The 60948-nt window shown below is 33.5% G+C and overlaps 5 protein-coding genes and 1 pseudogene across 15 annotated transcripts; 4 read left to right on the forward strand and 2 right to left on the reverse strand.

Annotated features, from left to right (window-relative positions):
- The first annotated feature begins 15600 nt into the window (after nt 1-15600).
- Nucleotides 15601-20591, forward strand: LOC107943299 (rac-like GTP-binding protein RAC9). Its single transcript, XM_016877048.2, has 7 exons — nt 15601-15997; nt 16097-16184; nt 16675-16784; nt 17630-17693; nt 18117-18181; nt 18339-18404; nt 20273-20591. Exons 1-7 carry the CDS (start codon nt 15896-15898, stop codon nt 20369-20371), a joined length of 594 nt encoding a protein of 197 aa, XP_016732537.1. The 5' UTR covers nt 15601-15895; the 3' UTR covers nt 20372-20591.
- A 2115-nt stretch (nt 20592-22706) lies between these two features.
- On the forward strand, nt 22707-24957 carry LOC107943298 (ras-related protein RABA1f). Its single transcript, XM_016877047.2, has 2 exons — nt 22707-23171; nt 24309-24957. The coding sequence occupies exons 1-2, from the start codon at nt 22951-22953 to the stop codon at nt 24739-24741; spliced, it is 654 nt and encodes a 217-aa protein (XP_016732536.1). The 5' UTR covers nt 22707-22950; the 3' UTR covers nt 24742-24957.
- A 4311-nt stretch (nt 24958-29268) lies between these two features.
- Nucleotides 29269-36627, reverse strand: LOC107943302 (cyanidin 3-O-galactoside 2''-O-xylosyltransferase FGGT1-like; annotated as a pseudogene).
- A 3528-nt stretch (nt 36628-40155) lies between these two features.
- LOC107943300 (transcription elongation factor 1 homolog) lies at nt 40156-43253 on the forward strand. Of its 8 annotated transcripts, none has more exons than XM_041116410.1 (7): nt 40156-40284; nt 40665-40787; nt 40886-40987; nt 41749-41819; nt 41921-41942; nt 42027-42157; nt 43235-43253. In XM_041116410.1, the coding sequence occupies exons 2-6, from the start codon at nt 40675-40677 to the stop codon at nt 42139-42141; spliced, it is 423 nt and encodes a 140-aa protein (XP_040972344.1). In that variant the 5' UTR covers nt 40156-40284; nt 40665-40674; the 3' UTR covers nt 42142-42157; nt 43235-43253. The 8 variants fall into 8 exon arrangements, with proteins under 8 accessions (XP_040972344.1, XP_040972343.1, XP_040972345.1 ...); XM_041116409.1 differs by lacking the exon at nt 43235-43253 and adding an exon at nt 42243-42398 and having other exon boundaries at nt 40157-40284; XM_041116413.1 differs by lacking the exon at nt 43235-43253 and having other exon boundaries at nt 40260-40284; nt 40944-40987; nt 42027-42398.
- Nucleotides 43254-46443: 3190 nt separating this feature from the next.
- On the forward strand, nt 46444-48316 carry LOC107943297 (uncharacterized). The gene is made up of 2 exons (XM_016877046.2): nt 46444-46676; nt 47255-48316. The coding sequence occupies exons 1-2, from the start codon at nt 46509-46511 to the stop codon at nt 47798-47800; spliced, it is 714 nt and encodes a 237-aa protein (XP_016732535.1). The 5' UTR covers nt 46444-46508; the 3' UTR covers nt 47801-48316.
- Nucleotides 48317-50822: 2506 nt separating this feature from the next.
- Nucleotides 50823-60305, reverse strand: LOC121230889 (homeobox-DDT domain protein RLT1). 4 transcript variants are annotated; one of them, XM_041116417.1, is made up of 19 exons: nt 59764-60196; nt 59241-59678; nt 58923-59002; nt 58300-58480; nt 58082-58218; nt 57891-57980; nt 57634-57798; nt 57278-57500; nt 55910-56010; nt 55664-55750; nt 55424-55576; nt 55193-55348; nt 54856-55065; nt 54067-54771; nt 53419-53979; nt 52648-53280; nt 52454-52558; nt 51887-52135; nt 50823-51772 (listed from the first exon to the last, which is right to left on the reverse strand). In XM_041116417.1, the coding sequence occupies exons 1-19, from the start codon at nt 59903-59905 to the stop codon at nt 51029-51031; spliced, it is 5160 nt and encodes a 1719-aa protein (XP_040972351.1). In that variant the 5' UTR covers nt 59906-60196; the 3' UTR covers nt 50823-51028. The 4 variants fall into 4 exon arrangements, with proteins under 4 accessions (XP_040972351.1, XP_040972350.1, XP_040972349.1 ...); XM_041116416.1 differs by having other exon boundaries at nt 58070-58218; XM_041116415.1 differs by having other exon boundaries at nt 58082-58480; nt 59764-60305.
- Between the last annotated feature and the right edge of the window lie 643 nt (nt 60306-60948).

Raw genomic sequence — 60948 nt, forward strand, 5'->3', positions numbered from 1 at the left:
CTTCTACCATATAGGAAGATAGGATCTGATATCTTCGATCTACTTCACGCCATACATGAAGACAGATCTGCTTCTTCGATCTACTTCGCCACCAATATGGGAAGACAAGATCTGCATCTTCGATCCACTTCCTACATATAGGAAGATGATCTGATATCTTCGATCTACTTCGCCACCAATATGGAAGATCTGCATTTCATCCTCCTACCATTAGGTGATCTATCTTCATTTTCCAATACATGAAAAATCTACTTTTGCTTCATCTATCCCTGTAACTTCAGGGTATAGGATTTGTTTTTGATCTGTTCTTGGGAACTGACCTGCAAATCCATTTCATGGACCTATTTATGCCTAGTGTTTAGGATGACATGATCAGAATGAATCAATGCTCCTACTAGATGTGTATGTATTATATTTGTAGATGTCATGAGAATGATCCATTTTTAATGCTTAGGTTGTCATTCCTCATTGTTCATCAAGGTTCTATCACTGATGTCTTCTTGTTCAGCCAGTACCTTTGACAAAAACCTAAAGAAATAGATGCATTTGACTATTCTTCTCCAATGCTTCTAACCCTTAAGTTTGGTCAGCTCTAAACAACAGTCCTGTTTCAGGTCCTCGTGTTATTTAGAAACTTTCAGAGTAATATGCAGAACTCCTTCTGCATGTGTATTGTCAATCCATTAATCGTTATTTCAAGGAAAAATGCTTGAAAGATTATCAAAATGGACAAAATAAAATTTTGCTGAGAGCAAAGCTCGAAATGAATAAATCAATCAAGATAGCAAACTTTGCTGAGATGTGATGAAAAAGATTATCACAATGAATAAGATGGAATTTTATTGAGAGCAGAGCTCTAAATGAACAAATAGCAAATTTTGCTAAGATAAGATAAAAAAAAAGGTGCTCCAGATATCGCAGCATGAGCTCCTCTGCACAAACTCTGTGTTTAGAAATCCTAAAAGACTTTGTTGATGCCCCAAGATGTAGCATCTCTCCTTCTTGTTAATTCGGAGAAGACAAAACTACTCTATGCCTCAACTTTGATCGAAAATTCGAATTGCCCATTCCTGGGTTTTCAATTCAAAGCCCCTTTGGTCTCAAGGTGCCCTTTGCGGGTTTTCGCCTTGGCCTCTCCCCTTTTTTTTTTTTTTTTTTAGGCAAAGTACCTCTTCACTGAATCCGAATTCACAGGATTGGGCAAGCTTTTGCCATCCATCCCAGTTAAAATTAATGCCCCTCCTGAAAAGGCCTTTTTTACTACATAAGGTCCCTCCCAGTTTGGCATCCACTTTCCTCTGAAGTCTTTTGTATGGGAAGGATCTTCTTCAGTACCAAGTCCCCTTCATGGAAGTTTCTAGGACGAACTTTCTTATTGTAAGCTCGCATCATTCGTTTCTGGTACATTTGACCATGACGGATAGCTCTTAACCTCCTTTCTTCAATCAAGTTCAGCTGATCATATCGGGCTTGGACCCATTCTGCTTCGTCTAACTTAGTTCTGAAAAAACTCGGAGAGAGGGAATTTCAACCTCAATTGGTAGCACTGCCTCCATTCCATAAACCAAAGAGAATGGTGTTGCCCCGGTAGAAGTCCTGACGGACGTTCGATAAGCATAGAGGGCGAATGGCAACTTCTCTGCCAATCTCTATAGGTCTCAGTCATTTTCCCCACAATCTTTTTGATATTTTTATTGGCTGCCTCCACCGCACCATTCATCTTCGGACGATATGGCGATGAGTTGTGGTGCTTGATCTTGAATTGATTACAAACCTCTGCTATCGTGCTATTATTCAAATTTAATGCGTTGTCTGATATGATCCTTTCAGGCATTCCATACCGACATATGATTTCCTTCTTTAAAAACTTGCTGACAGCTGTCTTTGTGACGTTGGCGTAAGAAGTAGCCTCTACCCACTTAGTAAAGTAGTCAATCACTACAAAAATGAAACGATGTCCGTTTGAAGCCTTTGGCGATATCGGCCCAATGACGTCCATGCCCCACATGGAGAAAGGCCATGGGGAAGTCATGACGTGAAGAGGTGATGGAGGCACATGAATTTTGTCTCCGTAAATCTGGCATTTATGGCACTTCTTAGCATACTTGATGCAGTCTCCTTCCATGGTAGACCAATAATATCCAAATCTCATGATCTGTCTGGCCATTGTGAAACCGTTAGCGTGTGTTCCACAAATACCATCATGGACTTCTTCCAAGATCTGCTTGGCCTCCACAGCGTCTACACATCTTAACAGCACCTGATCTTTTCCTCTTTTGTACAGGATTTCCCATCTAAGACGTAACCACTGGCCAGCCTCCTCAACATTCTCTTGTCATTCTCAGTTGCTTGGTTCGGGTATTCACAATTTTTCACGTATCGCAATATGTCCTGATACCAAGGGTTGTCGTCCTTTTCTTCTTCCTCGTCAATATTACAACATGGGCTGGAGCATCATAAATGCTCATTTGGATAGGCTTCACATCCTCTGGTCTATTTACTTTGATCATGGAAGCCAATGTAGCTAAAGCGTCGGCCATCTGATTCTCGTCTCGTGGGAGATAACAAAAAGTGATGTCGTCAAACTCCTCAATCAGCTCTAGGACTATCCTTCGGTAACTAATCAACTTAGGGTCTCTTGTTTCCCATTCGCCTTTGAGCTGATAAATTACCAATGCCGAATCCCCATATACCTCAAGTACCTTGATTTTGCGTTCCATAGCCGCGCGGATTCCCATGATACATGCTTCATATTCCGCCATGTTATTTGTGCAATCAAAATCTAGTTTACAGGTGAAAGGATAATGATCACCGTTTGGAGATACCAAGACTGCCCCAATCCCGTTGCCCATGGCATTTGAGGCTCCGTCAAAATTTAATTTCCAAGTATTGCCTTCTTGTGTGCTCGCTTCAGTAGTTGCCACATACATCAGATCCTCATTTGGGAAGTCAAAGTTCAAAGGCTCATAATCGTCCAGGGCTCTACTTGCTAGAAAATCTGCTATCGCGCTCCCTTTTACAGCCTTTTGATTCACATAGGTTATGTCAAATTCAGATAGTAGAATTTGCCATCGGGCCATCCTTCCGTTTAGAGCAGTTGACTCCATCATGTATTTCAGAGGGTCTAACTTTGAGATTAACCAAGTCGTATGGTACAACATGTATTGTCTCAATCTCCGAGTAGTCCAAACCAATGCGCAACATAATTTTTCAATTGGCGAATATCTCGTTTCGCATTCAGTGAACTTCTTACTGAGATAATAGATCGCTCTTTCTTTTCGTCCTGACTCATCATGTTGGCCGAGCACGCACCCCATGGAATTCTCAAATACTGCCAAGTATAGTATCAGTGGTTTGTCGGGCAAGGTGGCACCAGTACTGGGGCGTTGGACAAGTAATGTTTAACTCTTTCGAAAGTTTCCTGGCACTCCTCATCCCATACACCTGGATTGTGTTTCCTAAGAAGGCGGAATATGGGGTCACATTTCTCAGTTAATTGTGAAATGAATCGAGCGATGTAATTCAGTCTTCCTAGGAAACCCCGAACTTCTTTTTGAGTACTTGGCGGAGGTAATTCTTGTATGGCTTAACTTTGTCTGGGTCAATTTCAATTCCCTTTTCGCTGACTAAGAATCCTAGCAGTTTTCCTGATCTAGCCCCGAAAGTACACTTGGCTGGGTTAAGTTTTAGCTGGAACTTCCTTAACCTCAGAAACAGTTTTCTCAGAACTTGCACGTGTTCCTTTTCTGTTCTGGATTTTGCGATCATGTCATCAACATAAACTTCTATCTCTTTATGCATCATATCATGGAATAATGCTACCATGGCTCTCTGATATGTTGCTCCCGCATTTTTCAATCCAAAAGGCATCACTTTATAACAAAACGTCCCCCACATCGTTATGAATGTGGTCTTTTCCTTGTCTTCAGAAAGCATCTTAATTTGGTTGTACCCGGAGAAACCATCCATGAAAGAGAACAGTGAGTATCCGGCCGTGTTGTCTACCAAGGTATCGATATGAGGCAGTGGGAAATTATCTTTTGGGCTGGCTTTGTTCAAGTCTCTGTAGTCCACACACATTCACACCTTCCCATCTTTCTTAGGAACAGGGACTATATTGGCTACCCATTCTGAGTACTTGACCACCTGTAAGAAACCAGCATCGAATTGCTTCTTGACTTCTTCCTTTATTTTTAGCAAGACATCAGGCCTCATCCTTCGAAGCTTTTGTTGGACTGGTTTGCATTCTTCCTTTATAGGCAATCGGTGCACCACGATATCAGTACTTAAACCTGGCATATCTTGGTAGGACCATGCGAAGACATCTTTAAACTCTTGAAGCAACTCAACAAGGTCTCGCCTTGTTTCCTTGGCAATGCAAGCGCCAACTTTTACCTCTCTGCCCTCTCTAAGATCAAGACTTCTACTGATTCCTTATAGGGTAGAATTTGTTTTTCTTCTTCTTCCATCATTCTTAACAAATCCGGAGATAAAACGCTGTCTTGGTCACCTTCAAAATCTTGAGGATTATCTATACTCATGTCTTGCTCAAATAGAGACTCTGAATTAGTAACAGAGTCGCTCATCTCGTTGATATCTGAAGACCTGTTATTGGAACAAATGGAGGCCCAAATAAAAGAATCTAAGAATACTTGTATGCATACTATGATTATAAAGGGAATGAAAAGAATGAAAGAATATTTGCTCAAGATGAAACTGAATGATAAGTTTTCACTGAAATTAGATTTTGGACATGTGCCTTTTACAAAAGATTCTTATCACCCCCAGGCTTAGGGCAACAAGTGTTCTGAATATTACTCTGAATTAGTTCTAAATGTTACAGGGATCTCTTCTGCAGTCCAGTTATTCAAAACACTTCCAGGTTCGTAAGGACGAATGCCCGATAAATTCCTTTCCACCCTTTCTTCCGCGGATATGGCATTGATGTCCAACCTCTCAATTCTTCCTTCTGTAACCTCCTCCTTCTCTTCAGGGCGGACAATTCCCCTTGAAACAAAAGTCTTAGATATATGGGGAAAGGTTATCGGTCCCCACTTGACTTCTATCCCGCCCAAATGTGCTCTTCTCTTTTCTTGCTTTTTCTCCATCTCTTTCCTCCTTTCCCTCGCATTAGGCTTATATCCCAAACCATAACGGTCCTGTTTGTTAACTAGGATCGGTACTCCAACCCTTCCCTGGAGGTATTTTCCCAATCCTCTTCCAGGCAATGCTCCCTTTCCCATCGTTAGCTGTAAGCTCATTGACGTAGCTTTGGATATCTTAGGCTCTGGGATTTTGCTCATCTCGATGACAAATGTGGCATTTACGAATTCCAATGATCGGAATGAACATTCTATCGCTTCACTATCAGCCTCTATGTATGGCATATCATCGGTGACTGATGCAATGATGTCTTCTTCTGCACCTATAGTCACCAATCTACCCTCTATCACCAACTTTAACTTTTGGTGAAGTGACGATGGTACAGCTCCTGCAGAATGGATCCAAGGCCTCCCCAATAGGCAATTGTAAGATGGTTTAATATCCATTACCAAAAAGTCCACCTCGTATGTATTTGGACCAATCAATAGAGGTATCTCGATTCTCCCCATCACTTTTCTCTCAGTGCCATCAAATGCTCTCACTATATTTTGACATGATTTCATGTGAGAACTATCCACAGGTAACCTGTTTAATGTGGACAGGGGTAAAACATTCAGGGCCGATCCATTGTCCACGAGTACCGCCGGTAGTATACACCCCTTGCAACGGGCAGTGATGTGCAAGGCCTTGGTAGATCCCATACCACCTGGCGGGATCTCATCATCGTTGAAGAAGATGAATTATCGGCATTTATATTGTTAACCAGGCGATCCAATTTGTTCACTGAGATATCTTTAGCGACATAGGTCTCATTTAGCACTTTTACCAACGCATTACGATGTATCTCTGAACTTAGAAGTAACTCGAGCACTGAGATGCGAGCGGGTTGCTTATGCAATTGTTCCACCACGCTATACTCGCTATGCTTCAAGAATTTTAGGAATTTCTAGCCTCATTTTCAGTCACCGGTGTGTTAATTTGCGGTTCAATTCCGGTCGTCTTCGTTTTATTTTGTTCAACCGCCAAGGCTTTTCTTTTATAGTTCCCTTTTTGTATTTCCCAGGTCGTAACGTTTTCCACTACGCGTATAGAAACCTGCGTCATTAGCCTCTTCTGAAGCATTTATCGGGTTCTCCTCTCCCGTGATCATCACATTGCAGTCGTAATTCCAAGGAACCTTTTTGCTATCCTTGTAAGGAAAGGCTACAGGTTTTTGGATTATGACCCTTGGCGCCAGTTGTATTCCAGATCCTGTACTCGTTGGCCTTGAAATAATCACCACTGGGTGATTTGGGGCCTTTCCCGTAGGCCCCTCCTCCGAGGCATAAACTTCCCCATTTTCAAGTCCTTTGATCTCTTCATAAAATTCTAGCTCTTTGTTGTTCATCAGATTTTGCACCATGGCCTTGAATTCAGTACAGTTTTGAATGTCATGGTCTTCTTCAGCATGAAACTCGCAGTACGTCTTCGTTCCTTCGGGCCTTTCTTTTGAATCTTGTTTGATGAGACCTCCTTCTATCATTTGTCTCCAGACCCAACTCAATGGGGTTTTTATCTCTGCAATGTCGGTTTTGATTCTCTTTTTCTCACCTTCGATTATTGCGTTTACCCCTTTATCAGCATGGTTGGGTAACGGATTCGCTGCTACGTTGGGTCCTAATGGGTCGTCAAACTTCACAATCCCCATCTTAATGAACCTTTCCACCGCCTTTTTAAACCCAGTACAGTTCTCAATTGAGTGTCCTGGTATCCCTGCATGGTATTCACATTGGGCATTCGTGTCATACCATTTGGGATATGGAGGTTGCATGGGCTCGAGATAAAATGGAGATACTATGTGTGCATCAAATAACTTCTGATACAGTTCCCCGTATGTTATTGGAATGGGCGTGAATTGAAGTCTCTCTGTGTTAGTCCTTGTGTTGGGCCTTGTGTTGGGTTCCTGCCTCGAGGGGGCTTGGTGACTAGTGGTTATCATTTTTAGAGGGCCAACAGTAATCGGTTTTGAATAGCTCTTGCTATATGTGCTTACGTTGTTTACTTCGCCCTCTTTTTTCCTTGTGGCTGGTCTTTTGAAGTTTTCCCCCGTGTCAATTTTACCGCTCCTTACCGCGTTCTCAATCATTTCACCGGACATTACCATATCCGAGAAGCTCTTGGTAGCACTCCCCAACATGTGGTTGATGAACGGGGCTTTCAAAGTGTTGATAAACAACATGGTGACCTCTTTTTCCAAAAGGGGTGGCTGGACTTGTGTTGCCACTTCTCTCCATCGTTGGGCGTACTGCCTGAAATTCTCACTAGGCTTTTTCTCCATGTTTTGTAACGTAATTCGATCGGGTGTTATATCCGTTACATGACTGTATTGCTTCATAAAAGCTTGCGCCAAGTCTCTCCATGAACTAACTTTAGCACGACTCAGTTGGTTGTACCATTTGGCTGCAGATCCGATCAAACTGTCCTGGAAGCAGTGGATTAACAGCTGATCATTGTTGACGTATCCTGTCATTCTTCGACAGAACATAGTTATATGAGCTTCAGGACAACTAGTCCCATTATATTTTTCGAATTCCGGCATTTTGAACTTAGGTGGGAGTACTAAATCAGGGACCAAACTCAGATCCTTGGCGTCAACCCCGCGATGATAGTCGATGTTCTCCATGACTCTAAATTTTTCCTCTAACCATCTACATCGGTCCTCCAGCTGTTTTGGCAGGTTCATTCTTGTTTTTTCTGTTTCTTCCACGTCATCGAGGTCCGGGACCACAGGATTAGTGGGATTATCCCCGGGATTAGAACCCGAGCCCATTTGAAAATGCACTGGTACCGAGGCACTAGCCAGATATTGAGGTCTAATGGTAACCGGTACCCTCTGTGGGTACACCTCTGGTTGTGCTTGGATGTTAGTTGGGGTGAAACCTGGAGGATAAACAGGGTCATCGTGATCCTCCCCAGCATCAACTACGGGGTCTTTTCCTTTGTTATTCCCTCCAGCCAATAACTGCTTTAATTGGTTCATCACAGTGTTCTGGGATTCTAACATGTCCTGCTGGATTTTTTCCAGTCGTTCATGCATCTGATCTTGCATCTCTCGTTGCAACTGTTCCAATCTTTCCAACCTTTGATCCATTACTTTTGTTTGGCGACGAGTACCGTAGTGATATTTGATTAGATTTTTGTTGGTTTCCAGGGTAACTGTCATAATTTAATTTTATTAGGGTCATTTTATGAAACTTACTGCATATGATGTAATGCAAATGTATGAGATGAATGCAAAAAGAGGCATTGATTCGAATTCAATTTCATTAGAAAACTCAACTAGAAAGCAAATTTCTTTACATAAAATAAATTACATATACGGCTTCGCCTTTATACCCAAGGCCTTAACCTTCCTAAGAAGCCAAGCTAAATCTCGACCTCGGCTTGATTCTGACTCATATTTTAAGCTCAATACATCGGCCTGAACTGCTAATGTTTGCAGATGATCAGCCACTTCCCGCACTTGAGTCACAGCTTCGCCCATAACGTAATCTCTATCTCTAATCTGCCTTTGAGAATGATGGAATTGCTCTTGCCATTGATCATTACTCCTCTCAAGAAGCTCCATTCGTAGCTCAGAATTGTGTAATGCGTCCTCAAGCTCCTCTACCCTTTCCTTCAGTTCTTCGATCTTATTTAAGCTTGCTCTTAATTCGATCATGGAGTTGCGACTACGGTACGAGTGAAGTGACTTTTCTAGCTCTGCCACCTTGGCCTTTAATCCTGCCTTCTCATTTCGGCACTCTAACAGACTCCTTTCCAAAGCGTTTTCTCGAGCTCGAGCATCTTGAAATTTCTTTTCCCACTGATCGGCCCTATTCTTTTCCTCATTGATCTCTTGTCGCCACTGCTCTGACGTTTTGCCCAGACCGACAGTTCTCATCGACAATCGCAGCTTCTTGTAATTTGTTTTTAGACTATCCAAATCCTCTTCAGCTTTGTTCTTTCCCTTCCTTAATTTCTCGGCTTCTAGCTTGTGGATATCGATGTCTAATCCCAAATGCACTCTTTCTTCTTCTAACTGTTCTATCCTCTTTCCCAACTCAGAATTTCTTTTCTCAAAGTCTCGTTTGATGATCTCTAATTCTGACGGAACTACTTGTAGATGATCTTCTATAGACTGAACGCAATCTTCCCTCGGCTTAGGGATGTTGTCATTGACTCTTTTACTCCACCACCCATAATATTCTGAAGTTGCCATCGCTCCTATGGTAAATCTTTTCATTCGGTGAACCTGTTTCCAAGCATTAGATATTTCTCGAGTTTTTCTCTTCTAGTTTTCATCCTTATAAGAAAACTCACATTGAGCCAACCCTTGTGTTGCTGGTATGAACTGTCTCGATCTATATTGTCTTAATACGAGTAAAGGGGCATAACCGATAGCTCCCCAAATTCGAGTAAAGGGACCCAGTCGAAATCACCACATCGATACAGGATCTCGTCGGGTACCATCCAAGGAGCTTTCCATTCAACGTCATCCTCCTGAAGATTTTGGAGAATCGCCATCCACTTCTCTTCCGTGATGTCGTCTCGTCTTGGTGTAGCAACTTGTTCCTTCAACGGGGAATAACCTTCTGAGAAGACTCGATAAGAGACATTTTCCACCTTCCAAAAGTGACTATGGAACCACACCAATAGTAGCTGTGCGCATCCGATGAACCTTCCCTCCCCTGCTCTTCGACATGCGCTTAGAGATCTGAAGGTTTCTGCTAAGATTGCCGGGATGGGCGTGACTCCCTTACTAAGCCGATCGAACAAATCAGAGACGGCCTCATCTACGTGCCCTAAAGCTCTAGGGAAAATTACCAAACCATAGATACCTAGAGCGAAGACATCCACTCTTTTCTTCACATCAGGGTGTGCTAATACTAAATCTCGCAAGCTTTTCAAGGAACGCATTTACTGTCTCCTTTCTGTTGATCCGGCAGCGACCCACTGTTCGCTCATCCCTGTAATGCTCATCAATTTTTTTAATAATGTCGGGACACTAGCAGCTCTAGAATAGGCTTTGTCAATTTGAATCTTTGGACACCGAAGGAAGGTCGTATATTCTTCCACGGTGGGCACCAAGTCCACTTTTCCAAAAGTGAAACAACTGTAAGCAGGATTCCAAAACTGGGCTAGGGCTCGGAATAAATGCTTGTCCACTTTGACACCAAGTAGGTGAGGTAAGTCCCCGTAATCACAGTAAAACATCTGCTTGGTCCCGTCGTCCCATTGATCCCATATTTCCTTCATTTCTTGCAGATCATTTTGGACTACGCTGATACGGGTGAAGTCCCATAATCTGATACGTACCCTTCTGCAAGACTATCGCCTTTCTCTCTCCACATCGTCTCAGCCCATAATCGTACAGCTGCATTGTCTTCTACTTTATCAAGAAACCTCTTTTCCATGATAAGCTTTCTATCTATACTGAACGTGAATCGACACCTCTTTTGAAATGAAAATGCCATGCAATCACAAACAAAGCAAATTAGATCTAGGATTTAAAGTAAACAATAATAAATAAAGCATCTATTCGGTAAGCACTAGGGTCTGGAATAGCTCTATCTCGGTGGGTTCTTATGGCTCGCTATGTGTGGTTTGGTTCTAAAGTAAGGGTACCTGAACCAGCAGATTCCTCGATCCTCACCCATTATAGGCTCATATGGACCGAGTTCAGTTCAGGGGAATACATTTCCCTATGGCCATGCGGAGATGAAATCTCACGAAGACATAGGTACGGATGTATCCCGGAAGCAATTCACTATCCCATGCGGAGGTGAAAACCTCACGAAGGCGTAGTTTCTCACTCCCACTTAAAAGGTGTGACCAAGGTCATGCAATGGAATGTGCAGAAATATACATCTAAATTCTAAACAAAGCAGTAATTATAAACAAATAATAAAAGCCAAAATAAAGGCAAAAAGCAAGTTTTCAATTTTGAACAAAGACAAAAAGCAATCAACTCGTGGCTTGACTCTCTTATTTAATATTCCCCAGTGGAGTCGCCAAGCTGTTGACACCATTTTTGGATGAAAACGGGGTCGACTTGGATTTTAAAAAATGAAAACGGGATCGCCACCAATCCTTTTTTGACGAGGTGTGATCGGGTCACCTCAAAAAGTGATTGTTTTTAATAAATGATTTAATTTTATTAAAACAACAATTTTGGACTACGAAATTCAGAAAAATGAGTTCGGGAGCCGGTTACGCACGAGGAAGGATTAGCACCCTCGATACGCCCAAAATTGGTACCTAGTTGATTAATTAGTGTCTTAGTGTCGAAAATTGAAAATTTGAAGAGTTTTAAAAAATACGATCCTTAAAAGAAAATCTGATATCATGAATTGAAACATAAGATTCTCTTGTTCCGAAGGAATATCACATCCAGCACGTTAGGACACGATACTCTAAACCATCGAAACCAAGATCACCTTATAGTTTAATGAAACCATACTTTGAAGCTTTAAGAGGATATTTGGCTATTTAGTCAAACGAGAAATCGAAACCCAGCACGTTAGGGCACGTTTTCTCGAGTTTCCAAACGCGAAATATTGCCTTATTTAGAAAAATTTTCCTTTTGGTGTTTAGTGTCAATGCTTGACAAAACAATAATGAATACGACAAGGTGAGCAAAGTAAAGTGAGTAACAACAATACAATGGGCAAAGTGAAATGACGAGACGATTACATAAACAAAGCATACAAATAAATAAATAGAACTAACATTTTAGAAAAAACACAAGTGTACGTGAATAAATAAACAAACACCAAATAACAATATAATAAATGAAATAAATACAATTATGTAAAAAATATGTATGCATGTATAATTTTAAGTTATGAAAATAAGAAATGCATATAAATTATAGAGTATAAAAACATAGGTAAATATATACATAAGATGGTATAAAAATATGTACATGGAAATGTATAAGAACTATATATAAATACTATATGTAAAATATATTAAAATAGAGACATAATATACGTAGATAAATATATATAAAACAAATATGTGTAATATAATTTTAGGATATATGCGTAAATGTATATATTTAAAGAATGATAGGTGATATACAAATATACTAACAAAATAATGATATTAAACCCTTAATAATACTACATAACATATACAGGTTAGTATTAAGTAGAATAACAACAATAAAATACTAAAAATATAATAATAGTAACGTTAATAGAATATATTAGTATAAATAATATTGAAATTAAAATAAAATAATGATGAGAAGTAAAAAAGGGATGAAAATCGAAATAAAAAAGGTTAGGGGCAATTTTAAAAAGAAATATATAAAAGAGAAGGACCAATTGGAACACGCTAAAACACGGGAAGGATTAAAAGTGAAAATATCCTGGGCCCATAATACTAAACTGGATCGTGGATCAAAGTGAAGCAATGCATGAATTAGCGAGCTAAATTTTAAAACATAAGGGAGGGAAATTGGGGCGCAAATTGAAGGCTGTGCGCAAGGGGAAGGATTTGTTGCGAAAATTCCCCATTTTTGAGTGGTAATGCGCAGATTAGGCCTGTCAAATGAGTCACCTCGTGGACCTTACTCCATAAAACTGTGCCATTTTATTAAATAGTCATTTAAGACCCCTTTTCTTCTATTTCTTTTCCCCAAACGCAGCCCCCATTTTAGATCAAAAGAAATTCCAGCCTTTAAAATCAAATTTTTTAGGGTTTCCTCCACTTGACTGCCAAACCACCATGATTTTAGGTGATTACCAGTAAGCGAGACGTGCCCAATCTTGCCGTTAAAGGAACTCGACCAGATCTAAAAGGATTCGGTAAGTATTTTCCCTTCTTTCTTCTTTATTTGAATGAAGCTTCAAATTTCATGTTATTTTTTAAAGAAAAAATAAAAATAAAAATAAAAATAGATTTGTAAAATGAATAGATTTCCACTATTATGTGATCTCTCGCCCTTATACTCGCATGACAGATTTAGGGCTTTCATCGGCCTTTAGTTGCATAAAAAGGAACAAACAAATAAGAAAATAAAGAGAAAAAAAAACGGGAAAAAAAATCAGAAGAGAAAAAAAAAATAAATTACCCCTATTGATCTAAATGCACATTTCTCTCTTTTCTGTACGTGTGTACAGATATTGTATGCGTAGAGTATATTCTGTGTGCGTAGTGTGTGTAATCTCCTTTTCTTTTATTTACTCTCGAAATAAAAAAAGCAAGAAAATAATCACAAAGAGAAAGCCCAGGAGATTTAGATCGGATAAATCACCTTCCAATATTGCTTTTTTTGTATTGCCTATTGTGTATTCGTTCGTAAAAAAAATCTGTCCCCTCTACATTCGGATCTGGCCTTTATAGCCGTTTCTATACAACAATTTTTTAAAATTCTGGCCATTGCTCCTTGTCGTCTACTCTGTTTTGGTGTTTGTTTCATTTTGCAGGGTATGGAGGGCCAGACGCGTGCGTGGAGAGTGGTGGTGGTAGTGCACAAGGTGGCCAATGGTTGGCCGTTGGTGGGAAGCGGCGGCTGACAAGATGGGAGCTAGGTTGCTGCTGAAATCTTTTAAGCAAATGGGCTATTAGGGTTTTAAAATTTGGGCTCAGGTAGTTTTAGGATTGGGCTAGGTTGGTTTAGGCTTGGTTTAGGATGAGATGGGTATGGGGTTTAAGTAGCTTTGGTTATTGGGTTTTTGGGGGTGGCCCAAAATTGGTCTGTACAATATATATTTTTAACTAATAAAAAATGAACATTAGCAATGTGTTTTTTTATATGTTTTATACTTATTTAAACAAAAAAAATTGGTTAATCGACCAAATTAACCAAAATATTTCAATTCAGGTAACGGTTAAAATTTTTTACATTTCGAGCAATTCGATTCAGTTAATAACCGACCCAACTATTTGAACTCCTCTACAAACAAACATAACTCATTTTCTAATTTTATAATATGTTAGCTTTCTTTTATGTTTTTTGTTTTAATAAAAAAAATATAAATTTCGGTTCGACTCGGTTAACGAATTAATTCGATTAATATTAATTCGATTCAGTTAATTGTTTAAACACCTTTAAACGTAATAATATCAACCAAATTAAAATTCAATCGAGGACTAAATAATAAAATAATTAGAAAGGTAATGTTAACGTAAAGATGAGTATATATCATCACTAATTCCATTTTTTTTGACTCTCACTTCTTTGTTTTGAAGATTCAAAATATTAGTGGGGGCAAAGGGCAAGCAAAGCTAATATGAGGTCAGCCATTTTGTAAAGCACAAAGCACCGAAATTGTTAATCATTGTGTTTCTCACTCAAAACTACACTAATTTGTGAAGGAAAAAGTTGGGTTTTTTTGGGTTAATGTAAATTTTTACCCTTGATCTTGGTAATTATGTTTGTTTTGGTCCTTGAAAAATAAAATTATATAATTTTAGGGTGTTACGTTATTAAATTTTGATGAAATTCAAGTTTAAGGATTAAAATGAATTTAATTGTCAAATTCAAGTACCAAAATAGATTAAAAATTTTCTAAGCACTGAAATGAACGTAATTATCTCGTTTAGGGGCCAAAAAATATATTAACATTATTTTATATGAGAAGAGCAATGTATTTTCCGGATTCAAACCCTAAATTTAATATAAACTAAAACTTCAATTCAACAAATAACTACGAAAAAGTTGATATTTTTTTTATCCTTTATATATGTTTTATGTAGGGCGAATTAGGGGTGTTTAAACTTCAGTTAAAACTGAATTAATTAGCCGAATTAATCTAATTTGATTAATTGGTCGGTGATCGAATTTAGTTCGGTCAGAGGTCAGTTAATGGTTTTTTGGAATTTCAGTTATCGGTTAATTCGATTTGAAATTGAGTAATTAACTGAATTAACTAAACTTAATAATTAATGTGTTAATTTCAAGACTTATATAGTGTTTCAAAACATAAAATTTTGGTTAATTCGGTTAACTTTCAAGACAAAAACATATATTCCGGTTAATTTCAAAGTATTTTTTTATATGTTTTATACTTGTTTTAATCAAAAGATAAAAACATATAAATTTCGATTAATTTAGTTAACCAACCGAATTAACTGAAATATTTTAATTCGGTTAATTTTTTTTTGAAAAAATTCCGGTTCTGTTAACGATTAAAAAATTATACAATTTGGTTATTTCGGTTAATGCTAGTTCGGTTCGGTTAATAACCGAACTGACCTTTTAAACACCCCTAACGCAAACTTAAAGAGGCAAGCAATAAATTAAAATATGGCAAATTTGCCCTTTGGTCACCAAAAAATGGAAACAATCATTTTAGTCCTTTCAAAAATAATTAAATTATATTTTGAAATCTTAAAAAATTATAATTAAATTCTCACCCCTAAAATATTTCTGGATTTACCTATTGTTTTACAATTCATGTTCGAGGTTCATAATTATTACTATCAAATCGTATATAAAAAAGTTAGATATTTTAGAACACTATTTAAGCAAACTCCTTTTTTAATTTTCTTCGCCATCCCTTCCACAACACTTAATCCACCAACTAACACCCCCAACACCAAACCCACTTTAATCACCATTTTTTTTTTCTAATAATGTTCTTCCACTTGAAGAAATCAAAAGCCATTCCTTTTTGAATCATTTCTAAAGTTTGGAGCCAACCCCTCAATTCATATAAACCTCACAATTCCCCCCCCCCAACACCATCTTCTTCATCGATCATATCTAACCGAGTTCAAAGTCATCAAAAAAGTTGTCACCGTTGTCATTGTACCAAAGATGATGAATACGTCGAGGTTTATCAAGTGTGTCACAGTTGGTGACGGAGCGGTGGGGAAGACTTGCATGCTTATTTCGTATACTAGCAATACGTTCCCAACGGTAACGATGGGGTCGTTTTGAATGTTATTTTGTGGTGTATTCAAGTCGAACCGAGCTATAAAAATAAATGGGTTTTTGTTTTTCTTTCTTGGTGTATAGGATTATGTTCCCACAGTGTTTGACAACTTTAGTGCTAATGTGGTGGTGGATGGCAGCACAGTGAACCTTGGCTTATGGGATACTGCCGGTAAGTTCATTGACTCTATGGTTCGAGGAAAATATCGGTTCAAATCGGGCGTGTTTAACTTGATTTTGGTTCGGTATAGAGATGTTTATGGATTGATAGTTCTGTTCGGTTTGGTTTGTTTTGAGTTGAGCTTACACGTATTTTTTTTATCGGGTCGGACTAACACATCCATAAAAAATAATTTTATATTAATATTTATATATATTTAAAAAATTTTAGATTGGGTTTTAAAGTTTGATGAATTTTGAGTTCGGTTCTTTTGTTTAAGCTTGGATTTCTCTGGGTCAAATCGTTATAAGTTTGGATTTTTTCAAATTTTAATTATTTCAGGTTCAAGTTATTTCGAATTACTCGTTCGTGTTATTTTAGGTTATAATTATTTCAAGTTTGAATTATTTTGATTTCAGATAATTTTAGGGTCGGGTTTGAATTAATTTAGGATTGAGTTGAAATTTACATATACGTATCTCATTCAATTTGTGAATTTCAGGCCAAGAAGATTACAATAGGTTAAGACCTTTGAGTTATAGGGGAGCTGATGTGTTTTTGTTGGCCTTTTCTCTTATTAGCAAGGCCAGTTATGAAAATGTTCACAAAAAGGTAATTTCATTTCATTTTATTTTTAAGATATAATGTTAAATTTAGTCCTTAATATTTATATCTTTTGTCAATTTGGTCATTAGTCTATTTTTGAACTAATTTTAACCTCAGTTTTTTAAAAAGAGTTAAATTTATTTTTTTTAACAAAAATATTGACTAAAATGCTAAATTTTTAAATATGGTAGCCAACATAGCAATCCACGTACATTTCATTCTTTTTCTTTTTTTAATTTTTTAAAACTTTTTTTTATTCTTTGAATATTTTATAAATTTTAAATTATTTGTTAACATGACATATATGACAAATAGTGTCATATCGACATGAAGTGCGCGTGGACTATTATGTGGGTTTCCACACGCAGTGGCGGAGCCAGAAATTCTTTTTGCAGAGGCCGAAATTAAATTGTATATTTTTACAATAGTAAAAATACAATTTCATCATTTTAATGCTTTATATTTTTGTCATTTTAAAAAGATTAAATCAAATTTTTATCATTTTGGGGGGAACTGCAATTTTACTATTACTAATTTAAAATTTTATAAATTATAAAGGGCCTAAATAGAAAATTTTCTATTTTAAGAAGGCCGAGGCCCTACGAGCCCCCTGACTCCCCACTGTCCACACCAGCATTGTTAAAAAACTAATGTTTTAATCAACAATTACATTAAAGAAAATCAATTTGACTTTTTTTGGAAGGTTAAGAGCCAAATTTCTAATAAAAAAAACAAGGGTCAAATTGGCAAAAAAAATAAATGTTGAAGGCTAATTTTACCATTATACCTTTTTAATTTATCTTCAAATTACTCAATTTTATGACATAAATATTGAATTTCATGGCTAACAGTGGATCCCCGAGCTTAGACATTATGCTCCGAATGTGCCAATTGTGCTTGTTGGAACCAAACTAGGTAAGCTGAATCTCTTGCCTTTAAAAATTTAAATAACTACACACATGATTTGAGATTGAGACTCGACGGTCCAAGGGTTGGGTTATTTGCTTAGTTTCGTAAACTCGATTGGGTCTTAAACAAAGTTTTTGTAATTCGACTTAACTCGAAACTATCCCTAAGTTTAGAAAGAAAGAGAGAACATACTACAATAACTGGACAAGAGGTGTTTATAAATAGGGTAATCTATATCTGATTCAAAGGAGCTTTGATTTATACTTTTCAACTCTGGGTCGGTTCAATCTGACTCATTTTTAGAATATTTTTAAATGGTAAAACATGCTATTTTTTAGACCTAGACCTAAACAGATTTAATTTGATAATAAAAATAAACTCACAACTGAGTAAAGTAATCTGATTAAGACCTTACATTTTGAAATGCAGATTTAAGAGATGACAAGCAGTTCTTGAGTGATAACCCAGGAGCAATATCAATAACAACATCTCAGGCAAGTTAAATTAAAAATCTAAGCTTAAATAATTATTCTTTTCGGTAATTAAAAAAAAAGCACTAAACGAATATATCAATCGATTGAAATTAACTCGACATCGACACATTACGATGAGCTAACAATTATGTTATTATTTATACATAATGGTGAATAGGGTGAGGAGTTGAAGAAGATGGTAGGTGCAGTTACTTACATTGAGTGCAGCTCCAAAACCCAACAGGTACCATTTATCTTACAATTTATCGAGTTTTTGTTAATAGTTTGCAATGTTAGTAATTCCGCATTGGTAATAAATATATAGTATAAAGAAGGTAAATAATCAATTCTTTATAATTTGGGTAATCGAGATAGGTAGTTAGCTGAGTAAAATCATATGGGCAAACTACATTAGTAGTCATTCAACTATTCAATTTTGCCTTATTTGATCATCAGTTAGCTAACTATGGTAGCTTTTAAAATTGACATAATAACAACTTTAACCCTCAACATTTATATCTTGTGTCAATTTAGTCTTGATTCTAAAAAATTCAACACTTGACATTTACACATTGAGTAATTTGGTCTTCTTCTTTTTTAGTTTTGCTTTTCTTTGTGACCCTTTTACCTATATAACTAAAAAAATAAATTTATCAACTAAATTTGATTGAAAAGATAAAAAAATAAAACCCAAAACGCCAAAAAATTCAAGATAATAATTTTCATCTTTTCTCATTCTTTTAAAATTAACCCTCAATGTCACAAAAAAAAAGTAAAATTGTAACAAAATAAAAACCAAATTATACAATGCGTAAATAGGGTTAATTTTTTTTAGAATCAAGACTAAATTGACTTAATTTATAAATGTTGAGGGTTAAGGTTGCTATTATGCCAACTTCAAAAGTGGTCACCGTTAGCTATCTGGAGACCAGAACAGACAAAATTAAATAGTTAGATAACCATTTTTATAACTCTTTATAATTGAGTGATCAAAAACGAAATTAACTAATAATTGGGTGACTACTATAGAGTCAAAGGATGATTACTTGATCACCAAGACTTGAGTTTGGTGATGCAATAATTTTTTTATATTTTAAAATAATTATAATAAATATTTTTATTATGTCTGAATTGATTTGTTAAAATAACGTAACTTTTCTAAAAAAGTTTCGAAACGAAGAAAAATAGTTTATGTAAAGTTATATTATGAAAAAACATTTCTTGTAACGCAAGATATGTATTATGAAACACATACTTTGATGAACAGATGCAATACCTATATTAAACTTGATAATGTAATTTTCTCTATTCATATTTTTTTGTTGTTTATAATTGATTGTATTTTAAAGGAAAATTTAAAAATAAAAAAATAAAAAGGTTTTAGGTATATAGTAAGATTGTAAATTAAGGGTGTCTTTGAATGGACGATGCGTTTATCTCCGATAAGGTTAAAAACAGCGATAGGGGCAAGATTAGTTACTATAACTATGAAGTAAAAGATTCTACCACGCTACAATCACCGCCCATTTAAAGGTGCCCTAAGAGTTTTAGGCTCAACTTACGCTTTCTATACAACATCATGGGGTCTTGGGTTCGTCGTCTAATCGATCTTCTAACCAATTGAGATTAGGGGCGACGCTAGGGGAAGTAGAAGCTTTAGCTCCTTGGATGATGAATTCTAATATTAGTCCCTTTAATAATAAAAATTACATTTTACTTCAAATTTATAATTTTATTCTCATCTTCTAATCTACATGACTAATCTCATGTTAAGGTCATATGGGCTTATCTTAACATTGGGCTTTTGCCTTATATGACATGTAAGGGTGAGCAAACGGTTAACTTATCATCGATCAATTTAGTTAATTAAGTTTATCAGTTTAGTTATGAGTTTTAACAACAAACCGACAAAAACAAAATAAACGAGACTTTAATCGATTTAACCGAAATAACTGAGCTAACCAAATTCGATTTAACCGAATGAGTCGATTAAATCGATTTTAACCGATTTATGCTCTACATGAACTTTCTTAAATATATACTTATTTGTTTTTGAACATCAAATTATGTTTAAAAGGCTAATAAACTTTGCTTTGTTGGGTTTTGGTTCAGAATGTGAAGGTTGTTTTTGATGTTGCAATAAAGATAGCATTGAGGCCACCAAAACCAAAGAGAAAACCTATAAAAAGAAGATCATGTGCTTTCCTTTGAACCTCAATTCTACATTACAATCAAATTATTATTTGCTATATATTTTTTGTTTTTTATTTTTTATTTTTTTACATAAAATTTCATATGTAACCATGAAGGATTTCTAAAAGGGGATTAGATTGAAATTGCAATAGTATTTGTAATGTATAAAAAGAAAAAAAAAAGATTTTTGTAGTAGTTTAGACTCATTCATTGTTATTAGCCTATTTCTTTCCATTTATTTTTTTGTTCACAATAAAATTTAAATTCATTGTTATGTTTGTTGATACCAAGTAAAGACCGTGGTCGTCTGATGGTTCTTCCGGTGGGCAAAAAGTTGTAGAAAGTGTTATGAGTGTTCAGGAGGAAGAAAGGTGACTAGAAAGGAGAGAGAGGTAGAGAAAGAGAAATCCTTGTTTTTGGGCCTTGAGGTATCTTATATAGGACATCGTCAGTCTTTCTCAATGTGCTACATGTCACCACCTTATTAGTTTCGTATTCCTTGGAGCTTAGTCGATTTACTGACGTCCATTCCTCTTAGACATGGGTTGTCATATTAAAGTAATGGGTAAATACAATGTACAAATGATAGATCCTCTACGCCTATTAGAGGGGTAATCCCTATAGTGCGTGTTCGCTTGATTGTTGGGTTTGTGAGGTAAGGAGCTTCTTAGGGTGCCCACAGGAGCCGTGAAGTAAGCTTGCGAGGTGGTTCACCAAGTCACGAAGTAAACCTGCGAGATGCAAGTATAACAATATTAATAATATTATTACAAGTATAATAATTTTAATAAATATTTTATTAAAATTTATTCTATACCCAAGAATGTAGGGACTAATTCTAGAACTAAAATCATTATTTGATAATACAAACTAAAAAGTTAAAAAATGAAACATTAATGATTTGGAATTTAACCCAAAAACATAATGGAAAACCCAAATTCTTTTTGGTACAAATAATTTTTAAAAACAAAAAATCCAATTTTTTTTTGTTCTTAATTGATTTTTCAATTATCGGTTTTTCCTCTTTTTTTTATTCGAAATTGTTTTGACTATTTCTTATTATATGTCAGGATTGGACATCTGGTTCTCAATTTAATCAAATTGTACAATCAAATTCTGACAACTTGGATTCACAATAATCAAAATAATGTATGTTATTGTTGTACATGGTAACCTTCGCCATTAGAATAACTTTCTTAAAGCAGAACACCACTGGTTCAGCCAGATTACCTCTTCTATGAACACTATTTTGTCAGAGCTTAGGGAATATACAAGCTGCCACCTCTGGCAAGCAAGTTATTTTAATGGAACAATCGTCACTTGTCATCTGCATACCCTATAACTTGAATCATATCACATCATCCACCTAGCTAAGACCCTTGAAAGGACTAGTTAACCAACCAGGAGTTGCCATGTTCCCCATGATATCAATCCATATACAAACCCCCTCATATTTGAGGAACAGACAATGCACCTTCTTTAGCTCTCTCCCCTTTCTCTCTTTAGATCTCTTTTCTGTGTGCCCACCTAACATATTACCTTACTATCAACATTATACGACTCTATGCTCCTAAGGGTGAATCAACCTCTAATCTTCACCACGACCTCCTCCACGCCTATTCTTTGTATCAAAAGCTATATATGTACCAATAATAATAAAGTTGATAAACAAAATCAACAAGGAGAAGTAGATGGCTGCGATGGTGGCAGTTCACCCTAGAATGGGGTGGAAAACGCTATTCTTAGTGGGTTTTGAGGGAATTAGGAGGATACCCAAGGTTGGTTGGAGAAAAGGGTTGAAAGTGTTCTACTATGGGTCTCTCATCCTTTCAAGTGTTATGATTGGGCTTATATATGGGAGACAAGGGAGTCCATACATCTTGGGTTGGTTGACAGTAGAGTTATACATTTTCTCCTTGCAGTGACAATGATGTGACAATTTAAGACAGTCAAGTAATCAATGGGCCTAAAGTTCCATGTGAACTTGGCAGAGATGGCTTAGCAAAGGTATGCCATGGCATTACTTGATGCTCAAGGCTCATTTCACATGAGATTTGCATGCTAATAACACATGTAAGGGGTTCGTTGAGGTGGTATAACAAATAATAATTATAATAATACGTGCTATATACTATTCTTGTCCAATAAAATCGAAATGTGGGAAAAAATAGCAATTATTAATTATAGAGGTATTCATTTATGTTACGAAGATAAAAAATTTTAATTTATTAATTAAAAATACACAATTAAAGACCAAAAAAATTGAATTTATTTTATAAATTTATTATCTCAATACACAAAAACCATTCAATAAATCATAGATGGTTAAATCAAAACAATTTTTGCCCACACAAAAAAATTATTTTCCAAAAAATCTCGTGAAAAGAGGTTAGTTTTTTGTTTTAATCATAGCCATTTTTGCCTTACCCTATTTCTATTTTTTTCTTCTTTTTTTCACACCAAACAATCCCAAACCCAGAACCAACAAATTTAAAACTAAATGTTAACCATAACAATTAAGATACCCAATTAATATTGGGTTTTTCTTCGTTTTTTTTCTGAGTGTTTTTTTTTTTTTGGATCCAATCAGAGAGGAAATGGGAGCTTATAGAGCTGATGATGATTATGATTATTTGTTTAAGGTTGTGTTGATCGGTGATTCTGGTGTTGGAAAATCCAACCTATTGTCTAGATTTACGAAGAACGAGTTTAGCGCTGAGTCTAAATCCACCATTGGTGTTGAGTTTGCAACTCGTAGCATTCATGTTGATGATAAGGTTGTTAAAGCTCAAATTTGGGACACTGCTGGACAGGAAAGGTAATCTTATTTTTATTTGTGAATTTTTTATCTGGGTTTTGGGATCTTTGCTTTTTTTTTCTTCAAATTTATTTGAATTTGCAATTCGATTCAAATCTGTTTATAATCGGGACGTTCTTTTGATCTATTATCGCTCTTTTGTTATGTGATAGGCACTTTGAATGCATGTTAAATGGTGATATAGGGATCGGAATTTAATTATAAATTTTTGAAAGGTTCAAAACATAATTTTATTATTTATTAATTTATGATTTCATATTTTCGAAAGATTATTTTTTCTAGGGATTGAAGTATAATTTTATTACTTCAGAGAGAATTTTTATTTTAGGAGCCAAGGTTCCTGCTTGCCACTTAAATTCGCTCTTGATCTCATGTTGATTAAATGAAATTTTTTCATTTCTTGCTACTAATAAATTTTAAATTAGATGCTTAATATATAATGTCTTATAATTTGATAAATTAGCATTTAAATTTTGAATTATTCTGCAAATCAATAGTGAAATAAAAAAATCTACAAAATAATATTATAATATCATTATAGGCTCTGATTATTTTTTTAACACAATGCTTAGAACTATTCATAGTACCTTTCCAACCCATAAATAGGAGGATAATGCACTTTAACGCACTCGAATTCACGACCTCCTGCATTGACAACAATGCCTATATTAATCGAGCTAAAACTCAATCGACAATAATAATAATCACATTGTTCTTTCCCCTTTATTTTATTGAGATTGATGTTTATGCAATTTTGAAAGCATGATGTCTATAAATGATTCTCACATTAATTTGGTATCACTATGGACTAAGGAGGATGAAAGGATATTATTTAATTCCTAAGTTATTTCTTCCCCTAAATTAGGGTTTAATCATTGTTTTGGTTGCTTTATTGTGCTAAATTTTGAGATTTAATTCATTTAATTTAATTTGGTATAATTTTTCTTCTTCTTTTTTATTATATAATATTATTAGTAGGTTCAAATTGATAGCTTTGTTAGTCGTTGCTATTAAAATGAATCATCCTTTTACGATAGCCTTAGAAGTATCCTTTTTCTTATTAAATTTATTGCAAAACATGAAGTTTTCAAAATGTTTGATCTAATATATCTTTGTGTTTATGCTATTTTGCCAAAGGTACCGTGCAATTACCAGTGCGTATTATCGAGGTGCCGTCGGTGCTTTACTAGTCTACGATGTCACTCGTCGTGTTACGTTCGAGAATGTACAAAGGTGGCTTAAGGAACTCCGAGACCACACCGATCCAAACATTGTGATTATGCTAGTCGGGAACAAGGCCGACCTGCGTCACTTGCGAGCTGTTGCAGCCGAAGATGCTAAAGCTTTTGCCGAACGAGAGAACACTTTTTTCATGGAAACATCTGCACTTGAGTCTTTAAATGTTGAGAATGCCTTCACCGAAGTGTTGGCCCAGATCTATCGTGTCGTAAGCAGGAAAGCTCTTGACATCGGAGATGATCCGGCAGCTTTACCTAAAGGTCGGACGATCAATGTTGGATCTAAAGACGATGTATCGGCTGTGAAAGGAGCTGGATGTTGCTCGACTTAATTATGGAGATGGATTCTCATCTTTGACAAATTTTCTTATCCCTTTGAAAGCACAAACAAGTGAACATCAACAATGTATTTAAATTGAAATTATTCTTTGGATTATGCTTAAACACAAATTCTATATGCTTTTTAGTTTGCAAAGCTAGTTCTTATTCAAAAATTGAAATAAGAAGGAAATTTCTTCCAATTGTTAATGAAAGATAAGATTCTTACGCATCTCTTCTAAGTGAAGAAGTGGCATTGATTAGAGGAGAGAAATCGATCAGTTCGGTCGATTCAATTAAAAAAATTAAAAATTTGACCTAACTTTCTAGTCTTATACTTTAATGACTAATCATTATCGACCGACTTAATTTATTTTACCCCTAAAAAATCAAATTATTCATCATAATCCTCTTGTTTGATGACAATCAGATCAATCATTTAAGTCGATTATAACCAACTTTTGCTCACTCCTAATATTGACATGTTGTTTCAATAGCTTTCAATTTTTATCTATGCAATTGATTGTTAGATGTGTAATTCTAGGGCATACATTCAGTAGATAGAATAATTAAATGGTCTAGCTAACAAAATTCTAATACTAAAATACTTTACTAATTCAATGAAAAAATATTAATCATTTTATAAATATAATTTTAATAATGTTAACAAACGTGGATTAATAATTTTGATAATATCGTATATTTTATCGAATAGAAAGTAACAACTACAAGTTAAGAATAATAAAGAAGGAACTCTTAGTAGGGAAGAGTGGTCTAGTTAAGAATAATAAAGAAGAACTCTTTGTAAAAAAAATGTTCACTTTGTAGAAATTCTTAGTGGGGGAGAGTGATTTAGTTAATGTGTATGAGTGAGATTGCAACTTGGTGAATGAGTTGAAATTAAATCACAACTTGTAATACATATTGATAATGGGTTACTTTTTGTAACATCTCATACCCAACCTGTAACCTCCCTAAGCTGGCCTAAATGTTACAGCTGAATTCTGAAGGCTACATTAGCCACTGAAATGGCTTAGAAAAACTATCAGAGTTTCTAAAATAGTCTTTCAAAAACATTTATTTACCTTTGAAGAAAATCTTAGCTTCATATCTCTTTTTCACTAAAACTTACGAGTTTCGAAAATTGACCGGTTTTAACATTTACTTTGTAATGTTGACTAATTTTTGAAAACTTAGTTGATTTCAATTGATTTATCATTCAATAACTAAATTACAATTATAACAATGGAAAAGTGATAATCGATTAGGTTTTTTATTTTAAAACCAAATTTTATGCATCTTTAATTACTTTTCCAAATTTCAATAGCCTAATCAACTTTAAATGTCATGCATGCCAAAATAATCCCAAATTTTAAGTCTCATGTCACAGTTTAAATAAAATAATACAGTTCTCAAATAACAAAAATTATAAATAATATGTCTAAAATCCTTTTATTGAAAAAAAACTACCAAAGAAAAGCCTCCGAATGTTGAGTCCGACCTAACCTTATAGGTTATCTGTAAAGAAAGGACTTAAGAGGGGGGTGAGCTTAAGAAGCTCAATGTGATTTTAAACACAAGAAAATCAATGCAAAACAATAGACAAAATATACATAATAACAGTTATCAGAACATTCACCATCGATATAGCAATACAGAGAACATGACATGCATAATATCAATTTTTCAGTTCAACACATTAGTATAACATTTCAGAATTTTCAGTTTTGTTGTACATGCTTATGAATGGCAATGCAATTTCAGTTTATTAGAAAAGATCCTACTAAACTCCGCTACACACTATAGTAAGAGTTTCTTAAAACTCATCCATCCCTACACACCACGTTGTGTATGAACCACCAGTAATTTACAGATAAACTGTCAGTAAAAATTATGGGTAAACCACAATTATTTTCATATAAAAAGTTTGCAGATAAACTGCTAGTAAGTTTTGGATAAACCACCAGTGTTTTGCAGATTATTAAACTATCAGTACTTCCTTCGTATATATCGTCCCACCCCATACTATTCAATATGACATGCTTGTAACAGAACAGTGCAGAAACAATAAACGTGGTTAAACATGTATTCGGTTCAACAGTGGTAGTAGGCACGCCTAACATGCAATCAGTAAGATAAAAGCGATAATAATATTAACAGTTTATCAGAAATACAGTGACGGAAGGCATGAATCTTTCACAAATCATGCATATAACAATAACAATTCAGTCAATCAGTTCACAGATTTTAAAATATTTACATTATCAGGGACTCAATTAAATGAATAAAACCTAAAAACAATTCGGGGACTATTCAAGGACTAAATTGAACATATCACAAATTTCTAGGTAAAATTGTAAATTAGGGGTCACACAGTCGTGTAGTCAAGCTATGTAAAAGGGTTGAGACCGTATGGAAGGGATACACATAATTCATTTCAATGGCATACCAAATTGGTTTATCAATTCCATTTCATCACATTTCCAAGATTCCAAATTCAATTATAATATTTCACCCGATAGAACCCTAGTAAAACGGACTTGGATACAAAAATGAACCAAGTTGCTCGTTCGAACTAAATTTTTATCAAGTTACCCATCCGGGCTAAACCTATATCATATATTACTCGAGGATCAGCGTTGGATCTCGTTATATTATCCTAGGATTTACAATAAATGCTAGATCTCGTTATAATATATAATAATCTATGTACAAGCACACATATGACCCTCTTGGCATGACAATTGTATCCTAACATTTTACTAAGTTCACATGGGCATCAATCACAAATATTTCATTTTCATCCTTGTAATCAGTCATTTTTACATGATTATACCATGTAATTATCCATATTCACATTTTCATTCCCTATAAACTTTCACATTTACCTGTCATACCCTATATTCAGTTACATTTTTATTTTTGAACCCTGTACATTGTATTTATCACACAATAATCATATTTTTTTTCATTTTATTTCAATTCAATCCAATTCATATATATAATTTCACATTCAATATCACAATTTCATTCCAATTCATCATCAACACACAATTAACTCATACCATATAACATATTCAATCCATTCTCATATTACATATCATGTACCTAATAAATCATAATACTTTCCATTTTATTTAATTCAGTCTACTATCTTGGCAATTAAAATCAATCAACGAAAACCAATGCATATGGTCATTATTAATTCACCTCAATATTCAATCATGTGGTATGACATGAATATGGAGAGAATAAATTAATCTCAAATCATAAAAGCACAAACTGATATCTCGCCTCACTTGTCGATAGCTCTCGCTTTTCCTTTCCCTCTTGACGACCTGGAGTCGTCATTCGCTACAATCGATAATTCAATAAATAAGACAATACCATACTTCATTCAATCCACATCTAAGTGCAAAGCCACACATATTTTTTATTCTATTCAATTTAGTCATTAAACTCAACAATCATATCTCTCAATTCCTATCATAGGATTAAAATTCGATTTCATATTTTTTCATTAGGGATCTTATATTTTATATTTCTATCATAATTTCATGATATATTTTACATTTATTCAATTTGGTCCCTAATGTAACAAATTTAACAAAAAGTTCAATTAACTTTACAATCTAATCCTTTTCATAATCTAAGCTCAAAATATATCAATTTCAAGCCTAATTCATCAATAAATCAATAATGGCAACTTTCTAAAAAGTTGACAGTTTATCAAATTGGTACATCGGCTAGCTAAATCAAGCTCCCATGATCACAAATCCTTAAAATCACAAGAAAATAGCTTATCTTACCTACCAAATTAATGGCAAAATTGTAGGAAGAATTTTTTAAGCTTTCTTTGGTTTCTTCCCATGGTGGACATGGTGATAGTGGAAAAGATAATGAATTTCCACTAGCTCCCCTTTTTATATTTTAATTAAACCTAAGTTAATTAGTAAATCATGGTGTAATTAACGTAAATTATTTTTTAATCACAGTTAGTGGAGTTTCCATCAACATCCACTATCACCTATTTAGAAATAGTTTAATTTGCATTTTGGACCTTTACTTAATTTTTATTTAAGTTTTTTCTTAATTAAAACTTTATAGTGATTAGATTTTTACAATTTAGTCTTTAAGTTCTAATTAATTACTTTTTTGATTAAATCACTTAACCGAAATTCAATATATTTTTATAATAATTCTGTAAATATTTTTATTTAATATTTACAAACCCGATTTATGAAAATAGGGTTGTTAAATTGCATTTTTTGACTCCATATAATTTCAGGTCGTCATGCTCGTTAAGTAAGACTTTGCAGACATGAAAATATACACATCGACCATTTATCATATAAAAATTCTATATAAAATTTTTAACATGAAAATGAAATTTAAGTAATAACATAACATTGATTCAAAATTTTACATCTAAGTTGAGGATATACCATGAGTTCTTGAAATTGAATTCCATTATCAAATATTGTAAAGAAAATATTACAGTTTGGAAAAACATATTGACTTAATGAAAATTAAAGAACTCCTTACACCAAGGTATTCAAATTAATGACAAAATCATTCATGTAAGAATTTTCAATCGCTTGTGCTAAAAGGAACTCTTTCCATTTAGCGTGGTTAGCCCTTATCTCTTTCCCCAACTCACTATCATCGTCCATTAGAGCCTTTACTGCCTTGTTAACATCGTCCTTTGTAAATAATCCATCTTCTTCACCTTTCTCAACCTCTACTCCAATTCTCAAGTCTCCAGCCATCAATCTTGCATTAATTATCTGGTCGCCGACATGGGGTACCAACACCAATTGGCAATCATTCACCATAGCCTCTGCCAATGAGCCCGAGCCACAATGAGTCACGAAACACCCCACAGAAATGTGCCTTAGGATTAGTTGTTGTGGTATCCAACCTCTATAAATGAACCCTCTTCCATTTACTCTTTCTTGGAATCCTTCTGATAAGGCTGACTCGATTGTTTAAGCTCCCATTGGTGGTTTTAGGGCGACCAGGAATGGTAGACCTGTTAGCTCGAGGCCTAAAACTAATTCTTGGGATTGGTCTTTGTTGAGGCCCAATTTTGGCCCAACTTAAACGAAAAAATTTACCTACCCAAATAACCCCAAAACCTAATTAGACCCAAAACCCAAAAAAAAACCCTAGCCCAATACATTAAAAAATCAGAAAAAAGAAAAATCCCTAGCCCCCCTATTTTCAGCTGCTGCCTCTAGGGCCAACTGCCCTCTGCCACTGCCTGCAGCACCGCCCTTGTAGCATCACCATCCTCTAACTTGCACCTGCAAAACATAAATGAGAAAAGACAGCAACACAAGAAGAAAAAAGAAAAATCATGTAAAAATGGCTATATAAAAGCCAAATAAAAGCAATGTAATTGTCGTAACCATTTTTTTTAAACGGGGATCGACTTTATTTTAAAAGTGAAAATTATAACGGGAGTCGCCACCGATCTTTATTGGGCGTGATCGGATCACCCTTGTTTTAATAAAACATTTTAGTTTACTAAAACGATATTTTGGTCTACGAAATTTGAGAAAACGGGTTCGAGAGTCGGTTACGTACGAGGAAGGATTAGTACCCTCATAACGACCAAAATTGGTACCTAATTGATTAATTAATGTCTTAATATCGAAAATTGAAAAGCTTTAAAATAAATTTTGAAATACGATCCCTTTTTATGAATGTTTAACTAACTTGAAGTGGATATTAAGATTCTCTTATTTCGAAGGAGTAAAATATCACATCCAACACGTAGGACACGACATTTCTAACCTTCGATACCCAAAATCATTTCATGATTTCCAAATCTTATGCATTGAAATTTTAAAAAGGATATCTGTTTATTCGGTCAAGTGATAAATCGAAACCCAACACGTAGGGCATGATTTCTCGAAATTTCCAAACACGAAATATTGCCTTATTTGCAAAAAATCTTATCTCGAGGTAATAAGATGTCACATCCAGTGAGTTAGGACACAACACCTCAAATCTCAGAGAGTAAACATTTTATTTAAAACTCGTATTATGATTTAAAAGAATATGCCGTTATTTAGGTTAAATGAGAAAAATCGAAACCCAGTAAATTAGGACACGATTTTCTCGAATTTCCAAGAACAGAATATTGCCTTATTTTATTTTTGTATATTCAAATAAATATGTATGCAATGTTTAAAACCATGCATATCATTTGAGTTTCAGTGTAAAGAATGAACCTTTAACATGGCTCATGATGAATGATAACACGAATAAACAACATAACGACTTATCTATAATAATAAAACAACGAGTATGCCGGGGCAATTAGCAACTAAATCTAATATTAATTAAACCATGATATACATAAGAATAATAATGAAAGAAAGTGGAATATGTATAAAAAATGAATATGCAAACATCAAAAAGAAATAAATAAATAACAAAGAAGGGTTAAAATAATATAACAATGACGATAGTAAGATTTGGTGAAAACATGAGATTATAGACAATCATATTTAAGAAATATATGTAATAATGAACAAAAAGAAAAAAATCGAAATTATATAAATAAATAAATCAAACAACTTGAAGTAATACAAAATTTAAGGATAAATAGGTGTACGTATAATATTACATTTAGAAATAAAAATAACAAACAAATAGTTAAAGTAATGTTGGATAATAATCTAGGTAGAGTATTAAAAAGGAATAATAATAAAAATACTATGATAGTAATGATGACAATATTAATAATCAAATTGCAACAACAGAACGAACAAAGTGGCTCAAAATAAAATAAAAATCAAAATAGGAGGTGCATAATAATAAAAGATAAAATATAACATGAAGATAATAATAATAATAATAATAATAATAATACGCGTAGTAGAAAACACAAATAATCTAGATTTTAAAATATACGTGTATATATATACATATATATAAAAGTACTTAAATGGAATATTATACAAAATGTTAGGATAATATAACATGAAAATTCCAAAATAATGATTTTTCAACAAGGCAAAACCAATAAAGCAATCTCGGCAAAAAGAGAAAAAAAAAATAAATAAAAATAGTAATAAAAAATAAAAAAATTGAATGAATCCTTTTGGAAATAAGTATTGAATAGATAATAAGCCTAATTAAAATAAATTTAAAATAAAAGGGGTAATCTGAAAATAAAGAAACCAACATGGGGGATCACTGTGTAATGTGCGCAAATGCACAAGGACTAAAACTGGAAATAATCCAGGTCCCATAATGTAGTACTTAGACGCGGACCGAATTGCCAACATGCGTAAATTTTGAAGCCAAATTAAAAAAGGAAGTGAAATAAATAAGGCATGGTTGAGTGCTTGCACAAAGGGGGAGGACTCAATGTGAAATTCCCCTATTTTCAACTTAAAAGGCGCAGATCAGGCCTGTTAAACAAGTTGAAATGAGGGCCTTCCTTTTTACAAATAATTTAAAACCCCTTTTTTATTCCCTTTTTCAAATGCAGCCACCTTTTAACTAAAAAAAATCTATAATCCTAAAATCAGTTAAACATTGCAGCAAAAAAACAAAAAAAAGGAAAGAAAAAGGGGAAACCCAAAATGTTTGCCCCCATTTGGTCTGCCGTTCAACCACCACCAGTCCACCATGAACAATGGATGGTGGTCTACCAAAGCGTTCCCCTTATGCCTTCATTTAAAGCCCAGCCTCAAGGCTCATCAATTTCGGCCTCAAAACCCCTCTCAACCTTCGACGCCGGCAAAGAAGACGAGGATTTGGTGGCTCGTTCGCAAAGTAAGTATTCTATCTTCTCTTTATTATACTAAAACGCATGCAGAGCAAAAAAGAAAACAAAATAGACCTGAGAAAAATAATGTACAAGACTTTTGAAATCTTTTTTTCTTTTTGATTGCTCTTTTTTTATATATTTCAATCTTTGTGTGTATAAAAATACAATGTTTTTTTTATTCCCGAAATTCCCCTATTTTCAATCAGTTCCCTCTCCCCAAAATACCATCGATCCCCCCCTTTGCACTCATTTTTCCTGCTCTTATAACCGAACGGAGTACAATATTTTATATTTCTTCTATTGTTTTGGTTCTATTTTTGTCGTTTGCTCTTGTTTGCATCTGTTGTTTGCGCGTGGTTTCTTCCTTGCAGGTGTCAGAGGCGTGCAATGCGCGTGGAGGCAACAGACAGTGGTAGCATGGGGCATGTGGCGGCTGAGGCTGAAGGCATGCGGCTGAAAACTTCAATGGCTGTTGAAATTTTTTTTTAAGATAGTGAGCTTGGGCTGTTAGGGTTTGTAAATTGAGTTTGGGTATTGTATTTGGGTTATTGGACTTTTATATTTGGTTATTTGGGTTTTGTTATATTGGGCTAGGGTTTGATGTAAATTGGGTTTGGGTATTTTGGTTTTGGGCCGGGCATAATTGAGCCTGTACAGTAATGGCTGGACATTTTAAAAAAAAAACAGCAAGCAATATAAAAAAGATAACCACAAAGTCATTGGAAAAAAAGGAGGTTCAAATTGGGTTATGGTTTTTTCTTCTTTTTTTTTTCTTTTTTTTTTGTTTTGTTATTCGAATTCATCTCTTTTCATTCATATATTAAAATATCTCAAAATATATATAATATATATATAATAAATAAATAAGGGGTACCTTTCGAAGTTTCGGCCACCGTGCGCGGTGGCCAGCGACGGCGATGGAGGCAGGACGTGGTGGCGATCGGCGGGGAATCCTCGCCGAAGCAATGGCCTCTGCAGAAAACAAAGAGGAAGAAAGGAAATTTTTTTTAAGAGAAGAGAAGAAATGAACTTTTTCAAAAAAAATTGGGTTTATATAGGCCACCAAAACGACGTCGTTTTGGGACTGGCCTCAAACGCCCAAAACGACGTCGTTTTGAGATGACCCGACCCGCTCTCATTTCAGGATCTGCGTGTTTTCATTGGAGGGGCTATTTGCGCATTTAGCCCTTCCGCTTTTTTATTACCTTGCAATTAAGTCATTTTTTATTTTTAATTTGGCCTAGAAATTTGTCGCGATTTTCAATTTAGTCTCCGCTGATGTGCTGTGTTTTGATGGGAAGGAATAATTGCTGTTTCGGTCCCCCTATGTTTTGCGCGCGTTCAAATAAGTTCTTTCTTTTGTTCTATTTCGAAATTCGCCCCAAAACTTCATTTTTAATTCAATTTTGTCCTTTTTTCACTTTTTCTCATTATTTTATTTTAATTTTAATATTATATATACTATTATATTTTATTACTATTATTATTATATTTATTATTTATTAGCATTAGTATTATTTTCATTTAATACTTATATGTATATATATTATATAGTATTATTAATAGTTTTTTTTGCTATTACTATTTTTCTTAACTTTATATTATGTATATATTCTTTTAATATATTAGGTATATTTTAAATTCTATATTACGTATATATATATTTTATACTATATTATGTATACATTCTTAAATATTATTAGTTATATATTTTTATGTTATCATATATGTATTTGTCTAATGTTATATTACATATATACTTTAAAAGCTATATCAAGTACGTATATATTATGTACAGTTTTTCTTAAATATTATATCATATATATTTAAATACTAATACTATGTATATATGTTTTCAATTTATATATGTTTACGTATATATAACGTTACTAATTTTCTTTTATTATTTTTATTTTCTCCGGTACACATTGTCATTAATATATTCTTATTATTACTATATCTATTATTTGTTAGCATTTTACTACTACTATTATTAATATTATTTTTTTAATCCATACTTATATGTATATATTATGTAAATATTTTAACACTATATTATGTATATATATTTTAATACCATATTTTGTACATATTATTATATCTATTTTTACCCTATTATATTTTATTATATGTGTATATATATACTTTTATATATTATTATATTTATTATTATACTTATTATTTTCACTATTGTTACTTATTATTTTATTTTAACATTATTATGTCAAACTTAGTATACATATGTCTTTTCGTTTATATTGTCATTTTCTGTTATATATATTATTTTGTTATGGTATCAATACATTTTTATCCTTTTCATTTACTGTAAATGTTATTTATAATTACTCTAATATCCTAATATTATATTATAATATTTTTATTTTATTAATCACCTCATTATTTTGCATCGTTTATTTATTCACGAATTTTTGTCACAATACATGAATTTTAAATAAAGGCAAGCTTATTTTCAAAGTTCGAGATGCCGTGTGCTAACTTATTGGATATGACATTTTGTTACCTCGAGATAAGATTTTTGTAAATAAAGTCAATATTCAGTATTTGGAAGTTCGAGAGATCGTGCCCTAACTTACTCGATTTTGATTTTCCTCGTTTACCCTAAATAATCAAATATCTTTTTAAATTGAGTTAAAATACATAAATTTTACATAAAAGGCAAACTCACTCTCAAAAGCCCGAGATGTCGTGTCCTAACTTATTGGATGTGACATTTTATCACTTCGAGACGAGGATATCTTTAATATTCGAGTTTTTTTACAAAGAGAGGAATTGTATTTCAAAGTATTTTAAGTTTTCAATTTTCAACACTAAGACACTAATTAATCAACTAGGTACCAATTTTTGGACATATCGAGGGTGCTAATCTTTCCTCGTGAGTAATCGACTCCCGAACTCATTTTTTAATTTTCGTAGATAAAAAATTATCGTTTTAATAAATCTTAACTTTTATTAAAATTATTAATTTGAGGTAACCTGATCACACCTCGTAAAAAAGATTAGTGGCGACTCATCTATTCAAATCTAAGTCGATTCCCGTTTTTCTTTAAAAAATGGTTACGACAGTCTATTTTTTAGAACGCATTCACTCCCGAAGGCACAAAATATCAATGTCTTGGCGTCAAAGTTGTTTAATAACTTTTCCATCGTTCTTCTAACTCCATTTTTTGTGGCTCTGGCACTACCGGACCAGCATAGAGCATTGGCTTTTCAAATTGGTTTCCAATATATTCACAATAAGGCCCTTCAATCTCCTTGCATGTCTTGAAAGCAATAGCGTCACAATCACTAAATGACCTTAGATGGCGTTCCGCGAATGAAATACCACTTCCATAATCCATTTTTGTTCCAGCAGCTAATCCTTGAGCTTCATACATGCGTAGCTTTATACTTGAAGAAGGAAAACCTTTTGGAGGCTTGAGGAGATCAAGCCCGGTTAAACCTCTTTCAAGAATTTTCCTTGCAGGACTAAGAATATAGCCAATAGTTCCAGAGCTAATGATACAATAGAGCACGGACTTTATGCCTAGCTTGCGAGTCAAAGCTGGCATCCAACAAGTGAAATCAAAGAAAACAAAATGGGGCTTGAGTTCACGAAGTTAAGCTTCAATATCTGGTTCTGTGCGATCCATGGCACTCATAATGAGAGGATGTAAAGGGAAAGGAACATCGTTTGTTGTTTCAGCACCAACAGGCAAACCTTCAACATGTGGAACGATGATTGGAATGAAGGTTATGAGATCCGGATAGAGATTGAAAGCCTCAACCTTGCCTAGTGTTTTGGCTGGCAAAAAGAAAGAAATTTTGTGACCTCTCTGTGCTAGTTTGTTGGCCATATGAATGAATGGAGTAATATGGGCAATGGCAAACCATGGATACATTGCAATGCGAAAAGTTTTCCTACCATAGTTGACGAGTGTTGTGATTATATTCCACAAAAATACAAATTCTAGACAAACTCGAGTGCTTCAAATGCGATCCTTGAAATTGCTTATGTAATTCAATGTTTAGAAACTTATTGTGTTGTATGGTTTTTGAATGGTTTTTGCATCTGTGGCAGAAGACTAAAAGACTTGTGGAGACCTGCTACCATTAAGGCTGTGTCGGTGATGGGAAATGAAAAGACCTTATGGAGGCCAGCTGTTTTGTCGACTGAAATTTTGATTAGGTTTCCTTTTTTTTATTTGCTTGTTTTTTTCAGTTTTTTTTGGGCCATTGAATTTGTGGATAATTTGTTGCTTCGGCTAAGTCCTTTTATTTATAAAATTCAGTCGATTTCTTCAAAAAACAAAAAAAACTTATTGTGTTGTTCTTTATTACAACCATGCCTGGTTTCTTGCAAAATAAAAAACAAAGTACTCAACTTTGGTAAGAAGCTGAAATTTTAAAATTATATGTGTTTAAAAAGCCAGTCTAACATACAATTATGCCTCAAGAATTGAACTTGTACTTAATTTTTATTTATTTATAGTAGTTAATTTGTTTAGTTGGTTGGTTAGTTAATTATTAGGGGTATATTCTTGAGTTATATTTCATAATTTTCCAAAATAATATAATATAGTAAAAATAAAAAATAATTAAATAAGTATATAGTTTATTACATACAAGATAAAATTAAGCCATAATGGGTGCAAGAATAACGCCCATAATTCTAGCTATCAAACGGCCATGGATGGAGCATGGGTTGATTTATTTACTCATGGTGCAGCGACTAGAGAAATAAACAACGCTTCTATTGGTGGTGTGTTGCGTGATCATAATGATGCACTCCTTTTGAGGTTAAGTTTTGGAGTATTCTAGATGGGTTACTCATCCGGTTTAGCAAAGAATTTAAACAGGCCACGATTCAGTTTGACAATCCGAAGGTGGTCTAAGCCTTGATTGATAATGGGATGGAAGATTCAGGAATCACTATGCTTAGGAGGGTTCAACCCATTATGAGATCTAAAGGTCAATGGTGGATTAGGTATATACCTAAGAAAGATAACATAATTGCAAATCGGCTGGCTAAGCTGAGTTTAGCGTGAAAGTCAAGCTTACAGGTTTTCGATGATGCTCCCAATGAAATTTTAGGGGTTTTACAACAAGACAAAGCGAGTTATGCTTTTAATCATTATAATTTGATGTAAACTTTAGTTTTTGCTATTTATCACCAAAAAAAATTTACTAGGTTTGTTTTAGAATGTTGTGATTAGGATTCGGAATTTTAAAATTTTAATATGTTATTGTAATATTTTAACTTCTGTAAAATATTTATAAAACAATTATCGAAATTAACATTAAAACAAAGTTAATTAGAATAAATATTAAAAGCTATTAATCGTGACTTATTTTTTTATGAATACAATATAAAGGGCAAAGGAATAGAGGATGAAAGAGTTCGAACTAATGTTATATTTTTTTATGAATACAATATAAAGGGCAAAGGAATAGAGGATGAAAGAGTTCGAACTAATGTTATATAAGTGTTTGACAAGAACTGTAATTAGTCTTCCACTCAAATATCAACAAAAGGTATAAGTAACTTCGTTGCAAGAAAATTTTACCTTTTTTTATACATAAATCATAATATTTTCTCTAAAATATTGGAATATTTAGGTAAAAAAATATTATTAATTATGAATAGTATTAATCAATTATTAGTTTTGTTTTAGTAAATTAAAAATAATTTATACTACTATATATAAAAGGAAGGCCTTCTTTTACTTTGGTATTTACTCTCTTTTTTTAACCATTTTAACAATAATGGATTAATTTTAATTATGGTGCCTCTACTTTTAGATTATATACTGTACTGCTATGTAAAAGGATGGCCTTATTTGACACCTGTCCTTGCTTTTTTTTTTCCTTTTACATTTTTAACAATAATGGTTTATTTCAATTATGGTCCCTCTATTTTTAGATTATATAAAAAGGTTCAAATTTCAATTTTGGTCCCTATACTATTCTCAAATTTGAGATGTACTATTTATACTTTAATTGTTGACATAATTTGGTACCTAAATATTTAATATGTTATTAGTTAGTCCAAATATTTTATTCTAATTAGAATACTGACGTAAACTTAAAGAATTGTTAATATCATTAAAATTTTTGTCAAAAATACCAAATGGAAGATTGTTGAGATTTTTTGTACTTGCTCGTTCCTTATTTTGTTAGAATGAGATGGATTTTCTACTTCGGCCATGGGGAGATTTTGGGCCCAACATTGCTAGCTGAGTATGGTCAATAAAATGGTGGCATATTTGACAAAACTTTCTTTTTGTTTGGCTAGGACTCTATAACTCTTCAACTAATCTCCTTGATGAAGCTATGAGTCTATCCAATAAGGATTGAGTATTTATCATTATCTTTTAATGTGTTTGAAGTTGTTTGGGAACTTGTTTAGGTATTCTTTGGAGAGTTTATTGATTGTATTGTGGGGTATTTGGGTAAGTGATTTGTGACAATTGGGGTCGGTATTGGGGCTGCAATTACTTCTATGTGTAAGGGTAGATTAGACTTAAGCCAATAGATGATCCGAATGATCATTGAATAAAATCATTTACTAGGTGAGGCTTCGCAAATGTATGACTGTTGTATGTGAATTGTGTTAACGAATATCATGTGTTAATTCTCTCCTTACTTTGTTTCTTGCGTTACTTTGCATTTAATATTTCTATTTGTTTCTACTTTAATAATAGTTAGAATGAAATTGTTTTTGAAGTGCAAAAGGAATGCTTTTTCAAATGGTATCAAAGCGAATTTAAAGAGTTGTTTGAATGTGATCCTTTGTTTGGTTTGCAACTATGAAATTCATAAGAGAAAGTAGTTTAATTGCTCGATAGCCGTTGATAATTGGTTCAAAAAACTTGCATATTGGAAGGCTCGTATGAGAGCTTTCATCATGTCTAGTAATGAAGCTACTTGGGAAGCTAATGAAGATGAGTGGACTCAACCCATTGTGACGGCTACCGATGGCACCACACATCCAAAAGATAGAAACAAATACACTACTAAAGAAAGAAAAACTGCTCACTGAAACTCACAAGCTCTAAATGCTATAATTAACAGAGTTGTCATTGAACAATTTAAGATGATTTCATTTTGTGAATCAACAAATGAAGTATGGACTATTTTGCAAAATAACATAAAGGGAATGTTACTGTCCAAATTTTTACTACAAAGTTCGAAGTTTTAAAATGTTTGAAAATAAAACTATTTCTGAGTTTTATGCAAGATGCTTTCTATCTTGGTGATCATTTTTCTGAGAATAAATAGAAGTTTAAAGCTTATCAAAGTTTTGTTGGATGGACTCTTGCATCAACTTATAAATAGGCTGCTTGTTGCGTCCTTTAAAGAACTATTTTGGAGTGTCTTTGTTGATAGCTTTGCTGTGTTTTCTTTGTGGTTATTTTGTAATACTCTTTTGATTATATTATGAGATATTTGGGCGAATGATTTGTGACGATTTGGGTTAGTATTGGGGCTGCAATTACTTCTTTGTGCAAGGGAATGTTAGAATTAAGCTAAAAAGTGATCCGAATGATTATTGAATAAAAACATTCAATGTAGAAATGACCAATTTACTTTTTAATCTAACATACAATTATTAATTTGCCCATTTTCTTATTAGAAAGGGCAAAATATAATCTGACTGTTAGTACAGGACTTTCAAGATACTTTTACCTTTGTCTACCTGTAACGATAGATAAAATCCCGGAAAAAATTCCCATTTTTCACACTTCACGCCAATTAGAATCAATCTCTGGTAATTTCAAATTTTCAGTTTGTTTTTGTTTATCTATGAAATTCAAACCTTAAATTCTTTATCCATTTGTTTATTTTTTCAAATAGAATTTTATTTTATTTTTGGATAAATATGCTTGATATTTTCATTATCAATTTGAATAAGCCTTTGAAATTCGCTTCAATTTTATTTATTTTTTCTGTTGCGTTTTTCTTCCGGAGAAAGAAAATTTAAGAAAATAGATTTTTTTTGGCTGCTTAACCTAATTATTTATCTTTAAAAAGAAAGCATTATTTGCTAGGGTTTGAAATTTGAATCTGATTTCTGGTAAGAACTTTAAATTTGTTGCAAAATTCTGGAAAATTTCATGCTGATTTTGGTTGTAATTTGATGTGTTGAAGGGATTTAAGGATGGGAAAGAGGAAATCAAGAGCAAAGCCTGCTCCTAAGAAGCGAATGGATAAGCTTGATACCGTTTTCAGTTGTCCCTTTTGTAACCATGGCACCGGTGTCGAATGCCGCCTGTAAGTGTAAACTTCTTTTATTTGTTTGTTTTTTTTTTTTTTTGTTTCATTTAATAACTAAGGGGATTTTGAAACAAAATCTTCTATTTGATGATTAGTAAAGGAATGGACATCAGCTTGCGCATTAATTGCCAGCTTAAATCTGATGTGGTGCAGGGGCGAAGGCAAAGGGTGCAGGCGGTGACCTTGGCCCCCAAAAAGTAGTAGATTTGCTATTTAGCCCTTTAAAATTTTATGAAATTAAATGTTAATATAATGATAAATTATACTTTGGCCATCTCTAAAGCAATTTTCCAGCTTTGCCCTTGATGTGGAGTACATATAAAACATGGTATCAAATTTTAAACATTACCTAATACATGAACCGCTTGAATTTGACACTGTTAAAAGAAAATTGTCATAAAAATTTAGGAGGCTTTTTTTAAACATGTCAAAGAGAAGATGTTCATGGTATAGGTATAAATGTGTTTAAAATTTCGTTCACGTCAGATCCAAGCTAACATTTAATGCCCTTATGTTGATGGAAGGATGTGATTGATACAATATTGATACTTTAATAGCTCTTTATTAGAATGTTTTGAAGTTTGGGGACTAATTTAAAATTCAAGTCATAGTTTGGGATGTTTGGTTTAATTAATCCAGAACATTAATGAAAGATGTTATGGTTGTGTTCACAAGGGCGATGCCAGAAAATTGTTTTTAAGTGGGGCTGAAATTAAATTGTAATTTGTACTATAGTAAAAATACAATTTCATTATTTTAATAGCCTATATCTTTATAATTTTTAAAGTATTAAATCAATTTTTTATTATTTTTAGACGGGCCAGAGGGCAATTTTACCTTTATTAATGTAAAATTTAAAAAATTTTAAAGTGCCTAAATGGAAAATTTTCCATTTTGGGGGGCAGGGGCAGCTAGACCCCTGTGTGTTTACTAAGTTGTTGGTGTTTATCTATTCCAGTGACATGAAGAATTTGATCGGCGAAGCCTCATGCCGGATTTGCCAGGAAAGCTTCAGCACCGTTGTAACAGGTACTTATGATGCTGTTTAACTTTTGCAATTGTGATGAAAAACTATGTTGGGCATCTATATTTTTAACTCTTCTATGTTTATTTTTTGTTTCTGTTTGCAGCTTTGACCGAAGCAATAGACATGTAAGTGCGATTGATCCGGTGTTTACTCGTTGTTTCCCTCATTTGATCTCTCTTGTATGTTTATTCTTTCTTGTGACTTTCCAGATACAGCGAATGGATCGATGAATGTGAACGGGTTAACAACCTTGAAGACGATGATGGAGACCAAGACGAAGGTTTCATGCCTAGAAAACGGGTTTCGACCTGCGATTGGGATTAGCAATTGCCATAACCAGGTATGTTTTAGAACTTACTAAGCCTGTAATTATGTTAGCTCCCATGACCAATCATTCTTATTATGCTGATATGCACATTCAACAGCATCTTACAATGAATAGTCTTAAGTGATTGATTGAATGGTGAAGGAGCCACATGGTTGAAGAGATATTCTAACTATGTTTTCGTTTTGTATGAACTATAATGCATGTTGATGTAATGCAAATATACTATGACCTATTAGGCATGGTATTGGATGAATATTTGCAACTTTTAATTATATTATCTACTAATTATTCGAACTTTGCTACCCAAATCCAATAGATGATAATTTTTGTTAGATATTGGAGTAGTAAAAGTACCACAAATGCCTTTGTGTTAGAAGTCAGATAGCATTTTGCCCTTTTACTTAAAAAATGGTCAAATTAGTCTCTACACATTAAATTAAAAAACAAATTAGTTTCTATTAGAAATTTTTATCCATTTATATTATTAAAAACTAGTATGGCTGGTGGAATAATCAGACAGTGACATATGTCATGCCACGTGTATCCCATGTTGATGTCCAGGGACAAGTTTTTAACGGTAGAAATGAATAGAATTTTTAATAAAATGACCAGTTTGCTCTATGATGTAATATACAATGATTAATTTGCTTATTTTTTTTAGTAGAGGGGGCAAAATGCAGTCCAACTTTTACTACATGGGCCTCCATGGCACTTTTACCGTATTGAAGTCTTTTAAATATTTGAATTCTTGGTTATTAGTTTAGCATGGCTTGAATCTTATAATAAGTATCTTAGTAGGTAGTATAATAGTTGCCCGAGGAAAAACAGCCATTTTTCTTTGCCTGCCGTAGCTATCTTCCAGTAATTACGGTAGTTACATTGGATTAAAGCGTCGATCATAGTTGTTTTTTATGGTTATTAAAAGTTAAGAGCTTGACTAGGTTTTTTTGATGATGAAAACCCGAAAAAAGGACTGATGAGCATGCAGAAGCTCCCACTTCTATTAGTTAAAATGCTAGAGCATATATAGAACTAGATGAATAGATTCAGCTACTTTGGATTTTATCCTAATTCCTTCGGTTATGTTAGATGATAACTGCTTACAGTGTTGACTGGATAGTCGTACTGTTTACCAAGCCTGCAATCGAACTTCTCAGTCGGTGGTGCCACCACATTCGGAGTGGAATAAGGATTTCCAAGACCAACCTTCATACTAATCTTGGCCCTTCCTGTGACGCCGCACTAGTTATTGCATGGGAACTCCACCGTGAGTTTTCCCAATTCGCTGGTATCCCCTTTGCGCTTTTCTTACCATCAACAAGCTTCGATTCCAACCTATACAAGGCACAAGCATCACATTTGTTGATTTCATATTCGTAATAGTGCCACTTGAAACGGTTCAGTGTCTGTGGATCCATATAATATGATCTTTTCAGTCCTTCGAGTTCATTCATGACTTGCTTTCTCGACATGCAAACCACGGCCGTTATAATCTGTCAAAGACCTGTTTTCTGTTCCCTCTTTTGAACGAGGTTCATCGAAAAAGAGTCAGGAACTGAAAGATCAAAGAGCCCTGCAGTCATGGAAAGAACACTGTAAATGATAAGGTTGCCACTAGAACCAAGTAAAGCTATATCGAACAAGACATACCAGGAGCATTCCATGGAGACTTTGCAGTTGCAGCTCCCTCACATTCAGGTATACTGGCATCCCGTGTCTTAGCACCTAAAGCAAACCATCCGACCAGGTTGTAGAACATTCCCAAGTTAATCGACACTGCATCGACTTCCGAAGGCAGTGAGTCTTTGCAACTATCGATCATCGGAAAAGCCACACTCGTGTTGCCCCCTATTCACTCCGTAACCCTGTAGAAACATATCGATTATCAAGCTCGCCAATGAATGCCTTTTTTTCCACGTAATTAAGTGAAAAACAGTACCGTACGAATCACTTCAGAAAAAAAATGAAACATAAATGGTTAAATCAACTATTATTTCTTTTGATTTAATACCGTAAATAAGGTTTAAATTATGTCAAATTAAAATAAAAGGATTAAATTATAAATATTTTTCATAAAGAAGAATAAAAATAAAATTCGACCATTAGAAAAGCAGGGTGACCCCAATGTTTGTCGTAGCCTAAAAACACATTTGGGTAAATAATTTGAATAAATAATCTTGAGTTATTTAATGGATTATTATTTGATTCAAAAAATCGTTATGTGTCTTATTTATTTAATTTTTATTTTTAAAATATTAATTAAGGTCATTTGACAATTTTTTAAGTTTATTTGTGGAGTTAAAAATTTTAATTGTCATCGTATCAACTAATTTGACAATATTCGACACATGGTAGTATTTGAACTCTGATTATGGGATTAAAATTTTTCAGTGTTTCAAATATTAACCTGATTTAATAATTCATATTGCTTTCATTTTCATTTTCATTTTCTATTTTATTTTATTTATAATTTTCTAATAAAACCCAATATATAAAATATATAGGGTTTATATACTATCTAGTACTTGAGTTTGGTTTTAATATTTAATTTAGTACTTGAAGATTTTTTTTATGTCAATTTAGTTCTTAAATTTGGATTCAATGTTTAATTTGGTACCTATAACAAACACTATCATATGGCCTAATTAATGTTTGACACGTGAACTCCCGTAAGAAAAACATGTATTTAATTGGGATATGAAAAAGCTCAAATACAAAATTAAACATTGAAGCCAAATTTGGGTACGTAATTGGGACAAAAGAAACTCAAGTCTCAAATTGAAAAAACTCAAATACCAAATTGAAATATAAAAAACCCCTCAAATATCGAATTAAACATTCAAACCAAATTCGGGTAAACAATAATAATAACAATAAATCAATGGCCAAAAAAGGAAAAAGACAAAGATAGAACCCTTTTCCCAAAACTTCACTTAAATTCACATGTTTCGAATATTATTATCATAAATATAATAAAAATAAGAGAAGATGAGGCTGACCCAATAATTTTAAGGCCTAAATTGAATGCAATAATCAAATTAAATTTGTAGATTAGATACCATTTTAAGCAACCTTTAACTTCTACTCATAAAATTGTCCTAATTTCCAACATGTAGAGTCAGATCTTGTATAAAATAATTTTTTTTTTAAAAAAAATTGAGTTTGCGTTTTTAATTATAAATATTTGCATAAAAAAATAGAGATTTTTTATTTCACTCAATTAATGATTAGGTCAAGTAATTAATAGTTGAACCGAAAATTAATAATTTATTCGGTTCATTATTTAAGAAGTGAGAGCGACTTTAACCTATAAAAAGCATTTCAATCTCGAAAGAATTTGTTATATATATTTTTAAAAAATTAACCTTTTAATCTTTTAATTTCTTATTAAAATTCATATCATTTCAATCTCCAAAGAATTTGTTATATGTTTGTTATATATTTGGTTGTAATTGCAAAGTTGAAATAGTGAAAAGTTGAATGTTTTATCTTCAAATCTCAGGGTTTTTTTTTATGTGTACGTATTTTTCTTGATTTATCAAAATATAAAAAAAATATAAATATCCTCAAAATAATATTTGTTACCTTGTAAAAGAAGTAATTTTTTGATAATTTCCTAACGAAACCAAGATTCGATCATTGTTAGCACCAATTCAGTCAGTGCCTTAATATAGTAAAGATAGATAGATATTTTTTTAATTATAAATTAAAGTAACATTTTAATATACAAAAAGAAAAAAACCCATTTAACCGAAATTAAAGGTATAATATATATATAAACATATGGGATAAATCTCAAAACTATATATGAACTTTGATCTTGTACGATTTTATACATGAAATTATGGTTTGATTCAATTTTCACAAATCACTAATATTATCAAATTAGTACCATTTGACGTTAATATATTGCATATACAAACAATTATATTAATTTAATATGAAAATAAATGTATGTATTCATTTTCTTAAATGTGTACAATTAAGTCAAAATCAAAGTTTTATAGACATATGAATCACAATTCAAGTTTTATGTACATAAAATGCACAAAATCGAATCACAATTCAAGTTTTATGTACATAAAATACACAAAATCAAAATTCATGTATCAAATTGTACATTAAACCAAAATTCATGTATAAATTTGATATTTGTCCCTAAACAATAATACAAGTTGGCAGAATAGTTAGGAAAGAAAGTTGGCAAGTTACAAGGCATTGATTGTGAATATGTCCCTTCTACAACAAGTTACAATCCAAAAATTCCCAAGTTATAACAATCCATCAATTCCTACATATAATCATTTCAATCATTTTTGAAAACTGAATTCAACCCAAAATTGTAATAGAAAAATAAACCCAAATGTCTTTCAAAAAGGAGAATCTTGATTTGATTTTAGTCCCTGCTGGTTTGCTCATCATGTTTGCTTACCATCTATTCCTTTTATATAGATACATACATCGTCCTCACACAACGGTGATCGGTTTTGAAAACACCGATAAAGAAGCTTGGGTCGAACGAGTATTGCAGGTAATGATTACCCCTTTTTTGAACTCGATCAACCCATCTTTTATTTTAGTTAGTTTACGTTTTGATCATTCTACTTTAAAAAATTACAAAATGGTTACTAAAGTATTCAAAAGTTTTTATTTAAGTCATTAGATTGTTAAATTTGGTTTTAGAAAAAGTCTGGCTAGCAAAGCTCCGAATGAGGATTCGACAATTGATACGGTAGTTCAATACCTATAGACGAATAAAATAACATATCTTAGATTCAAGTTAAACTAATGTTCAGTGTCAAAGATTGAAAAATAAAACTATTTGAATTTTCATTCGCAAATTCGTGACTATTAAAGTTGTTTTATGAAAAAAATTAAACTGCAAAATAGAAAAAAAAAATGAAAGCTTTCGATTGGTGTAGATGCTACAAATAAAAAAAGCCATGCAACAGCGATACTAACATTCCAATGACTTAAATAAAAATTTTTAAATAATTTAATAATCAAAACGTAAACTTATTAAAAATTTAATGACCAAAAAATAAATTTATCTTTTTCTTTTTTTGTTGTTCACCATGTGTTTGATTATTGCCTTCTTCATTTTTGTAGGCTGATAAAGAAGCTATTAGCAATGCTCTAACAGTCATTGCGTCGAACACCTCAGCTGCAACTTTTTTATGCTCAGTTTGTTTAACACTAAGCTCTCTAATCGGTGCTTGGCTTGGGAATTCATCAAATAATTTCTTCGTAAGCAATTTAATCTATGGAGATACAAGGCAATCCACGATGTCAATCAAATATATTTGCATTTTAACTTGTTTTTTCATTGCATTTTGTTGCTTTGTTCAATCGGCAAGGAACTTTGTTCATGCAAATTATTTGATAACTACACCCAATTGTGAAGTACCGATGGAAACTGTGAAATTAACTGTTCTTCGAGGTGGCGAGTTTTGGTCACTTGGGCTTCGATCACTTTATTTTGCTCTTGATTTGATTCTTTGGTTTTTTGGACCAATCCCAATGTTTGTTTCTTCAGTAATCATGGTGTTTATCCTTTATTATCTTGATACAAACACTAAACCATTGCATTACCATCAAAATCTATACACCCATAAAGCTTCTTCAACAAGTAATTGTTCGGTTGCCAAGTATTGATTTTTTTTTAAATCGGGTCCATGTCAGTTTTATGGTTCATTTTCAGGTTCGAGGTTATCATTCTCAACAGTCATGGTGTTTATCGTTTATTATCTTGATACAAACTAAACCATTGCATCCTCATCAAAATCTAAACACCCATAAAGCTTCTTCAATAAGTAATTGTTTAGTTGCCTAGTATTGATTCTTTTTACATCAAGTCTATGTTCGTTTTATAGTTCATGTTCAGGGTTTAGAGTTATCCTTTTCAACAATCATGGCATTTATCCTTTATTATCTTGATACAAACACTAAACCACCCATAAAAACTTCTTCAACAAGCAATCATCCATATCTATTTTACAGTTCATGTTCAGGGTTCGGGACTATTCCTTGCAACGATATTGCAATGTTCAGGGTTTGGGATAGTTCATATTTGTGTTTAAAGTGATGTATATTTGTATAAATTTTGATATATTTGTATATTCGATTGCGTTGTGTTGATATAAAACAAAAGTTGATTTTGAGTTTGATTTATATGAATTGAATCAATTCGAGTTTAAAAACTTCACAAGTAAGGTTAAATACACGACATATACCTTTCAAGGTTTAATAAAAAATATAAAATTAAGATTTTTTTTATAAAAGACATGCGATAGTATTTGAATCCTGCTTGTGAAATTAATTTTTTTTCACTAGTAACGTATCAAATATTAACTCTATTTAATAATTTATGTTATATTTATGGGTAAACTACAAAAATAGTCATCTAACTATTATTTTTTTCGATTTAGTTCTAAAATATTTTATTTCAAAAAGTTAAGTAATTAAATCGAAAAAATTAATAGTTAAATGATCAAAATAAAACTAAAAGCATAGTTGGACGACTATTTTTATACTTTATCCTATATTTATTTTCAAGTTCATTGTTCTTTTCAAAACTCTGATATATAAAATAATAAATCAATGGCTAAAAAGATTTCAAAGAATTTTCAAGTTCAAATTTGTTTCAAAGTGTTTTACAGTTCAAAATATTAATAAAAAATTTAAAAATATTTTTTATTAATAAAATTTAATTATTTAAATTAATAGTAAATTAAATTATTATTGTTATTCTCAAATATAAATGTAGTAAAATAAGAAAAGATGACGCTTCATTCAATTTTTAAGGGCTAAATTGAATATAATAACCAAAACTAAATTATAGATTATATATTTTTAGGCAACCTTCAACTTCTACTGATAAAATTGTCGTAATTCTCAACTTGTAGAGCCAAATCTTGTATAAAATATTTGTTTTAAATTGATTTTGTTTTTTCTTACATCAATGATAATAAAAATAAATAAATTCGAATTAAATTTAGTCCTTAATATTTATATTTTTTTGTTAATTTGGCCATTATTTATTTTTGAACTAAATTTGACCATCAACCTTTAAAAAAAAGTCAAATTGCATTTTTTTAACGAAAAATATTGATTAAAATGTTAAAGTTTGACGTCACCTCATAATATCTCTAGCCATATATGATAAAATCAATCACCTAGCTAGTATGTCCAGCCGTATATGCTTTTCCAAAATCTTCAACTGAGACGAATGTGGTTGATGAAGCTTAGTCTTCTTTGATTAAATTATTGATTCTCTATCTTTTTCTTGGCCGCTCATCATCCACATTTCCATACTTATTTCGAATCGCACATAAAAAATATTCAATCTACAAGATTAAAAACAATATAGATATAATATATATAAGTTAAATATTTGAGTATCATAATCAAAATTAAAACTTGATTCAATGATCTATTTACAAGTTTTATTACTCTAAAATTGTGGCTTTTAATTAATTTTAATTAAATTTCACAATATTTGTTGAAAATTTATACTAATATAAATGTGGATGATGAGCGGTCAAGAAAAAGGTCGAGAAACAGTGATTCAATTGAAGAAGAATAAGCTTTATTAACCTCATTCGTCTGAGTTGAAGATTTTGGAAAAGCATATACGGTTGGAGATACTAACGAAGCGATTGATTTTACCACTATTAATCAAGACCCCTTTCCAATTGTATATATGATTGGCTGATGTAAAACTTTAACGTTTTAATCAATATTTTTCATTAAAAAAAAGTAATTAGACTTTTTTCAAAAAGTTGATGATTGAATTTATTTCAAAAATGAATAATGACCAAATTAATAAAAGGTATAAATGTTGAGGACTAAATTTCACATTATGCCAATAAGAAAAATAATTTTGTATTAGGAGGTGAAGATCTATAATTAAATAAAACACTAAAAAGGAAAAAAAAAGATTATGATTGAGTTTTAACCTCATTTTCGAAATTATTATTTTTTTATTATTGGTGTGTGAAATATAAACTCAATTTAAAACAAATATTTTATACAAGATTTGGCTCTACAAGTTGGGAATTACGACAATTTTATGAGTAGAGGTTAAAGGTTGCCTAAAAAATATCTAATCTACAATTTAGTTTTGATTATTGTATTCAATTTAGTCCTTAAAAATTGGGTCAAACTTCATCTTTTCTTATTTTACTACATTTATATTTTAGAATAATAATAATTTAATTTATTATTTTGGGTGGCCAGAATTAAATTTAAGTAATAAAATATAATTTTAAATTTAATTATAAGAATATATAAATATTAATATAAAAAATATATTTTTAAAATTTTATTAGTATTTTGAATAAAGAAACAATTTTTTGTGTTGGATCGAGCCGGCTTAAAAACAAGTCTGAGCTTGAAAATTCTTTGAAATCGGACTGTAATTCATTGTCTTCAAAAAGTAACTTGTTTATGTCATGTTCCATTTTGGCTATTAATTTATTATTTTGTATAATCAAACTAAATTATACTCAAATACTAATAAGTTTTAAAAAATCCAAAACTCATTACTCGGTTCAAATTCAATCAAACATCTATTTTTATACTCGAGTTCGATTAAACTCATTTATTAATATTTGTACTCAAGCTCGATTAAATTTATTCATATCCAAACTTGAACTTAACTGAATCGGCTCAATAATAAGCTTAAAATTAATAATATTTACATAAAGATAATAATGTAATTTAATAATATAAAAACATTTGAAATACATGTTAAAAATAAAAAGCTCAAAGCTTTCAAGTCGTTTGAGTTGAGTATTACTAAATTCGAATTCGGCTCGAGTTACGAGTGTAAATGCCCTAAGTGGTACAGTCTAAACTAATTTCCTTCGAAAAACCCTTCGTTTAATCACTATAATCTTCGGAATCTGCCGAGTCCAAGACATCATCGTTTCTAGTTTCATTTGGGACATCATCTGATGCATCACTCATCTCCAAATCGCCATCGGATTCTTCTTCTACCACCTGTTCAATGCCATTATCATCTTCATAAGCATCATCCTCTTCATAGCTAGCTTCCATCGGTTCTCGACTCCACCCATTAGAGGCACCATTAAGATCTAGCTCCCAGTTTCCTTGTCCGTATCCTTCACCTTGCCCATCGTCATCTGACTCCTCTTCCGTACTGTTACTATCAGGAGGATTTACAGTTGCCATCATCCCAAATCTTTCAGCCCTCCATTCTTCATCCAAATCTCGTACAGATATCGCATCAGCCTTTGGTTTAACCACATCACTCATCCGAGCCATGGTTGTACTATTAGCAGCTCTACTTTCAGCTCTCTTTCTAACTGTTCGACGGCCATGTCCAGAACTCTGACCAGTTCTTTGGCTCTGTTGTTTGAGCTGGAAACTTAAATTATTGTTTTCTCTAACACTTTGCTTGCCGGCATCAGATTTGGAACCAGAACCTTTCCTCTGCCACTTTCTACCAGATCCTTGCTCACGAGCGCCTCTTCCCCGTTTATAGCTGCTGCGTTTACTGTTACTCAGGTCGGTAAAGTTTTCTTTCATAGGCTCATCTTGGTCTAGCTCTTTTAATCCAAGCTCTTTATTCTTGATGAAAAGAGAGGTTCTCGAAGGAAGCTTCTGCATATTCAACAAAAACGTTTAGCTTACATTTGATAGACCACAGTAAAATGTACCCATATATTAGTATATTAGACTCGAAGAAGGGAGAAAAAAGTATCGAGAACCACTCACTATATATGATGCTCTAGCTTCCCTGTTCTCCGGAGGCTCGACTTTCTCTGGTTTTACATACATGATGGACGAATCAAGCTCCAAAAGCCTTAAAGCTACAGCTGGAGTGGTTTGGGGTATCCATGGAAGCACAGAAACAGTAGAAGAATCATTCTCCGACTGAAGACTAGAACCCAATAACTCCTTTGTTGTTTCAAAGTTGGACGATAAATAATCTCGTTTTATGGCACTCTCAAGCTGTGTCAACAGCTGCAACGCCAACATGACATTCGAGTGAGACCAACATCAAAATTGCATAAAACAAGAGAAAGAGGCAAATGCTATTAAAAGTCTAAATGCTCGAGTTAAGAGATAAGATACAAAGTTCGCACAATGTTTCATTTGAGAATGCAATCAAATGGCAGTCTTTTAGTCTATTAGCAATAACCGCTAACTTCTTCATCAACTTACGAAGCAAAAAATGTTGAGATCCCAATTTGATCACAGTAATAGGATAAATCCACAAATAAAAACCTTAATTAAATGGATTGTTTTCGGAATTTAGAACTATTTCAAATAAATGAAAACCTTTAGGAGTTCATCTGCGGAAGAAGATGCATTAAGCTTCCTGCCCCACATCTTTCGCTGGCCCTCCGCCCACATTGAATCAAGGGCTTCTGGCGGAATAGATACCTGCAAAGGTAAAAGTTTGAGACAAAAACATAGAATTTGAATTCCATTTTATATAGGAAATTCGAAAGTGAGCTGTTGTTTTAACTCACCTCAACTAGAGCACAAAAGGACTTTAGTAAGTTGATTCCCATGGGGAGAGAAGAATCGAGAGTATGTTTATCCTTGTTGTCTAGCTTCCTGTTTTCTTTGCACCGAATCTCATGATCATAGAAATTAAAATTATTGTTAAAGGCGCGAAACGTCTGGTGGCAGTAACTACAATGCACATCCTCCGGCATATGAGAGCCAAGGCAAGTATCACAAACAGCCAATAGCTGCGTACATCTCTTCTTTTCATATTTCATGGCACACAAAGTCGAGGAATTGTAACATTCATTCCACATCCACCTCTGGAAATCTTGATACCTTTTCATGGCCGACTTTCTCTCATTTTCATTTCTCCCAAGCTGAATTTTGAAACAAGGTAATGTCTCTGATGCATCAGAATTCAACCCACAGATCCCATTACGAGGACTGTCAAAACTGCCACTAAAATCAGGACCGGAATCAATTTCAGAAGCTTCATTCTCAGAGGAGTTTCCACTTCGGCCCATAGCCCTGGCAGAGTGCAAGTTCCTACGAACATTTTCTTTGAAGGAGGATTCAATCTTTCGCAACATTATCCGTAAATGAGATTCCCTGATTCCTCGTGCATCCAAAGATGCCAAGAGAGCATCAAAAGCCTACAAAGAAATTGAGGGAATACATTGTCAAAAAAATTCAGATTTAAGTTATAAAAGTTCTATTCATTCTTCTGATTAGTCTAGCAATTCATTCCAACATGTATCAACAGAGTTCTCTTTCTAATGAGTATAGCGTACCTCTTCAGAATCAATCAGCCTCCATTTTCTGTCATGTAGTTCAACGAATATCTGGCCGGAACAAGGATCATTTTTAGAAGCAGAAGCAACAAACTGCCAGTATCTATTTCGCCTACGATCTTGGCCAAGAGGTAAGGACCTGTATACATACATCTCTTCCGCTCTGTGGGCTATGTATGATTTCAACTGTGAGCGTGATCTTTTCGAAGCATATCCATGCTGCTGAGCACAGAAGTTTTCTGGACCCATGGAGGCATCTTGAAGTACCAAGGCCCTTTCAGCAGGATAACTATTGAGGTCATTTTGAACATTTTGTGAACATAGCAAGGGTTTTTGGTCTTCTGGAATGCTTGGAGATGCCTCATCATTTTTATTATCAGCAACAGGAAATGGACTTCGGCTGCCTTCCACGGCAGAATTAGGCAGTTGAGCTTCAGTCTTGATTCCCATGACAGGTGGAAAATCCATTTTAATTATACATTCTTCCTTCAGACGACTTTTGTCAAGCTGAGCCTCAGCCCACATTTGCTTTTTAAGAGCATTTGCTGCTTCCAGACGATCCTGTGAAATTCATAAATCAAAATTACAAAGAAGAAAATGATAAGCAAGCAACAGAACAATCATACAAAACTGTAGCTAAAGATCTACCTCAAGCACAGCACGAATAGAGTTCCCTTCATTTGCAATACCAATTAAGGCAACAAGGGCATTAAGGCGCTCCTCGACACTAAGATGAGAATATTCACCTTCTGAAAGACCCTGAATCCACGACTCACCAGACTCACTTTCATCAATTTCAATATTCTGTTGATCAGGATTGCCTGTTCCATTCTCCTCACTGGCAACATATTGTCCAGTATTACTTGGATCATTGTCAACCTTCACAGTATTTGAAGGGAAAGGTGGGAAATCCTTATCGAATTCAGCCGGAACATCCAATTCATCATCAGCTGAGGCATGGAAATTTTTACTTCCTAAACAAGTATTTACTTCATTCTTAGGGTAGTCAGCATCTTTGTTTGCATTTGAAGGAGTAGCTATATCATCAACTTCAGGATCCTCATCAACATCACATTCAGATTCTTCATCTCTTTCAACATCATCTCTTTCCACCTCATCTCTTTCAACTTCATCAGCATCTTCTCCACCTAGAAATCCATTCTCAAATTGCCGAATCTTTCTCCTTGCAGTTGCTAGTATGGCCTCTGCATCAGCGGGATCTTTCCTATAGGCAGGTCGTACACAATAAGTTGAAGGAGCTATTCTTTCAAAGAGCTTTCCATCCCTTGTCAAAGCAACTGAAATAGAAGCCTCCGGAGTCTTGCTTGTTGTAAGGTCCCGAAGTCCAGATTTCTAATAGGAAACAGATAAATTAGGAAAAGGTAAGTAAACATTCAAATTAATTTGACATTAAATAGGAACACAACCCAAACTCACCTGAATCTTATCTGCAAGTTCTAGAACTGTTAATCCTTTGCTTCCCTCCAGCGAAAGAACATGAAAAGCTGCAAATTTGACAGTTCCAGGTGTCAAACGATGCCTCGATCTCCTAGGAAGTAACAGACCCTTCTCTCGCATCAATGCAAATGCATTCTCAGCTGCTGAACCATTGCGTAGAGTAGAAACTACATCAGCACAACCTTTACCCTGCAGGTCCAGATAAAAAAAATAAACATACATATACAGACAAACAGACACACTAAATACTGTTAAAGGAGAAAGAAGTTGATCGTCATTATGCAGAAAGAGAGGACTGCAATAAAGTTACAACAACCTCATCATTATCACCCGTGTATGTCCATGTTGCATTTTGTTTCTTCAACTGAGGTCCAAAACCAGCAGAGATTGCTAATTGCCGGAAAATTTCAGGCCATGTCAGTGGATTCAAGTGATGCTGCCAATTCCGGATGTCAAAACCCCAGGAATATGCCTGGCAAACACCAAATGCAAAATGGTTCAGCAGCAATGAAAATAAGCAACATGAAAAACCTATAACACCACTTACCCCTTCAACAATCTGAAGGTGTCCACCTTCAGGGTTGGCAGAACAGTACTGATTCATCCCTAATCCAGTTGCTGGTGTTCTTGCAACATCTTCAATATCTTTTATTATTGATCTCAAAATAGCAACATGAATCTCACCCAACAACCTTGAATCCTGGTGTTAAATTTGTAACAATATCACATCTAGGAAGCTGAACAAAAAATGAAAATTAGAAAACAAGGCATTCCATTGGATACTTACATAGTCATGAAAAGCTTGGACAAACTCATCAAGAGTAAAAGGCCATAGTCTGAGAATATCAGCAAAAGTAATCAAAAATCTCCATGCCTGATAAAGGAAACTGTGTTAATAGTCCTTTTACCTTTAGAAATAAAAGTGGCTATATTTATAATTTTACCTTAAATCATTTAGGAAACAAACTCAAAGATATAAAGATCACTAGATATGTAACTTATAGCAGATGAAAAACCGGCAAGTATGTTATACCATGAGAAGATTCCCAACATTCTCCTCTGAATCAATCCACGGTTGAATGTCAAATGGTCCTTTCAATTGCACAGACTTGGGCGGGAACACGCTTAATGAATCTAAAACAGAAATATTAGGGTTATAAGCAACTAAAACCCATCAAGAATTGAAAAATCCAAGAATCATTAAAAATAAGAATAAACAGCAAGGGAAACATATCACAATCTTTCTGCAAATCCAAGTGATAGATATATGACTAGTATACCTAGGGTGAGCAGAATCCAACTCAATTTGAAAAACCAATTAAATTTTTAAATTTCAAATTAAATAGTTTGAGTTGTTCAAGTCAACTCGATTAAATAGTTAAGTTCAATAGTTTAGCTCGGATTTAAAATGTACAACTTGAGTTGTTCAAATAACTCGAATAATTCAAATAATTAAATATAATTCAACCCTACCTATTGTGCTAAGTTTTGATCAAGTCAACATTCGAAAGATCACCTGTGGTCCAATCAAGCTGATTTTTTTACAAAAACTAGAAGACTCGTTGATGTTGGTATTGAATGTTCAGATTAGTCATCTAACTAGTATGGCTTTTCGATCTATTAGTCTAAACACATGTTCTATTATTTTTTGGTGAAATTCCCTAACTTTCTCTCATTGTTTTTTCTTTTTAGAATCACTTGTTGATAGCTAAGAGTGAGATTTCAAGTCTCAAGGTATTAACCTTTTCATTAAACAATTTTCCATTTAAAATTGTGTCTCATGATGATTTCTAATTTTTAAAGTGGACTTTAATTCAAGTAAAATACTATAGGACTTCCTTCATCATACTAAATATGATTGAATATTTATTTTAACTCGAATGATTTATTCGACTTGACTCAAAATTTCTTTTCTTTCGACTCGATTCAATAAAATTTCAAATCAGGTTTAGTTGAAAAAATAAGACTAGTAAACTCAACTAACTTGAAATTTTTTCACCCAATTTGACTCAACTCGATCAACTACTCAACCCTAAGTACACCTAGTATCATATCCCTCCTAAACAGTAAATTATTTTAATTGTTCTTTACAGGGAACATAAAATTACTCCAACAAACCACTTAGAAACATTCATTATATTAGTGGCATCAACTATTTTCATTCAAATGAAAAAGATCAATAGAATCTGAAAGATTTTTCTGCTATCCAAAATGCTTACCAATCAAAGTACAACAAATGCAATTCAAGTGAGATTTACAATAGAATGGGGCAAAAAAAATCTCAGGAAAATCTGAAAATATATTATTTTCAACTGTGGAGATCCAAAAAGCTCACCAATCAAAGCCAAATTAAATAAAAGCAAGTAGACAAATGCAATTCAAGACTTCAAGTGATATTTACCTCTAAATGACTCAAGATTTTGCAAGGTATCATGTTCTAGATGAATAATTGAGTATATTCCCTTCCTAGCAGCAGCCAACTCCATGAGTTCTAGCTGTTCATCTTCAAGAAGATCCATAGACTCTTTAGCAATTTTCCGTGCAGTTGCCTTTTCCCTGGCAACTCTACGTCTCTCCTCCTCTCTCTCTCTTCGCAGCTCTTCCTTTTGTCTCTTTTTCTCAGCCTAAAGGTAAACCCCAAAATTAAAAGTCATGACTAGAAAGGAGAAAGAAAATATTCATCATGACTAGAAAGGAGAAAGAAAATATTCATCACTTATGATTAAGGTCAGGACATCATTTGCAAAATATTCTTACTCTCAAGTATTCTTTCTGCAAAAACTTTTGTCTTCTTTCCATTTCACGTTTCTGCTCTCGTTGTGTTCTCTCTTCTTCCCGCTGCTTCTCACGCATCAACCTCTCTTCTTCCTTCCTTCTTTCACGTTCAAGCCTTTCCATTTCTTTCCTCATCCTCTCTTCACTCTGAGAAAAACAATTTTAATAATATGAGTGAATATAGAGGATTCCCTTGGAAGCAATGTTCGTGGTCAATAATAATTTAAAAAACAGAAAACCTTTCGCCTTTTATGGTCTAGTTTCTCAAGCTCTTTACGAATCCTGTTCTCATGTGCCTCAACTTCCTTTGCAATTCTAGTTTCATCACTCTACAAGAAAAAAAAATGATAAACGAAATAAATGATATACAGAATTAGAATCAAGGAAGGAAATAGGTAATATATATAACATATTATACCAAGCTAGACACCTTGCGTTTCCTATCGATCCGTGGATCAGCATCATTATTCAAGGATTGCTCAGCAGACAGCATATATGAATCTTCAGACCCCAACACCGGATGGCAAATAGACGGAGCATTTCTCCCATTTGTAAATGATTCCCTTTCTGCAAGAGAATCATCAGCCACATGAGATGATGAAGGAATTATTCCTTGCTGAGGTAACACGCGAGCTCGAGATCCATGACCTTGAATGCCATGAATCCTGGACAATGGTTCCTCTCCATGCACAAACGGTGAAGCTCTACCCCTCACACCACTGACTGGGGATTCATGAAAATGAGACTGACTAACAAGTCCATATGCATCAGATCTAAGACTTGAATGCTCTGGAAGAAACTGATACTCATGAAAAGCCCTTGCAGCAACCTGAGATTATTAGTATATACAATATCAATAAGCCAACCCAACTAACTAGGTAATATAACTTTCAGAACAAATAAGCATTTTACATGTTAAACAAACATAAATTCAAAGCTAAAAAAAGATCAAAGATAATCATGCCAACAGCATATCAATTTAAACAACCTAGTCAAAAAAAACTACAAAAAGCCAGCATAAGAAAAAAGCCACATTATATAACCAGTTAACCCATCCCACAAAAACACAGGTGATGAAGGGATAACTAGCTTTCCAGAACAAAAAGTTCACCAATATATATTGGTGCCAAATTAGAAGTCAAACCATTTGGAAAAACAGAGGGAAAATTCACCTTACCGCTGAGAAATCATCACAACTGCATTACAGTATAAAGTATTCTAATTTCTATATATACTGGTAGTTAAATGTAAATGGAGTTTGAGAAACAAACTTTGCTTGACCGGCCATCATTTCGCTCGTATACTTTGCTCTCGTAAGGATGTCCAGGCCTATTATGTGGCTCGGGAATTGCTGTTTACAAAAGGGGGGAAAACAAATTAAAATAAAATCCAAGCACTTCCACCTACAAGGCCTACCATATAAACTACATTGAACAAACTACCAAGAAAAAACAAACTGAAACTTGCAACTCCATACAAGTCCATGAATAATAAAGCACAAATGTTGTCTACATTCAACAAAAGTATAAATATTATACAGCAACATAATGACCAAACATTCAAACAACCTAAAAACAGTTAAGGTATACCTCCAAAAGCATCAGGAGGCAATGGATCGAACTCCATGCCGAGCATAGGTCCATCATCTCGCAATGGCTCTCCCAACTGTGCCTCCACACAAGCAATTGCTCTGAGCTCCATTATCGACTGTTGTGACTCATAATACCTCCTAACTGTCTGCACATCCTCCGTCATCCCTCGAGAAGAGCTTCCCCCCAACTTCCTTGTGTCCATATTTGGACTTGACCCCGAACCTGACCCTGATCCATAGTCCGGGCCCGGCCCGGCCCGCAACTCATCGATTGGAGATTCTGGCGGTAACGCAGCAACTTTTCGCGGTTTTTTCGTAGGAGTATCCTTCTTTTCTTTCAATCTCCGGTGACAAAACCACATCTGTAACTGCCGATCCGTTAATCCCAATTTCTCCGACAATTCCGCTCGCGTCGCTTCCGATGGATAAGTCTCCACTAGCAAAATGAAACACAAAACAAAAATCACCAGAAAATTCAAAAAAAATGGTTAAAAAGATAAGGGAGATTGAACACAACATACGAGCATAAGCTTTCTCCAGAGCTTCGAGTTGAAACGGAGTCTTCATTTGTCGTTTAGGCTTAACGTTGCCTTCATTGGGACTACTAACATTCTTATTCGGATTATTGATCTGATTATTCTCACCTTCTGAACCAGCCTCCATTGAAGCAGATCCAAAAAAAATTTCAAAAGAGCATAAAATTTTAGGGTTTCAACAAAATAAGCTTTTCTTTTGTCCCTCTTTTTTTCTCTCCTTTATTCCTTTTCTCTCTCAAAAAAAAAACACCACGAAATATCGTGAAAGTCAAGAAAGGGAATTGGATGAGAATTATCAAAAACAAAAACAATGAATTTCAAAAAATAAATTAAAATAAATGGATAATAAAAAGTGAAATTATGAACAATGCAATTACAGCAACAGCAGTGGTTCTCGAGTCCAATTACATTTTCAAACTCCATAATAAATTTTTCTTTTTTTGGTACGAAATAATTAATCTTTTTTTATTTTCTTTTTTGTTTTTTTATTGAATTTGATTTTTTTTGAGTGTCTCAAATGTCTAAACAATGTGTTAATAATATTGCGGTAGGCTTTTAAAAGGGAAAAAATATTGGTAAAAACCCCTCTTTTGTCATTCTCAATTTTGATATTAAACAAATTAATCCCTCTTAAAAAAATAGAATAATTTAATATCTATTAAATTTCGGAAGTGATTAATTAAAGAAAATTAACTATAAAATCAATATTCTTTGCTGATTGTACGTAATTTTAATTAGTATAATAATAAATTTGGACATTAATATTTATATATTTTATGTAAATTTAATTTAAAAAGTGCATTTGTTAACTAAGAAAGCACGCCTTACCAAATACGTTTTTGTCTAACATCAACTACTCAGTCAGCGTTGAGGACCCTGATTCTTTTTTTTGTCTTTCATGACACAATTTACTAATTACTTAGCTATAAATTTAATTTTAAAAGTGCATTTGTTAATTAGGAAAGCACGCCTTACCAAATACATTTTTACCTAACGTCAGCCACCCAATCAGCGTTGAAGACCCTAATTTTTTTTGTCTTTCATGACCCAATTTACTAATTACTTAGCTATAAATTTAATTTAAAAAGTGCATTTGTTAATTAGGAAAGCATGCCTTACCAGATACGTTTTTGTCTAACGTCAACCACCTAATCAACGTTAAGAACCTTG

The sequence above is a fragment of the Gossypium hirsutum genome, chromosome A06, assembly GCF_007990345.1.
Source record: "Gossypium hirsutum isolate 1008001.06 chromosome A06, Gossypium_hirsutum_v2.1, whole genome shotgun sequence".
NCBI lineage: Eukaryota > Viridiplantae > Streptophyta > Magnoliopsida > Malvales > Malvaceae > Gossypium > Gossypium hirsutum.

Bases quoted from the DNA above. Each gene is read 5' to 3' on its own strand.
- LOC121230889 (XM_041116414.1), bottom strand. From the start codon at position 59,905: ATGGAGGCTGGTTCAGAAGGTGAGAATAATCAGATCAATAATCCGAAT. The intron at 57,799-57,890 runs GTTTTCTGTTTT...TGTTTTTCTCAG, and splicing joins TAGACCATAAAAGGCGAAAG to AGTGAAGAGAGGATGAGGAA. The intron at 52,136-52,453 runs GTTTTCATTTAT...TTGGCGTTGCAG, and splicing joins CCGCAGATGAACTCCTAAAG to CTGTTGACACAGCTTGAGAG.
- LOC107943297 (XM_016877046.2), top strand. From the start codon at position 46,509: ATGTCTTTCAAAAAGGAGAATCTTGATTTGATTTTAGTCCCTGCTGGT. The intron at 46,677-47,254 runs GTAATGATTACC...TCATTTTTGTAG, and splicing joins GGGTCGAACGAGTATTGCAG to GCTGATAAAGAAGCTATTAG.
- LOC107943300 (XM_041116410.1), top strand. From the start codon at position 40,675: ATGGGAAAGAGGAAATCAAGAGCAAAGCCTGCTCCTAAGAAGCGAATG. The intron at 40,988-41,748 runs GTAGTAGATTTG...TATCTATTCCAG, and splicing joins GTGACCTTGGCCCCCAAAAA to TGACATGAAGAATTTGATCG. The intron at 41,820-41,920 runs GTACTTATGATG...TTCTGTTTGCAG, and splicing joins CTTCAGCACCGTTGTAACAG to CTTTGACCGAAGCAATAGAC.
- LOC107943298 (XM_016877047.2), top strand. From the start codon at position 22,951: ATGGGAGCTTATAGAGCTGATGATGATTATGATTATTTGTTTAAGGTT. The intron at 23,172-24,308 runs GTAATCTTATTT...ATTTTGCCAAAG, and splicing joins GACACTGCTGGACAGGAAAG to GTACCGTGCAATTACCAGTG.
- LOC107943299 (XM_016877048.2), top strand. From the start codon at position 15,896: ATGATGAATACGTCGAGGTTTATCAAGTGTGTCACAGTTGGTGACGGA. The intron at 16,785-17,629 runs GTAATTTCATTT...CATGGCTAACAG, and splicing joins ATGAAAATGTTCACAAAAAG to TGGATCCCCGAGCTTAGACA. The intron at 18,405-20,272 runs GTACCATTTATC...GTTTTGGTTCAG, and splicing joins GCAGCTCCAAAACCCAACAG to AATGTGAAGGTTGTTTTTGA.